Consider the following 64,584-nt stretch of genomic DNA (forward strand, 5'->3'; position numbering starts at 1 on the left):
GAAGTAGGGGTAGTGAGGGTGCTTGTCACGACTTCCGTCGAAGTCGGTTCCTCTCCTCGTTCGGGCGGCGTTCGACGTCACCGGCTTTCTAGCCATCGCCGATCCACCTTTCATTTTTCCATTTGTCTTGTCTTGTTTTCCTACACACCTGGTTTCAATTCTCTCAGTATTAGACATGTAGACAACCCTCTGTTCTCCCCCATGTCTGTGTGTGGAATTGTTTGTTGTTTCGTGTATGTGCACGCTAGACTGGTTTGCGCTGGGTTATGTCAACCCATATTGTGTTTAGTGTTCTTAGTGCCGTGTGTTTTGTTCGCCGAAATAAAAGGCGCCTTTGGCTACCCAACTTCTGCTCTCCTGCGCCTGACTCCCTTACAGCCAGTTACGCATACCTAACAGAATTCCACAACCGACCATGGAGTAAGCAGGAGCAGGTACCCTGGTTATAGGAGTCAAGGAGCGCATCAGAGAACACGCGGCGATGATGGGACGGCGGCACGGTGCCAGGGTTTCCTGCTACAGCTGGACTTATACCTGGGCACCGTTTACCCGGCTCCCTCGGGAAGGGAGAGGGTGTCCTCCGCCCTCATCTTGTGCCTCTCGGGGAGAGCTCTGTAGTGGGCTAACGCCGTGTGGGGAGAAGGAGATGCGGCGTTGGACGACTTCGAGGATTTCACCCGTCTCTTCTCGTCTCTTCCACCTGATGCAGGGGACGAGGAGCTCCCAGGGGTTCGCCCTGGAATTTTGGACCCTGTCCGCAGGAGCGGGATGGAACAACAGGGCCCTTATCGAACACTACCGCTGCAGCCTGCGTGAGGATGTCCGTCGGGAGTTGGCCTGCAGGGATACCACCCTCACCTTCGACCATCTGGTGGACCTGTCCATTTGGTTGGATAACCTGCTGGTCACCCACGGACGTCCAGAGAGGGTTTTGTCGATTCCCCCTCCCAGCACCACCGCTCCGGTGCCTATGGAGCTGGAAGGTGCTGCGCTCAGGGAGGCCGGAGGAGGGGCTTTCACGTGTACCATCTGTGGCCGCAGATGTCACACTGCTGGTCGGTGCCGGCTTGGTTCCTCTAGGGGTCGAGGCAGAAGGCAGGGCACTCTGGCGTCGCCCCAGGTGAGCTTGCACCACTCTCATCCAGAGCCCTCTGTTGTACACCTGTTTGTGCATGTTTACTTTCCTGAGTTTTCCGCATTCCCAGCATAAGGCGCTCGTCGATTCAGGCGCAGCTGGGAATTTTATCGACAGAGTATTCGCCCATAGGTTAGGGATCCCTATTGTTCCAGTGGTTAGGCCTTTCCCAGTTCACGCTCTGGACAGTCGACCATTAGGGTCCGGGTTGATTAGGGAGGCTACCATTCCCCTGGGCATGGTGACGCAGGGGGTCACGAGGAGAGAATTTGGTCCTCCACTTCACACGCCTCCTCGAGTTTCTTTTTTGTGAAGAAGAAGGAGGGAGGTCTGCGCCCCGTGTTTTGACTACCGAGGCCTAAATCAGATCACGGTGAGGTACAGTTACTTGCTACCTCTTATCGGCACTGCGATTGAGTCAATGCATGGGGAGTGCTTCTTCACCAAACTAGATCTCAGGAGCGCTTACAACCTGGTGCGTATCCGGGAGGGAGACGAGTGGAAGACGGTGTTCAGTACGACCTCAGGGCATTATGAGTACCTCGTCCTGCCGTACGGGTTGAGAAATGCTCCATCAGTCTTCCAAGCCTTTGTAGACGAGATTTTCAGGGACCTGCCGGGCAGGGTGTAGTGGTGTATATTGATGACATTCTGATATACTCCGCTACACGTGCCGAGCATGTGTCCCTGGTGCGCAGGGGGCTTGGTCGACTGTTGGAGCATGACCTGTACGTCAAGGCTGAGAAATGCCTGTTCTTCCAACAGTCCGTCTCCTTCCTAGGGTATCGCATTTCCACCTCGGGGGTGGAGATGGAGAGTGACCGCATTTCAGCCGTGCGTAATTGGCCGACTCCCACCACGGTAAAGGAGGTGCAGCGGTTTCTAGGGTTTGCCAATTACTACCGGAGGTTTACCTGGGGTTTTGGTCAGGTAGTGGCTCCCATTACCTCACTGCTGAAGGGGGGCCCGGTGCGTTTGCAGTGGTCGGCTGAGGCGGACAGGGCTTTTGGTCACCTGAGGGCTCTGTTTACCTCGGCTCCCGTGCTGGCCCATCCAGATCCCTCTTTGGCGTTCATAGTGGAGGTGGACGCGTCCGAGGCTGGGATAGGAGCCGTGCTCTCTCAGCGCTCGGGTACGCCACCGAAGCTCCGCCCCTGTGCCTTCTTCTCGAGGAAGCTCAGCCTAGCGGAGTGAAACTATGACGTGGGGGACCCGGAGCTGTTGGCTGTTGTCAAGGCTCTGAAGGCATGGAGACATTGGCTTGAGGGGCCTAAACACCCTTTTCTCATCTGGACTGACCACTGCAATCTGGAGTACATCTGGGCGGCGAGGAGACTGAACCCTCGCCAGGCAAGGTGGGCCATGTTTTTCACCCGTTTTGTTTTCACCCTTTCGAACAGACCAGGTTCCCAGAACGTGAAGGCAGACGCACTGTCCCGGTTGTATGACACAGAGGAGCGGCCCATGGATCCCACCCTCCTGCCTGGTGGCACCGGTAGTGTGGGAGCTGGACGTGGACATTGAGCAGGCGTTACTTGCAGAGCCCGCTCCCCCCCTCCAGCGTCCCGCTGGGCGTCTGTACGTTCCGTCTGCTATCCGTGACCGGCTGATCTATTGGGCCCACACGTCACCTTCCTCTGGTCATCCAGGCATCGGTCGGACGGTGCGCTGTCTGAGTGGCAAGTACTGGTGGCCCACTTTGGCTAAGGACGTGAGGGTGTTTCCTCTTGCTCGGTGTGCGCGCAGTGTAAGGCTCCTAGGAACCTGTCCAGAGGTAAGTTACACCCCTTACCCATTCCACAACGGCCATGGTCGCACCTGTCAATCGATTTCCTGACCGATCTCCCCCATCACAGGGAAAAACCACGATCCTGGTTGTTGTGGATTGTTTCTCTAAGTCCTGCCGTCTCCTTCCTCTGCCCGGTCTCCCTAATGCCCTACAGACTGCGGAGGCCTCGCTTACGCACGTATTCCGGCACTACATTTACATTTACATTTAAGTCATTTAGCAGACGCTCTTATCCAGAGCGACTTACAAATTGGTGCATTCACCTTATGACATCCAGTGGAACAGCCACTTTACAATAGTGCATCTAAATCTTTTAAGGGGGGGGGGGGGGGGTCAGAAGGATTACTTTATCCTATCCTAGGTATTCCTTAAAGAGGTGGGGTTTCAGGTGTCTCCGGAAGGTGGTGATTGACTCCGCTGTCCTGGCGTCGTGAGGGAGTTTGTTCCACCATTGGGGTGCCAGAGCAGCGAACAGTTTTGACTGGGCTGAGCGGGAACTGTACTTCCTCAGTGGTAGGGAGGCGAGCAGGCCAGAGGTGGATGAACGCAGTGCCCTTGTTTGGGTGTAGGGCCTGATCAGAGCCTGAAGGTACTGAGGTGCCGTTCCCCTCACAGCTCCGTAGGCAAGCACCATGGTCTTGTAGCGGATGCGAGCTTCAACTGGAAGCCAGTGGAGAGAGCGGAGGAGCGGGGTGACGTGAGAGAACTTGGGAAGGTTGAACACCAGACGGGCTGCGGCGTTCTGGATGAGTTGTAGGGGTTTAATGGCACAGGCAGGGAGCCCAGCCAACAGCGAGTTGCAGTAATCCAGACGGGAGATGACAAGTGCCTGGATTAGGACCTGCGCCGCTTCCTGTGTGAGGCAGGGTCGTACTCTGCGGATGTTGTAGAGCATGAACCTACAGGAACGGGCCACCGCCTTGATGTTAGTTGAGAACGACAGGGTGTTGTCCAGGATCACGCCAAGGTTCTTAGCGCTCTGGGAGGAGGACACAATGGAGTTGTCAACCGTGATGGCGAGATCATGGAACGGGCAGTCCTTCCCCGGGAGGAAGAGCAGCTCCGTCTTGCCGAGGTTCAGCTTGAGGTGGTGATCCGTCATCCACACTGATATGTCTGCCAGACATGCAGAGATGCGATTCGCCACCTGGTCATCAGAAGGGGGAAAGGAGAAGATTAATTGTGTGTCGTCTGCATAGCAATGATAGGAGAGACCATGTGAGGTTATGACAGAGCCAAGTGACTTGGTGTATAGCGAGAATAGGAGAGGGCCTAGAACAGAGCCCTGGGGGACACCAGTGGTGAGAGCACGTGGTGAGGAGACAGATTCTCGCCACGCCACCTGGTAGGAGCGACCTGTCAGGTAGGACGCAATCCAAGCGTGGGCCGCGCCGGAGATGCCCAACTCGGAGAGGGTGGAGAGGAGGATCTGATGGTTCACAGTATCGAAGGCAGCCGATAGGTCTAGGAGGATGAGAGCAGAGGAGAGAGAGTTAGCTTTAGCAGTGCGGAGCGCCTCCGTGATACAGAGAAGAGCAGTCTCAGTTGAATGACTAGTCTTGAAACCTGACTGATTTGGATCAAGAAGGTCATTCTGAGAGAGATAGCAGGAGAGCTGGCCAAGGACGGCACGTTCGAGAGTTTTGGAGAGAAAAGAAAGAAGGGATACTGGTCTGTAGTTGTTGACATCGGAGGGATCGAGTGTAGGTTTTTTCAGAAGGGGTGCAACTCTCGCTCTCTTGAAGACGGAAGGGACGTAGCCAGCGGTCAAGGATGAGTTGATGAGCGAGGTGAGGTAAGGGAGAAGGTCTCCGGAAATGGTCTGGAGAAGAGAGGAGGGGATAGGGTCAAGCGGGCAGGTTGTTGGGCGGCCGGCCGTCACAAGACGCGAGATTTCATCTGGAGAGAGAGGGGAGAAAGAGGTCAGAGCACAGGGTAGGGCAGTGTGAGCAGAACCAGCGGTGTCGTTTGACTTAGCAAACGAGGATCGGATGTCGTCGACCTTCTTTTCAAAATGGTTGACGAAGTCATCTGCAGAGAGGGAGGAGGGGGGGGGGGGAGGGGGAGGAGGATTCAGGAGGGAGGAGAAGGTGGCAAAGAGCTTCCTAGGGTTAGAGGCAGATGCTTGGAATTTAGAGTGGTAGAAAGTGGCTTTAGCAGCAGAGACAGAAGAGGAAAATGTAGAGAGGAGGGAGTGAAAGGATGCCAGGTCCGCAGGGAGGCGAGTTTTCCTCCATTTCCGCTCGGCTGCCCGGAGCCCTGTTCTGTGAGCTCGCAATGAGTCGTCGAGCCACGGAGCAGGAGGGGAGGACCGAGCCGGCCTGGAGGATAGGGGACATAGAGAGTCAAAGGATGCAGAAAGGGAGGAGAGGAGGGTTGAGGAGGCAGAATCAGGAGATAGGTTGGAGAAGGTTTGAGCAGAGGGAAGAGATGATAGGATGGAAGAGGAGAGAGTAGCGGGGGAGAGAGAGCGAAGGTTGGGACGGCGCGATACCATCCGAGTAGGGGCAGTGTGGGAAGTGTTGGATGAGAGCGAGAGGGAAAAGGATACCAGGTAGTGGTCGGAGACTTGGAGGGGAGTTGCAATGAGGTTAGTGGAAGAACAGCATCTAGTAAAGATGAGGTCAAGCGTATTGCCTGCCTTGTGAGTAGGGGGGGAAGGTGAGAGGGTGAGGTCAAAAGAGGAGAGGAGTGGAAAGAAGGAGGCAGAGAGGAATGAGTCAAAGGTAGACGTGGGGAGGTTAAAGTCACCCAGAACTGTGAGAGGTGAGCCGTCCTCAGGAAAGGAGCTTATCAAGGCATCAAGCTCATTGATGAACTCTCCGAGGGAACATGGAGGGCGATAAATGATAAGGATGTTAAGCTTGAAAGGGCTGGTAACTGTGACAGCATGGAATTCAAAGGAGGCGATAGACAGATGGGTAAGGGGAGAAAGGGAGAATGACCACTTGGGAGAGATGAGGATCCCGGTGCCACCACCCCACTGACCAGAAGCACTACGGGGTGCCGGAGGATATAGTGTCTGATTGGGGTCCCCAGTTCACTTCGAGGGTCTGGAGGACGTTCATGGAACGTCTGGGGGTCTCGCTCAGCCTTACCTCGGGTTTTCACCCTGAGAGTAACGGGCAGGTGGAGAGAGTTAACCAGGATGTGGGTAGGTTTCTGCTGTCTTATTGCCAGGACCGGCCAAGGGAGTGGGTGGCATTCGTGTCCCGGGCAGAGATGGCCCAGAACTCGCTTAACCACTCCTCCACTAACCTCTCCCCCTTCCAGTGCGTACTGGGGTACCAGCCGGTTCTGGCTCCTTGGCATCAGAGTCAGACCAAGGCTCCTGCGAAGCTCCTGCGGTGGACGACTGGTTCCGGCGCGCGGAGGAGACATGGGACGCCGCCCATGTTCACCTTCAGTGCGCCGTGCTGTGCCAGAAAGCCAGCGCAGACTGTCACCGCAGTGAGGCTGGGACTGGGTCTGGCTCTCGACCCGAAACCTGTCCCTCCGTCTGCCCTGCCAGAAGCTTGGTCCGCGGTTTGTGGGGCCGTTCAAAGTCCTGAGGAGACTGAACGAGGTTTGTTACAGGTTACAGCTCCCCTCCGATTACCGTATTAACCCCTCGTTCCATGTGTCTCTCCTCAAGCCGGTGGTGGCTGGTCTGCTCCAGCAGTCTGAGGTGCGGGATGTTCCTCCGCCCCCTCGCCGGGGGGGCCCCGGCGTACTCCGTTCGCTCCATACTGGATTCGAGGCGTCTGGCGAGGGGCCTTCAGTACCTCGTGGAGTGGGAGGGGTAAGGTCTGGAGGAGAGATGCCGGGTCCGGTGGAGGACGTGTTGGACCCTTCAATGCTGCGGGAGTTCCGCCGTCTCCGTCCGGACCGCCCTGCACCTCGCCCTCCGGGTCGTCCCCGAGGCCGGTGTCGGCGTGCTGCTGGAGCCGCGCGTCAAGGGGAGGGTACTGTCACGACTTCCGCCGAAGTCGGTTCCTCTCCTTGTTCGGGCGGCGTTCGGCGGTCGACGGCACCGGCTTTCTAGCCATCGCCGATCCACCTTTAATTTTTCCATTTGTCTTGTCTTGTTTTCCTACACACCTGGTTTCAATTCCCTCAGTATTAGACATGTATACAACCCTCTGTTCCCCCCATGTCTGTGTGTGGAATTGTTTGTTGTTTCGTGTATGTGCACGCTAGACTGGTTTGCGCTGGGTTATGTCAACCCATGTTGTATTTAGTGTTCTTAGTGCCGTGTGTTTTGTTCGCCGAAATAAAAGGCTCCTTTGGCTACCCAACTTCTGCTCTCCTGCGCCTGACTCCCTTACAGCCAGTTACGCATACCTAACAGTGCTGCAGTACCCGCACCCCCAAACATTTTCCAGCGGCTATGGCAAAGCTTCACTTTACCCATCTACATAGATGGGCAAAGATAATATCCTGTTACAATGACAAAATACTCTAAAGACCAAGGTATAATTTAGCTCTCCCAATCAACACCTGTGATTGCTTTATGCCTCACTTTATGTCTCTCTCAAATGTCAATATGCCTTGTATACTATTGTTTAGGATAGTTTTCATTGTTTTAGTTTACTGCGGAGCCCCTAGTCCCACTCAACATGCCTCAGATACCTTCTTTGTCCCACCTCCCACACATGCGGTGACCTCACCCAGCACAACTAGCGTGTCCAGAGATGCAACCTCTCTTATCATCACTCAATGCCTGGGTTTACCTCCACTGTACCCGCACCCCACCATACTGTACATTATGCCCTCAATATATTCTACCATGCCCAGAAATCTGCTCCTTTTATTCTCTGTCCCCAACGCACTAGACGACCAGTTTTGATAGCCTTTAGCCGTACCCTCATCCTACTCCTCCTCTGTTCCTCGGGTGATGTGGAGGTTAACCCAGGCCCTGCGTGTCCCCAGGCCCCCTCATTTGTTGACTTCTGTAACCGAAAAAGCCTTGGTTTCACGCATGTTAACATCAGAAGCCTCCTCCCTAAGTTTGTTTTACTCACTGCTTTAGCACACTCCGCCAACCCTGATGTCCTTGCCATGTCTGAATCCTGGCTTAGGAAGGCCACCAAAAATTCTGAGATTTCCATCCCCAACTACAACATTTTCCATCAAGATAGAACTGCCAAAGGGGGAGGAGTTGCAATCTACTGCAGAGATAGCCTGCAAAGTTCTGTCATACTTTCCAGGTCTATGCCCAAACAGTTCGAGCTTCTAATTTTAAAAATGAATCTCTCCAGAAATAAGTCTCTCGCAGTTGCCGCCTGTTATAGACCCCCCTCAGCTCCCAGCTGTGCCCTGGACTCCATATGTGAATTGATTGCCCCCATCTATCTTCAGAATTCATTCTGTTAGGTGACCTAAACTGGGATATGCTTTTTTTTAATAAAAAATATATATATCTACAGTCCTACAATCTAAGCTAGATGCACTCAATCTCACACAAATTATCAACGAACCCACCAGGTACAACTCTAAATCCTTAAACATGTGCACCCTCATAGATATTATCCTGACCAACTTGCCCTCCAAATACACCTCTGCTGTTTTCAATCAGGATCTCAGCGATCACTGCCTCATTGCCTGCATCCACAATGGGTCCGCGGTCAAACGACCACCCCTCATCACTGTCCAACACTGCCTAAAACACTTCTGTGAGCAGGCCTTTCTAATCGACCTGGCCCGGGTATCCTGGAAGGACATTGACCTCATCCCGTCAGTCGAGGATGCCTGGTCGTTCTTCTTTCCTCACCATCTTAAATAAGCATGCCCCTTTCAAAAAATGGAGAACTAAGAACAGATATAGCCCTTGGTTCACTCAAGACCTGACTGCCCTTGACCAGCACAAAAACATCATGTGGCGGACTGCACTAGCATCAAATAGTCCCCGCGATATGCAACTTTTCAGAGAAGTCAGGAACCAATACACGCAGTCAGTCAGGAAAGCAAAGGCTAGCTTTTTCAAACAGAAATTTGCATCCTGTAGCTCTAACTCCCAAAAGTTTTGGGACACTGTAAAGTCCATGGAGAATAAGAGCACCTCCTCCCAGCTGCCCACTGCTCTGAGGCTAGGTAACACTGTCACCACCTAAAAATCCTCGATAATCGAGATTTTCAATAAGCATTTCTCTACGGCTGGCCATGCTTTCCTCCTGGCTACCCCAACCCCGGCCAACAGCTCCGCACCCACTTGCACAAGCCTCCCAGTTTCTCCTTCACCCAAATCCAGATAGCAGATGTTCTGAAATAGCTGCAAAATATGGACCCGTACAAATCAGCTGGGCTAGACAACCTGGACCCTCTCTTTCTAAATTTATCCGCCGCCATTGTTGCAACCCCTATTACCAGTCTGTTCAACCTCTCTTTCGTATCATCCGAGATCCCGAAAGATTGGAAAGCTGCCCTAGCCATCCCCCTCTTCAAAGGGGGTGACACTCTAGACCCAAACTGTTATAGACCTATATCCATCCTGCCCTGCCTTTCTAAAGTCTCCGAAAGCCAAGTTAACAAACAGATCACTGACCACTTCGAATCCCACCGTACCTTCTCCGCTGTGCAATCTGGTTTCCAAGCTGGTCACAGGTGCACCTCAGCCACTCTCAAGGTACTAAACGATATCATAACCGTCATCGATAAAAGACAGTACTGTGCAGCCGTCTTCATCGACCTTGCCAAGGCTTTCGATTCTGTCAATCACTGCATTCTTATCAGCAGACTCAACAGCCTTGGTTTCTCAAATGACTGCCTCGCCTGGTTCACCAACTACTTCTCAGACAGAGTTCAGTGTGTCAAATCAGAGGGCCTGTTGTCCGGACCTCTGGCAGTCTCTATGGTGGTACCACAGGGTTCAATTCTCAGGCCGACTCTTTTCTCTGTATATATCAACGATGTCGCTCTTGCTACGGTTGATTCCTTGATCCACCTCTACTCAGACGACACCATTCTGTATACATCTGGCCCTTCTTTGGACACTGTGTTAACAAACCTCCAAACGGGCTTCAATGCCATACAACACTCCTTCCATGGCTTCCAACTGCTCTTAAACGCTAGTAAAACTAAATGCATGCTCTTCAACCGATCGCTGCCCACACCTGCCCGCCCGTCCAGCATCACTACTTTGGACAGTTCTGACTTAGAATATGTGGACAACTACAAATAACTAGGTGTCTGGCTAGACTGTAAACTCTCCTTCCAGACTCATATTAACATCTCCAATCCAAAATGAAATATAGAATTGGCTTCCTATTTCGCAACAAAGCATTCTTTACTCACGCTGCCAAACATACCCTCGTAAAACTGACTATCCTACCAATCCTCGACTTTGGCAATGTCATTTACAAAATAGCCTCCAACACTCTACTCAGACTGCATCCAGTTTGCTATCACAGTGCCATCCGTTTTGTCACCAAAGCCCCATACACCACCCAGCACTGCGACCTGTATGCTCTCATTGGCTGGCCTTCGCTTCATATTCGCCGCCAGACCCACTGGCTCCAGGTCATCTATAAGTCTATGCTAGGTAAAGCTCCACCTTATCTCAGCTCACTGGTCACGATAACAACAACCACCCGTAGCACATGCTCCAGCAGGTATATCTCACTGGTCATCCCCAAAGCCAACGCCTACTTTGGCTGCCTTTCCTTCCAGTTCTCTGCTGCCAATGACTGGAACGAATTGCAAAAATCGCTGAAGCTGGAGACTTATATTTCCCTGACTATCTTTAAACATCAGCTATCTGAGCAGCTTACCGATCGCTGCAGCTGTACATAACGCATCTGTAAATAGCCCATCCAATCCAATCTACCTACCTCATCCCCATATTGTTTTTATTTACTTTTCTGCTCTTTTGCACACCAGTATTTCTACTTGCACACCATCATCTGCACATCTACCCGTCCAGTGTTAATTTGTTAAATTGTAATTATTTCGCTACTACGGCCTATTTATTGCCTTACCTCCTCACGCCATTTGCACACACTGTATATAGACTTTCTTTTTTTCTATTGTGTTATTGACTGTACACTTGTTAATTCCATGTGTAACTCTGTGTTGTTGTTTGTGTCGCACTGCTTTGCTTTATCTTGGCCAAGTCGCAGTTGTAAATGAGAACTTGTTCTCAACTAGCCTACCTGGTTAAAATAAAGGTGAAATAAATAAAATAAAATACAAAATACAAAAAAAGTACAATCCTTCACTACAACAACATTCTCAGTAACAGTAACAAAGAAATGTTTTACTTATTATGATTGTGATATGTGGTTGTTAATCTACCTTAGTTGAACTGACTGTAAATTGCTCTGGATAAGAGTGTATGCTAAAAGACCAAAATGTAAATGTTTATGTAAAAATGAACAATTGCAAAGCACACTGGGTATTATTATTGGCCTTGTTTCGTGGGTAGGGCTCATAACAATAATGCCCATGCTTTGCAAGTGTTCATTTTAACATTTACATTTTGGTCATTTACCAGACACTCTTATCACACCATACTGCCATCAGACATCTGATACCGATACACATTTATTTTTTACATATTACAGGTCTCAAAAGTATCTTGTCCAATACATTGGATTGCAGTTCAGGCCAGTGAAATACAAACTACGAAATACTCAAAGTAATTGAAATACGTATTTCAAATACATGTAACAGAAATACTACCCATCTCTGCCCATGCAACCGTTATTGCTCTTGTTCATTACATTTATTAAATAAAACTATCTATGATTCTGCTTTAATGCCACACTAGCTGTATGCAATGACACGTAGGACCGGTGAAGTGAACTGTGTCTTCCATAACATTTAACAATCTGAAATTAAACCAGTGGGAAGATTTGACTCAGTCATCCAGGCTCCAACGAGACTTAGGGTCGTCATTTGTCAACCAGAGCCCAATAACAGTGCACCTTGGCAGGCATTACACATGGAGGTGACCCCTAACCTGGGTCTGTTTTTCAGGCTGTTCAGCGGGTTGGGGACACTGGGAAGGACAGGGAGTGAAGGGGGGAGGGGCGTCTTCCAGGACACAGCCTAGTCCTGGGGGTGATAACTCACCTGGTGATAAGGCCTCTTTCACGGATCATAAAGCCCTGTTATTGCCTTCGGCCCTGTGTGTGTGTGTGTGTGTGTGTGTGTGTGTGTGTGTGTGTGTGTGTGTGTGTGTGTGTGTGTGTGTGTGTGTGTGTGTGTGTGTGTGTGTGTGTGTGTGTGTGTGTGTGTGTGTGTGTGTGTGTGTGTGTGTGGACGTGTTTAACTATTCTTGTGGGGACCAGAAGTCCCTACAAGAATAGTAAACGAACAAAAAGTTGACCAGCTGGGGACATTTTGTTAGTCCCCACAAGGTCAAATGCTATTTCTAGGGGGTTTAGGGTTAAGGTTAGAATTAGTGTTAGGGTTAGAATTAAGTTAAATATTAGGGTTAGGAGCTAGGGTTAGTTTTAGGGTTAGGAGCTAGGGTTAGGTTTAGGGTTAGGATAAAGTTTAGGTTTTTGGGTTAGGGTTAGGGTTAGGGTTAAGGTTAGGGTTAGGGTAAGAGTACGGGTTAGGATTAGGGTTAGGTTTAGGGTTAGGGGTTAGGGAAAATAGGATTTTGAATGGGACTGAATTGTATGTCCCCACAAGGTTAGCTGTACAAGACTGTGTGTGTGTGTGTGTGTGTGTGTGTGTGTGTGTGTGTGTGTGTGTGTGTGTGTGTGTGTGTGTGTGTGTGTGTGTGTGTGTGTGTGTGCGTGTGTGTGTGTGTGTGTGTGTGTGTGTGTGTGTGTGTGTGTGTGTGCGTGAGAGCTCCAAGGGTAAAGACTCTTCTTTTACTTCTCCATTCTAAAACTCTGTCTATCTATTCACCTATCTCATTTAGCCTCCTATTGCAGGGCCATCAAACAATTTCCATTTCACTTTGACATGAAAGGCTTACTAAGTTGTTAAACTTGGATTTCTGAAGTCATTCAGACTCCGTCAATATATTTATTTTTCAACCAAAGGTTGGAGCATCGTGAACAAACACTGATGGCGTGTTAAGCAAGAGCTATTGAAAAAATGTATCACTGAAACTGTGTAGCATCTCTTGATTCAAGATAGAAACGATTGGTTGCAATAGTGTAATGAATTACCTGTAAAAGGAGGCTTCTGATGGATTTGAGCAGTTTTCAATATGATCTAATACATTTCACAGGGAAGGGATGGCTCCCATCATGAAATCACCGGATCAGCCTCAAGCAGAGGGAAACTTCTGACAGATAATTCCCATTAGTCACCTTTTTATTACGGCAGCTGGTATGAGTCTTAATGCAAATTTGTCTGTGTACAGCTAAGTGAAAGCTGTTGGAAAAAAGCTTTATAGAACCTGTAGGGAAAATTCACCGGGACTTACTGTACATCACTCACATGGTGACACTACACAGTCATATTGGGAGGCACAGGGGATGTCACAGGCAGAGATATAGCTACAAAATGAGCAAGAGAAATATAATTGGAACATGGGGATGGACGCGGAGATACGGGGGCAAAACTGACAGTGAACAAGGGATAAACAGATGGATACATATCACGAGAGAGTTTACAATGGGGAGAGAGAAAAAAAAGAGGGATGGAGGTCAAGCAAACAGAGAGAAGGAAGAGAGAATGAGAGTGAGAGGTTGAGAGAGAGAAAGAGAAGGAGAGACAGAGGGAGAGGGAGAGAGTGAGTGTGTGAAACAGAAGAGTCAGTGCGAGCTTGTCTCGGAGAGAGTGCACGTGCACACAGCTCGGCGTGTGGGAGGCCCAGATAAGCGAGACGGGTGCGAACTGGAGGAGAAAAGGAGAAGAATAATGACAGGCTCCCTCATCATTCGATAAGAAAGCTCATATTCAAATTCTTCCGCAGGGCCGTGTCCCTGCTATCGCTCATGCAGAAGCGACAAACGTGTTGAGAATTAAATAAATAAAGTGGCGGGCATAATAGAGCTGGCAGGGGAGGAGGGTGAGAAGAAGAGGAGGAGGAAGGGAGGGCGAGAGGAGGAGAAGGAGGAGGAGAGCATGGAGGCAGTTTGAATAATTGATTCAAATGCAGCTTGGCTCTTGCTCACGCATATCTATTATTCAACATTAGCATGCTGTCAGATAGCGGAAACCCCCCATCCACCAATCAGATGAGGCCTTGTTCGACCAACGACCGTCTCCCGTGCGGACCATTTAAGATTGGAAACACTTCTGTGAAGCGAGCCGAGGTTGTCAAAAAAAAAAAAAGGATTATTGATACTTGACCTGACGACAGTCATTCAAAATGTATTTGAGAATCATGGGTGGAAATTCAATGTTAACTCTAGGCTCACATGTAAACCACATTAGAGGGGTGAAATAATGTTACTTTGGCTATATTATTCATTAGCTGAGAACATGTTTTTATGAAGAGAGACTAACTTTGTTTCTTATATTACAGATACATTATGACAGTTCTAATGTACAGTTCTAGGCTACAAAGATGCTGTATATTCATGTTAGGCCCTATTGCCTTGAGGCTAGCCCAGCCCACTATCAACCCAAACCCCACCCACATTTCTGTCAATTTTGAGGGATGCCTCCAAGCTGCCTGTCATATTGTTATATTACATCCCTCTTCCTACATGACAACTCCAATATTTAGATGCTGGCCACACTGCTTGGCAAGCCTCTAGGAACTGTGCCCACCCAATTAACACCTGGATGGTACTAGTGACTCATTGCTGGCCAATCAGTGGCTGTCTATCACCTAAGCTGTAACAGTGACTCAGAGCATACTGCTTATAAGCACAATAAAGCTAAACAGCGAGAGAGAAATAAGGAGAGAGAAAGAGTGACAGAGAGAGAGTGAATGAGTGAGAGAGAAGGAGAGAGGAAGAGGATGAGAGGAAGATATCCAACATTATTATTGAGACAAATGGACAGACAATAACCCCCCCCCCCCCCCCCACCCCAAAAAAAATATATATAATCCGAGAACGTATTTAAGTACAATACATTCACTAAATATCTATACTGGTGTAGGCCAAGGGATAGTAACTCTTCAGATTAACACAAATGATCTTTGCTTTATATTATACAAGTGATCCTGAATAATGGTTGCTTTGATGCGTGATGTAATGGTATTTCTAGTTATACACCCATACAATGTCCCCCACGCCTCCTCCTATACATTAGTTCTGTTTCATGAGTTGGAGGCTGCTGCTGTTCCCTGGGAATTGCTGTCTCTCATTGAAAAATGTATTCAAAGAGAGGCAAATTAATTGGGATTAAATGGAAATAACAGAAAAGGTGATGCATGAGTGACTCTCGCTGTGTCCATGGAGACCCGGATGGCACGACAACAGCGACACTGCCACTGGTTTGTAGGTTTAAACTGTGCAGAAGAGTCCCTTTGCTGCATCAAGAATCCCCAGTTTCTCTATTGTTAATTAATATGAGCACAAACAGAAGATAAATCCCCCCCATAATTATTATGCTAGCGTAAGGCTTTGTGAACAAGCTAAAATGGTGCATTTGCAGACTAGGTTCTTGCCATACAGTCGCCAATTTTCACTCCCAATTGTTAAAAATCTTATTTGAGATTGGGATGATAGTGCTGCGGTAACCCAGCTAGAAACTCATTTAAATGTTTTGTTAGATCAGATAGGTGTGTTGTAATTGTTGCCAAATAATGACGAACATATATTGCTAAGAACGTGAGACTAGGTTAGGCCCTAGACTAGGCTCTCATATCCAGGCCACCAGCACAAATGACGAACGCCCTAACCACTGTCCCAATAAGTGACGTTTCTAGAACATGTGCTTATTGGGCCAGTATAGTTAGGCCCTGTCCAGAAGAAACCCTAACCCCTCCTCTCACGTATGTAGATCTGAAACAACGTGATAGGTGTAAGCAATAGGGTGAATGGACTTTGAAATAAATCTCAGCTCGGTTCAAAGTACACTCAAGAAAAAAGTATTTTATTTGTCATAGTGATTCAGGAGTATCATTAAAACAGGTTAACATGCCCCACTAACGTTAGACAACTATACAGAAAACTCTTAAATTGATTAACTAAGTCAATCAAATCAATGATGAGAATAGTCAGATTAAGCGATTACCTGACATATGGTGGCGTAGCGGGGAGATTGGAGTACTGTGAACCAAGAGGTTGTGAGGGCATGTTGAATATTAATTACTGTTTAAATGAACATGCACAATGTAGTCAAATATGTCAATTAAAAACCCTATGTTAAAAGCACTGTGTGTGAGTGTTCCTAACCTTGCCAACAGACAAAGAGCTATGAATGGATCAGTGCCTTGATTGGCACGGTAACAAGGTGTGATGTGTAAACTAACTTTTCTGGGGGGAGAACGTTTATGACCCCTCTGATACACAGAAATGTTCCCTTGAAACGTGTCTAGAACATTGATATCTTATATTCTGAGAACATGGACATTAATAAAGATAAGCTGACATATGGAATTGTTTTAAGATGGTCATATCAAGAATCATTTAGCTATTTGATTTTGAATCTTAAGACCCCTTAAGGTATCAAAAAACGATATGAAAAAAAGGATTGGATGAAACATTGAATTTGCTATTACTGCTATTAACCAATAGAAACACATTGAATAACAGATTCACTACATGGAACGACTACATGGATAGTCCCCCAAAAATATATAAAAGAAGTTTGTTCTGAAGTGTCTGTCCTATATCTGAGAGATATAAGAAAGATCAGGAAACTATTTTTTTTAAATGTAATGTATTTTTCCCCTTATTTTAGGTACCAAACTATCTCCATATATACATCCATATATTCTTTTAATTGGTACCGGGGACCTTCAGACAAGTCTTGTGAACAAAACAGAGAACACCATCGTGTTTGTGAGAGTCTCAGCTGTCCACAGAGGGGTCATATTAGTTTGTCTCCTAAACCGTTCGGACGCTACAGATGGAAGTTGGCAGAAGAGGCTGTACCAACTTCAGATGCGTCTTGTGAGGCTTGTGGGCATCCTAAAGCAAAGCAGTGTTTGTGATGCTACAGACATTTTTGTGAGAAGATCGATTTTTGGGATGTCTCATGGTCTGACAAACACCTCTCTAGCTCTGCAGATGCGGAAGGGCGATATCGGCGGATGCGGTGGATTGAGATGCAGCCCATGCAAAAAAACAGATATCTCTAGCTTAAACAGATGGATTTTTTTTATATTTTTTTTTTATTAACGTTCTCTAAAGTTGTGGGAATGTTTGTTGTTAGCTGGGAAGCATCTTTCTCCAAATAGACACGCTGTAGAAGTCAGCTAAAGTTGCTGCTGCGCTACACTGATGCAAAATGCAGGGACAACTCCATTGCCATTCCATCTGGCATTACATCCTCCTAACCTTGCATTTCTAAAATCTTCCTCTTCGTGACCATTATCATAATTTAACCAAGAAAAAGATTAGTATGGAAACCACTACCACTCCCTAAACACTCCTGGCTTATGCAGGGGATGCTGATGTGTAGTCTGTTATATGAGAGAGAGAGAGAAAGTAGCAGGTAGCCTGGGCCCTCTCCAGACCCGGTGCCTGCAGCTCCTTTGTGGGTCAGAGAAGTGGCCCGCCTCGGTGGGCTTTATCTTGTTCCTGCTAAAACAGCTCATTGGCTGCAGGGGGTTTGGTCTGTGTGTGTGTGTGTGTGTGTGTGTGTGTGTGTGTGTGTGTGTGTGTGTGTGTGTGTGTGTGTGTGTGTGTGTGTGTGTGTGTGTGTGTGTGTGTGTGTGTGTGTGTGTGTGTGTGTGTGTGTGTGTGTGTGTGTGCGTGCGTGTGTGTGGAGGGACAGGATCAGATGAGGCTGTGAGTGTTTTATTTGTTCCTTTCTAATGGAGCTTGTTGTTTTATTCAAAGTAGGACATTGGGTCTTTTTCTATCTTGTGCATTTGTTTCACATTTTCTTATGGTCTGCTATACTGTTGTGCTGTTATGGTCTCTTGGAAATTAGTATCGCTTATAGAAGTAGTTATAGAACACAGTATTTCAATAAAGTATAGTTTGTGGCAATTGACCTCTAAGTGCAAAGTTCTTGCAGACCATAATTCTAACTAATAGACATAGATTGATATGGCAAGAGACACCATACAGAGCAGATTTAGGCTAATAACTGCTTCAGAAAGAGATAGAGAGGAGTTAAATAATATTATACTGTCAATCAAAAAAAAACTTTCAACTCAGATTAGCAATGGTCTACCAATTTACGCTGTTGCAGTGAGCAAGCCTTTTTGTTAAGGTCTAATGGTGAAACACTTATACAGATATACTGTATTTGTCCCACAGGAAAGAAAAACCTCCCAGACAAATTGTTCTGTCACAAAACAAGTCGTTCTGCTACATAGATAGCGATATTGAAGCTCTCACTTTGTTATCTCGGCAACACGTTAAAAAGGAGGCCAAGGATGACCATAATGTTGGCCGAAGACACAGCAACTGAACAATAAGTTCAACTCTACAATCAAAGACTGTCGCCACTGTGTGTACTTTGTTGGTTTAGAACACATTTTAGTCGCTTGGTTTCTGAATCCCTCATTATCTACACTGTTATCTCTATATCCCTCCTCCCGGGTGGCGCAGTGGTCTAGGGCACTGCATCGCAGTGCTAGCTGCGCCACCAGAGTCTCTGGGTTCGCGCCCAGGCTGGGCTGGGTTCGCGCCCAGGCTCTGTCGCAGCCGGCCGCAACCGGGAGGTCCGTGGGGCGACGCACAATTGGCATAGCGTCGTCCGGGTTAGGGAGGGTTTGGCCGGTAGGGATATCCTTGTCTCAGTATGTAAAAAAATGTAATGTAATGTAATAAAATGTATGCACTCTACTGTAAGTCGCTCTGGATAAGAGCGTCTGCTAAATGACTAAAATGTAATGTAAATGTTGGGGAAGCTGCTGCAGACAAGAAGTGATGTTTCTTCATAATCCCTCTTAGTCAATTACCTCATCCACTTCAGCCCATAATAAATAATTCCCATCATTTTCTTCTGAGACATTTAATTTGGCTATAAATTGTAGTAATTTGTTCTAAGACATGGCTCGATAAGTGCTTTTTTTGTAAGATTATATCGCAAAATGGCCACTTATGAGTTTAACATGCCATTTTCAGTCTAGCATACTGTTCAACCAAGTAGTAGAATCTCAACTTGGCCTCCATCGATTTGAATTAATACCTCTTTAGTGACACCACACGTTCTGCTGTAACTTTAATGGTGACACTAAAGTCCCCTTACCTTTATGACTTCAACTTTGAAATACTGCTATTGCATCAGATTCATCCCCGTTGAAGAGATTTCAGCTGCACCCTAATCTCTACCACAATATGTACCACAACAGTTGTTTTCCCTGCGTGTCAGAGGTGAGTTGTGAGTCATATCACTGTTGTTGTGATTACGTTCCATTAGAACCAATTAGTGAGGTATGTATAAATCCATCATTCTGGCTCGCCAGCATTCCACTGCAAAGTGATACATGGCCGTGCCAATGTTTAAATGGGTCACAAACCCAGAAAAGCTGTAAAACTGTAAAAACTCTGGAGGCGTATTTGCACTCCATCAAGCTGTCAGCTTGGAACTGTCCTGGCATTGGCCCTCGCTAGCCTCCAGAAAAAAAGCACAGGCACTAGCACAAACCATGTCCTGCGTGTGAATTTACAAATTGACTGAATGTGTTTCTCTCACTGTCCGGGAAAAATCCAGTCCTTTTCAAATCGCACCCCAGGGGAGTATATTTCTGGGTTCTGTGACACTGTAAAGTCCATGGAGAATAAGAGCACCTCCTCCCAGCTGCCCACTGCACTGAGGTTAGGAAACACTGTCACCACCAAAAAATCTGCGATAATTGAGAATTTCAATAAGCATTTTTTTACGGCTGGCCATGCTTTCCACCTGGCTACCCCTACCCCGGTCAACTGCCCTGCGCCCCCCACAGCAACTTGCCCAAGCCTCCCCCATTTCTCCTTCACCCAAATCCAGATAGCTGATGTTCTGAAAGAGCTGCAAAATCTGGACCCCTACAAATCAGCCGGGCTAGACAATCTGGACCCTCTATTTCTAAAATTATCCGCCAAAATTGTTGCAACCCCTGTTACTAGTCTGTTCAACCTCTCTTTCGTATCGTCTGAGATCCCCAAAGATTGGAAAGCTGCCGCGGTCATCCCCCTCTTCAAAGGGGGAGACACTAGACCCAAACTGAAACAGACCTATATCTATCATACCCTGCCTTTCTAAGGTCTTTGAAAGCCAAGTTAACAAACAGATCACTGCTATGCAATTTGGTTTCCGAGCTGGTCAGCCATGCTCAAGGTCCTAAACGATATCATAACCGCCATCGATAAGAGACAATACTGTGCAGCTGTATCCATCGACCTGGCCAAGGCTTTCAACTCTGTCAATCACCACATTCTTATCAGCAGGCTCAACAGCCTTGGTTTCTCAAAAGACTGCCTCGCCTGATTCATCAACTACTTGATTTCAGTGTGTCAAATCGGAGGGCATGTTGTCCGGACCTCTGGCAGTCTCTATGGGGGTGCCACAGGGTTCAATCCTCGAGACGACTCTTTTCTCTGTTATACATAAATGATGTCGTTCTTGCTGCTGGTGATTCTCTGATCCACCTCTACGCAGACGACACCATTCTGTATACTTCTGGCCCTTCTTTGGACACTGTGTTAACTAACCTCCAGACGAGCTTCAATGCCATACAACTCTCCTTCCGTGGCCTCCAACTGCTCTTAAATGCAAGTAAAACTAAATGCATGCTCTTCAACTGATCGCTGCCCACACCTGCCCGCCCGTCCAGCATCACTACTCTGGACGGTTCTGACTTAGAATATGTAGACAACTACAAATACCTAGGTGTCTGGTTAGACTGTAAACTCTCCTTCCAGACTCACATTAAGCATCTCCAATCCAAAATTAAATATAGAATCGGCTTCCTATTTCACAACAAAGCATTCTTCACTCATGCTGCCAAACATACCCTTGTTAAACTGACTATCCTACCGATCCTCGACTTCGGCGATGTCATTTACAAAATAGCCTCCAACACTCTACTCAGCAAACTGGATGCAGTCTATCACAGTGCCATCCGTTTTGTCACCAAAGCCCCATATACCACCCACCACTGCGACCTGTATGCTCTTGTTGGCAGGCCCTCGCTTCATATTCGTTGCCAAACACACTGGCTCCAGGTCATCTATAAGTATTTGCTAGGTAAAGCCCCGCCTTATCTCAGCTCACTGGTGACCATAGCAGCACCCACCCATAGCACGCACTCCAGCTGGTATATTTCACTGGTCACCCCAAAAACCAATTCCTCCTTTGGCCACCTTTCGTTCCAGTTGTCTGCTGCCAATGACTGTAACGAACTGCAAAAATCACTGAAGCTGGAGACTCATATCTCCCTCACTAGCTTTAAGCACCAGTTGTCAGAGAAGCTCACAGATCACTGCACCTGTACATAGCCCTTCTGTAAACAGCCCATCCAACTACCTCATCCCCATACTGTTATTTATTTTATTTATTTTGCTCCTTTGCATCCCAGTATCTCTACTTGCACACTCATCTTTTGCACATTTATCACTCCAGTGTTTAATTGCTATATTGTAATTATTTAGCCACTATGGCCTATTCATTCCCTTACCTCCCTTATCCTACCTAATTTGCACACACTGTATATAGACTTTTTCTATTGTATTATTGACTGTATGTTTGTTATTCCATGTGTAACTCTGTGTTGTTGTTTGTGTCACACTGCTTTGCTTTATCTTGGCCAGGTCGCAGTTGTAAATGAGAACTTGTTCTCAACTAGACTACCTGGTTAAATAAAGGTGAAATAAAATAAATGAAAAATATATTTGATGCCCTTCAACCTCTCTTTTCTACCGAATTCCTCCCCTTGAACTCACACACACTTAATAACAAATAACAGTGAGAATGGGTTGCATTTCTATAGGTTAGCTCTTCTCACTATGTGTCAAAAACACTTTATTCTGGGGGATACACTGGTTTTCACTGTGGGGTAACTTCCCACATCCATCATCAATCTCTAGCACCCAGCTGAGTGATACTTGGCAGCCATTTTGTGTCACAATGCTCACCGCTATGACAGTGGAGAGGAAAGTAAGAGCCATTTTTTCTGGCTCTACCTTGCACCCATCAAAACCCAGGTGTTGCTGTCACCTGTCCCCCAGGGAGTAGGGCCAGTGGAGCGGATAGAGAGAGGGGAGGGCAAAGGAATCGGGCCTAACTTACCTTGGGGATTTCATTAGGAATCTCTGAGGAGGGCTACATGTGGAGCCCTGTCTGGACTCATCACCCCTGGTCTGGCATTCCCTGAAACAAATGGAACAGACACCTGTTCTGTCCCAACCTCAGTTCAGTTCAGTTCAGTCTCGTGTGTGTGTGTGTGTGTGTGTGTGTGTGTGTGTGTGTGTGTGTGTGTGTGTGTGTGTGTGTGTGTGTGTGTGTGTGTGTGTGTGTGTGTGTGCGTGTGCGCGCGTGCGTTTAGCACAGTAGTTGTTAATACTCATGGAAGTATTTATGTGCATACACTTACATGTATGTAGCTGTCTGTCAGCCCGTCTGTGCTTCCTTCGCAAAAGGATCAAGTTAAAAGAGCCAGCACAGACTTTTTGACTCAAGCACTCAGCCAGCAACAGAGAATGTTACACAACTTTGTAAGACCTTTCAGGAGATGATCCCATTCATCAACGGAGTGGCTACAAAGCACATCCACATATCGAACTCAGTCCAAATCAGTCTCTTGTGTTGCCATGGCACTAAGAGGCTTTGCACGGTGATGTTAGGGAATTCTGAATGTGGCTGGCAGTTTGGCCAGGCCACAATATTCCCAACAGAGGAACAGCTTTATTGTAATGACAAGATCATGCATAAGATGCCAAATGCTTTTTCTTTGAGAAAAGAATCAAATGAACTTGGAGGGGAAAATAAGGCAAGACATGAAAGAGTACAACCACTCTGATCTCTGTGTCCCTGGACTCCTCTGGCGTTTCTCACACTCTCTCCCTTTTGTCTTTGCCTGGCAAAAGCTGCAGATAGAAGATATTTTCCCATCCCTATATATCATCATGAGACGTGAAGGATGTGAGCTGAGCAGAGCTGGTGAGGAGCATCTGTTTTTCACCCCAACCCTGTTGACCAGAGTGTTAACTTATCTGAAGCCGCTGCACCATTGGGCTATCATCATCATCAACAATGCATCCTCATCAGCAGTATCATCGTAATGATGGCATTAGTGTATACAATGTGTATTTGTATTCTTAATATAGTAGAATCTACACTATTTATGCGTTCTTGCAGAGCATGTATTAGATAGATGATACACAGCAGAGATCACAGGCATAAGCCACTTAAAAGGACACATTTTATCAGTGACAATTAAATATCAGATGACTTTATCTTTTTCAAGCCAATTACCTTGGGTTTGAACCCAGCGGCCATGGCTGTGTAGTGTGCCAAACACTGATAATATCTAGATGAAAATCGGCCGGGACTGCTACTACCTTCCCAGCTCGAAACCCAGGCAGCCTTTCACGCTTAATGTCATTTAGCAGAACTATTTATAATTGATCAGAACTAGGATCTGTATCCGGAGGACTTCAGAATGCAAATCAAATACACTGTATGTGCATATCGTGACCATGTACTGGATTTGATAGTGTAAGTATACCCTACTAGATGACGAGACCAGATTATACATCTACAGTGTCAAAACAAGACTAATAGCAAGTCACTTGGTGAGTGTTTTTTAATGCTTGAATATTGGCGATACTGACCAAACTACGTCAGTGTGTATATTGTCAAAACAGTTTAGTCCCCCTCCTTCAGACTTCCTGCCACTCCCTTACAGCTAGAGGCGAGCCTGCTCACCCAACCCGTGGCACTCTCTGAACAGAGGGTTGAGGCCCTGGGCCCTCAACATAGCAGCAAGCACCCTATGACTGGTAGTGGCCCTAGGAAACCAGCCACTGGTATGTGTCACTCTCCTGTGACAAACTACCTCTCTCCACATCAAAAAGTGTCCTGGTCAAGCAGTTTTCAGAAAAAAATCTTAATGTCTCACACAAACACTTTGTAGCAGTCAATAACCCCAGAGCTAGCAAAACAAGCTCGTCCTTGATCTGGGTGACTTGTTTTGAGGCACGGACATCCACAATGTTGTTATTTTCAAGAACTTGGTGTCACATTAAATGTAAGGGAAGGGACAGTTGGTGATATGTGCATTCCGAATCGTCGCTCATTGATTGAGACAGGTGGGTGTCCACCCCAAAGTGATGCATATCATGATGACACTCACCTTTCTCGATCATTGAGAAGATTTGAAATAGACAAGATGGCGGCATACACATTGCTGGATTACTTCATGGAGCAAAACAAATATTTAATTTATTAATGGAGCATTTTATAATTTCATACGAACCCCCTGCAACTAGACATGGAAGTTTAGAAGATATGTGTTGTCTTTCCAGTCGGGAATTGAGGAAGTATCGCCAAGTAAAGGTTGGTCGAAAATTCTCTGAGCTATACTTTACACTACCTACACTCTTAGAAAAAAAGGCTCTATCTAGAACCTCAAAGGGTTCTTCGGCTGTCCCCATAGGAGAACCCTTTGAATAACCCTTTTTGGTTTCAGGTAGAACCCTTTTGGATTCCATGTAGAACCCTTTCCACAGAAAGTTCTACCTGGAACCAAAAAGGGTTCTCCTATGCGGACAGCCGAAGTACCCCTTTGGAACCCTTTTTTCTAAGAGGGTACTGTGTAACTGTTGTATGGAAGCATTCACCTATCACTGTCATTTAAAAGTGTAGCTATTCAGTCATAGCTAGTGTAGCTATGACTGAGATCTGCTCTCTTCTCCTCCTGGTCATTTCCATGTAAAGGACCCATGAGCACCAACATGTGAAGTTCATAGGAGTATATCAAATTTGGTGTAAATTTTTTTAATTTACATTTTTATTTTACCTTTATTTAACTGTTTTACCTTTATTTAATTGTTCAGGCACAGGATGACAGATTTGTACCTTGTCAGCTCGGGGATTTGATCTTGCAACCTTCCGGTTACTAGTCCAACGCTCTAACCACTAGATAAGAGTCTATATTTAAGGGAAATTAAGGCATAGATACGTTTTTCAACATTTTTCCATCCAAAAAATGAGGAATAAGCAAAAGCTTTTGATTTCAAAGATGGGAAAGAATTTTTTATTTTTTTATCTACTAGAAAAAGTCTTAAAGGGTATTAGAAATACATCAAAAGAGAATAATGTTGAAGAAAAAACCATGCCAATATTAATATTTAAATTTAGTTTTGCAGAAATTATTTTCCTTCTGTAAGTTTAGGAAATATTACCTAGTGTTTTGTGATTCTGTTACCAAAAACTCACATATCTTTAATATATTTTCACATTTCTATCTGATGAGGAGGGAGGATTATGAAAGTACACAGAAGTAACAAGTAAAGGTAGACCTATCAATTAATTTGTGTTTTAACTGACAACAATTTTGTGATATAATTATTAAGTGATAACCAAATCTGTAACAGAGTGACCGAAAAATTAGTAATAGAATGATCGCAATTGAATTGGCCACAATGGGAAATCATAATAGTCACAAATCACATTTGCAGTAGAGCACAGCACAGTACAGCACAGTAAAGTAAAGTACAGATTATTTATTTTTTCAGTTTTCAGATTGAAGTTGAGTTTGGTTATGGATCAATATGATTTTACAGATGATTTTGCCATTATCCATTAGCCTTTACATATGCTTAAATCAGGGAGTTTGACTATAAAACAACATATTTCTATATTTTCAGGGGGAATTGACCATGTATAGACCCATAAACTGAATTAGTGTAATAACTTAACACATATTTCATGTCAATAGGTTTGTTTAGTTTCTCTTGCACAACCTGGTTTATGTGAGTTTTGTGAAATAGTCACAAGGGTAGACCTGGTTTATCAGAGTATTGGGACATAGACACAGGAATAAACCTGGTTGGTATGGGTATTTGGGCTGAGATATGCAGGTGGAAATCTGGTTTATGTTAGTATTGGGACTCAGTCAAAGGTGTAGACCAGGTTTGTAGGAGTACTGGAGCTGATGTGCAGGGGGTAGACCTGGTTAACAGTTTAGGAGGATTCAGGCTTCAGCACATTTAGACCTGGCTTAGTTGACGAATTGTGTTCAAGCACAGGTGCAGACTTTGTGGGCATGTAAATTGGAGCTGAAGTTTTCACTTGGTCATTATGGGGTATAGTGTTTAGATTGATGAGGATTTTTTATTTATTTAATCAATTTTAAAATAAGGCTATAAGGTAACCAAATGTGGAAAAAGGCAAGGGGTCTGAATACTTTCCTAATGCACTGTAGGTTACTGTTGGTGACTTGGCGAATACAGGCCTAAAGAAAGTGGGTAACAGGGCTGAGATTGGCAAGTAACAGGGATGAGCTATATTGGCAAAGGAACTGAGTAACAAATAGGGCATTTAGAGCTAGGATATGGGTGTATCTGTACATGATTGTATCAACATTAGGGTATTGGCATATGGGTGTTAGGGTTAGGGAATAGGGTGACAGGGCTGGGGTGTGTGAGTAATTGGGTTTAGGTGTGTGGGAAAGTAGGTATACAGTGCTGTGAAAAAGTATTTGCCCCCTTTCTGATTTTCTCTATTTTTGATATTGAATGATCTTCAACCAAAACCTAATATTAGATAACGGGAACCAGAGTTTACAAATAACAACAACAACAAATGATACGTATTTTATTTATTTAATTAACAAAGTAATGCAACATCCAATTCCCCTGTGTGAAAAAGTCATTGCCCCCTTACACTCAATAACTGGTTGTGCCACCTTTAGCTGCAATAACTGCAACCAAATACTTCTTGTAGTTGTTGATCAGTCTCTCACATCGCTGTGGAGGAATTTTGGCCCACTTTTGCATGCAGAACGGGTTTAACTCAGCGACATTTATAGGTTTTCAAGCATGAACTGCTCGGTTCAAGTCCTGCCACAAGATCTCAACTGGGATTAGGTCTGGACTTTCACTTGATCTAATATTAGGTTTTTATTGAAGATCGTGACCAAGAATAAAACATACTTTCATGTACATACTTTAAAAACGTATTTTTAAGCGATATGGATTACATGTTAGGGTTACTAATGGCATAAGATTTGGATAGTGGCATGCTTCCCAGTCAAAACAGTTTGCGCATATATAATGGCAACATTTTGTGAGGTTTTTCTTCATTTTGGAATTTGGCAGCGGTTTTTGTGGCTATTCCTTGCACACAACATTTTTTCTTGAGGCAAGTCTACACCCCTCCATCGGTGACTGGTCAATAGTACTACTCCTAATAAGAGTGGGAATTATGGACGGGATTATTCAATTAAGTTTTTCTTGTCATTCAACGAGATAGTTTTCATGCACATTTTTTCAATTAAGAAATACTGCACCAAACATCTTACCTAGATGTAAAATTGCGCGACTAAGACCTCCTAGGCAAAAATGTCAAAATGAATGAGAGATTTCTTGATTTATATTAGATTAATTCCGACTTTTTTGAGGAAGTGTTTCTGGCTATGTTGTTACTACAGTGGCTGAAGAGGGACAAACAACAGTAATATTGCCACCTTTTTCTTGTTTTTCAAGAGCAGGTCTTTAGGGAATATTCGCCAAGCTGAGTTCTACTAGGAGCAAACGGAACCTATATATGCAGACGCCTTTAGGACTGTGTGCACACATTGCCTTATGCTCATGGGACGAGAGCCGCAAATTATGATATCATACTTCTGACCTGATCCTATTTATTTAACAGATGATTATTTTGGTTTAATTTGATATATATATATTTTTTTTTTTTTTACTCATTTGAAAGATTCCGCGTCCGTGGGCTTATGTTGAAAACGTACATGGCTCGAATGCAATGCAATTTTGTCTGTTATTTCTGGAGAAGTGCAAATATGAACTGTAAATTGGTTCCATGACGTTTCTCTTTATATTGGATCTTTGTCCAGCTCCTGTGAAATGTTTGGATGTGCGTAAAACCCTCCATAGCTTAAATTGCCTTGTCTGTATTATACGCCCACAGGCAGCAATTATGGTGCCTGTAACTGTATTTAGACATGTTGTTTCGTTTTTATTCGAATTTGATTCAAATTATACACTCTCTTCTTAGGCCTCATCAATAGCCTAATGAATGTAATCTTGCTTATTGACTATGTTTATCATGTTCATGTCCAGACTGCAATTTACAGTAGGCCTAGGCCCTATATCAGTGTGAATGCTATCAGATTAGATTTTGATCCATCAATGCATGTCAAAGGGAGTTTTTCCCCTCGTCTAGCGTCTCTGTTCAATAATGTACAGTATTTCCATATTGAAGCAATGCATGGGGCAGGCTAACGAACTAACATTCGAATTGGAGTTGATGACAACGCAATACAGAAAAGACTGTAAATACACAACTTAACACAACTATATTTATCCATGGAGCACGTTCTGATTGGCCACTGAGGTGTCAAGCCTTGACATACCCACAACCACCGCCAGCTACTGCGCCCATAATTCCGGTTGTGAAAGTAGCAAAAATATTTCCGACACACCCCAAACCTATAGCAAGATCGCCAGTGCTAAGATTTACCATTGCGTTAGATTTGTTAAAACAGAGCCCCCCCATGTTATATCACAGATGACACACGATTCTTTCTGCAAACATGTTTGAATCTTAATTCGGATTAGATATTTAACCATTTTAGGAAACGTGGTCACATAAAAACTGAGGGAGATTTTACAGTCATTCTGTTACCAAACTTTGCATCTGCACTGTTCATCAAGTTAATGTGTTTTAGTACAATTTTCAGAGGCAATTGTTAAAAGTATACTTCTGCATATAGGTGTATGGTTTGTTAAACTTCGCAATCAATGGTTTTTGCTTGTTTTACATTTTAAAGTGAGTCTCAGCATCACTCTGTTACCGTGGAATTGCCCTCCTCCTACCCAACGCTGCGTTCGTAACCAAGTAGCAATTTACCACAATGTACAACAGGGAAAAACTACTTGAACAACCCTCCAACTGGCAATTACCAGTGGGAAACTCATCCATCATCCTGAGCTCCCACATGCTGACCTCTGACATCACCTACAAAGAAAATGACCTCGATAACAGCATTTTCGGCAAATGCAACAAAACATTTATAAAAAGCAATTCATTAGGTTTTTTAACACTATAATTTGTTTACAAGTGAGATAGCTGTACTTTCAGTTCATGGTTTACACAGCTTGTTAGCCATTAGCCAATCTGCATTTCTCAACGAGTTCAAAGCACATGAATGCATCCAACTGGTATTTATGACTTCCCAACAGTTGAATTCCCACCTGGTTACGAATGCAGCATAATACACTGGAAAGGCCCTGGAGTCTGCGATTTGACTAAGTGTAGAAAATGTGAAACCCAAAGCAGATTAAAATTATGGATAGGGAAAATTTGGAAATTACAGCAACAGCAATTCAAGACTATTTGTAACACCGAGTACTGAAGCTGGCATTGATTAAAGTCTATTTAAAAAAACAAATTTAAACTCTGCTGTTATAGTGCCCCCAAGTGAGAATGCATAGTATAACAGCACATTGGTTTGGCGTAGTTGAGCTGCGTCATGCAGTCTGGCGCTGGCAGGTCCAAACAGCATCACATGAAGACAGAAATATAGCGTTGACTATTTACCAAGCTGTGTGCAGTGTTTGAAACTGCACCATTAGGATTTTTTTTCATTGTCTTAACTGCGTTTCCTTTACACATACATTAAAGGCCTAAACCTGAGAAAACCACCTGGTCCAAAATGTCTCCCACGGGTCTTCCCATTGTAAAAAAAAAAAAAAGACTGAGAAAACATGCAGGAAACAAATGGTTGATGTAAAGCAGTGATAACTAATAGAATAACTGGCTTGGTACGCTTTCGAAGGAAATCCCCATATGGTGCGAAGAACAGATTGGGTAGATGGTAACCTCTTGTTAGATAGCATCAAATTAACTGATGGTATCTGCACAGCCACAGAGAAAAAGTAATTCCATGCAGCACTAGAGTATTTCCCACTGCCACAAAAGAAATAGGAGCAGGGGTGGAGCCACTTTTTTGATCAGTGTGATGCTATGTGGCTATCCTGTTTAACGTTCAGCTTTTTGGGATGTTATTAAACTGCTACTCAACACTGCACCCATATTGATCATGCATCAAATGGGCCACCCCACGCATGTTGAATCAAGACCTGAGCCTGCATGAACAGCCAGATCCTTCTCCCAACCTAGGTGAAGACACTAGCTGAACCTGTGGCATGTAGCGGTTCACTTCCAGCCACACCGCTTTTCCTTTGTACATTTAGCAGATCTAATCCAGAGACAGTGCATTCAAAGGGCGGTAAACATCAATAAAGCAGCCATCAGCACTAGTATGCAAAGGCACTCATCCCCACGTACTGCCCTATTCTCTACAAGACGCCACGTCCTGTACAATAAGCAGTTGGCTTTTTGCAACACGTCTATATTGACCAAATTATCATACAGCAATCTTGGTATGGTCCATTTTGTATGCATAGTGGAATATGTCACTGCAAAACCAGCTATTAAGATTAAATAATTGTACCTCATGAAAACAAGCTGTCAATTTCAAATATTTATTGAATAAAATGTGGTATTTTATAAACATGTCTCCCCCACTCCATTTTCAGTTGGTAGCCCAGCGTCAATCCTAACATGGCTGACTTTTTTTAAAGGAAGAAGCACAACCTTGTAGATGGGAGATGGGGCTGCGCTGGTCAGAACTTCAGCAACACTCTGCTGTAACCTGGAAAGCATGCAGCCCCACAATACATTGGAACTGCTTCTCCCCAAACTGAACCACCCTTATCTATTCTAACCACCCCCCAAATCCCGCAACCACAACAGGATTCCGCATGAGGTGGCGGTTGATCATTTTATTGAAACTTGTACAAAACAAAAAGAGTTACATGGAATTGTGCCCATCACACAGCAAACTAAAAAATGTAAGGAAAAAAACTAAATCACCACTCATCCCACATCTGTCAAGCCGTTTGTCCATGTTTGCACTGGACTGCTCCCGTATGAGGGGAGAGTTAAACTGGTAGTAAAAAGTCTCAATTCAGAGGTATTCATTATCTTAAAGGGGATGCGGTGATTGCAGCACGGGGGAGAGAAGTATCACAACCAGGGGAGAGGGGGCTGCTGAGAGCTTCTAGAATCCGTGGACCTTGAGCTGCTCCTCTTTCGCCAGGCCAATCTGGAAGTGGGATTAGGGCAGAAGAGACATCACACAAAGGTCACACAAAGGAACTTCGAACTCTAGTCACTGAACATTTACAAACAGGGGCTTTTCTATGAGAGCCATCTTATACGCCACACTTGTGTGTACTATACACTGGGTGCAATGTGCTATAATAGGAACAAGAGTCAAACCTACCTCAATCAGAAATGTGCAGATATTCTTGCGCTGGTCACCTTGCAGCTGAATCACTTCCCCATACTCTGGGTGCTCAATCACTGTCCCATTGCAGGCAAATTTCTGTTGACAAAGCAGAACTTGTCAAAAGGCCAGTAGCACAAAACATGGATCTTTCCTAGTATAAACTCCCTGCCATAACATACCTTCTTAAAGGCCTTGACTAGCTTCTTCTTATCATAGTCGATGGCTATGCCCTGGACCGTGGTCAGAGTCTTCCTGCCGTTACGCTGCTGGATTCTTATGTGGATGTAGTCGTCAGTCCCAGATGGGAGCCTGTCATTACCCTTAGTTGCATCAGCAAATGGGTCTGTGGGGAGGACACCATTTAAAAACAAGTCACACTACAATTCAAAACAAACATCTGTCATGTAAAATTACAAGGAAGCAACCTAAAGTGATAACTAAAATGGTAGTGGTTAGTTTGACCTAGCTAACAAAAGATCCAGGCCGATGAACTGGTGACGTAACGTCTTAGCCACGAGGCTCAGGCCCAAGTAAAACCCTGCACAGATGCTTGTCAGCAAATTACATGGAATATGGGATTACAGAGAGGGGGGAAAATCCCACAGAGTAGGCGGCTAATCTGCTCAAACCTACATTTATTCGGAATATTGAGATTAGTGACATGGGAGAAAGTCGAATGGCCCAGCCCAGATAGACAATCATTCCGGGAAAACAAGCAGAAATTTCGAAAGGAAGTAATGAATGTTAGAGAAACCAACAATTCAGCGGGGCTACATTATTTGATCTGGCCATTTACGTAACCCTTAAAATAGTTTACGCTTCACCCCAAAAGGCCTTCCCGGCAGGGTCGAATAACATACAGACAAAGGCAAAAACATACATTTATACTCGGTCCATTGTTGATAGTTAACGTTAGTGCCAGAAAGACAACCGACAGTAAGAACGAGTTACTCCCAAATCGGTATTGTACATTGATCAATGTATCCACAATAGACTAGTTTGATATACCGGCTACAAATCCGCGTTTGGGCCTAAAAAAACGAAGTGAACTTCGGCCTAGTTGAAGTCTGATGGATATTGGCCAACATTCGCAAAAAACAAAAAAGCTATTAATATAACTTATTTTCAATCGGGGGGGAATGTTCTCTATAAATAACCCGATTTTTCATGAACATATTAAAATCAAAACGTTATATTTCGTTGGAACGCCGTCAAAATTCTTACAAATGCTAGCTAACGTTAGCAACAGCCCTTCCCCCACTTTTTCGACCCCGCGTTTGCCGAGATGGTTGAAATGTCTTACCGAAAGTTTGGAGGTTCTGGATAGCGGACATACGATAAGATTTCCTTTCCTTTCGGATAATAACTGGTTAGCGATAGACTGGTCTGCTTAATTTGTTTTTCTTTCTTTAAATCTTCCTTTTCACTGGGACGACGTTTTAGTCAGCTGAAAGGCTCTCACAAAATGGAGATTGTTTAGCTTGCAAAGTAGAAAACAACCCTTTATAGCGCCTCCCCGCACGTAAGGACGTGCATCACGCCACACCCTATTTTACTGGAAAAATTACGTAATTATCTTGGTATTTCAGAAGGGAAAATAACAACACCTGGAACCTAGGCTACATAAAAACTATAGCACAAATATCTAAATTAAATGTGAAGATCTTAGTTAATAAAGCAATGTTCTTCGTCGATGAAACAATGGTCAGTGGTACATTATTCAATTTTAGGAAATATATTGAAAACAGAAGTTTCTGTTTTTGGTATTTCTACACCTGCATTGCTTGCTGTTTGGGGTTTTAGGCTGGGTTTATGTACAACACTTTGTGACATCAGCTGATGTAAGAAGGGCTTTATAAATACATTTTATTTGTTTTTAACTGACTAACTAAAGGCTGACCGAGCCCCCTCGAGAGAGAGTTGCAGATTACAGCAAAACATTCTTATGCCGACTATAAAATGTGTTGGCACCTTCAATTAATGCACCTTTTCTCATAAAAAAAAGTCAATTTCAGCACCCCTCTTGATGAAGGCAGATTCAGAGGGGTTGGGTTAAATGCGGAAGACACATTTCAGTTGAAGGCATTCAGTTGTACAGCTGACTAGGCATCCCCTTTCCCCTTTTTATCTCAAATGTAAACACGACCTCACTTGAAAACTCTAGCTGCTGTTTGTCTGTGTCTGATGGGACAGTGCTATCCGGCATCCTTGGGACGCCCCAACGATAAACTGTAATCTTAACCCCTTAACCTAACCATTTAAAATGTCAACTTCAATGGGGTAGGGACATCCCAAGGATCCCTGATAGAACGGGCCGTGTGTGATGAACTCCCAATGACTGAAATAAGAAAAATATCTGTTTTGGAGTGTACTTGAAATATGCAGCATGCAATCCGAATTGTCTTGATCGTATGAAGAGGTATCCTGTTGACCATATTTGGCCAATTTATAGAAAGTGAGCCAATGCTTAGAGTTTGACTAACCTAGCCTGCTACTGTAAATGTAAATGTGCCTGCTGAGGCTAGTGTTTCATTAGCTATCTCTCTGTCAGTGAACACATTTTTGAATCATGATTTGGCATGATTATGGGGTGGTTTCGTGGACACAGATTAAGCCTAATCCTAGACTAAATTGCACTTTTAAACTGGACTAACTGAAATGTAATTTCTCAGACATGGTTGAAAATAGCCTCAGTTGCTCTAGTCTAGATTTTAAAAATCTGATTTCCAGAAGGACTATTAGAGTAAATCTAGATTTAAGTGAAGGCTTAAATTAAACCTGTCCAGAGTCAGGTTTAACTTCAGATTAATGGACGTTGGCCCCCAGGTTGACCTTGGCAATGGAGTAAAATGGATTACCCTGGACTAATTCAATGATGATCAAAGAGCACCATCAAGGCCAGACAAAAGGATAGTTATAGACAGGAGCAACCCACTGAATGATTTTGATTAAATCAAATTTCCGTGACTATTTCCTTACGTACAAAGAAAATGCAGCTAACATAGAGTTATATGAATATGGGAACTTGTCTGGAGTCATTGGCTAAATAGATTGATGTCATATTCCCATTAAGTGTCCCTCTGCAGCAGATGCTGAGGAGTACAGGAATCGTAAATCTGGTTCTAAATAAATGTACAAAGTGTGTGCACTCCCACTTTGCAGTTCTCCAACATGGTTGCACATTGGAAAGGTACGCCTTATGACTCAAGGATTTTCCAAAACTGTATGCTCAGCTTGAAGGAGGACAACATTGTGGAATCATACTTGGTGACAGTGGGTATGCACAGAACAACTTCTTGTTCACCCCCTATCTTCATGCAATAGGACCTGAACAACAACTGTACAACCCAGCTCATATCCGCTCCAGAGGTGTAGTGGAGCGCATGTTTGGTGTATGGAAGAGTCCTATCCAGTGTCTCAGAAACACATTGCGTTTTCAACCAAGAAGATGCTGCAATGTCATAATTTCAACAGCAGTGCTTCACAATTACCTCAACCAGCATGGCTGCCCAGATCCTCACACTGAAGATAAGGATGATCCAAACGTTCCCATGGTTGAGGCAGACACCGACAGAAATGGACAAGCCTACAGAGATGCTTTTGCTATGCAGGACTTCTCACAACAAAGATAGCTCAAGTGATTGACGCAAACATTAGCCAATATTGGGACCATGAACTGGTGCTGGTTCGAGAATAACATTGGCACTGCTGCTGCTTAATTTCTCTCTCCTCCTTCATAGTGTAAGGTTAAAATTGATTATGGGGGTCTTCTAAAGACCCCCACCATTGATTATGTTGTTATTAATTTGCTTATGTGCCATTGTACTTATGCTCACTGTATAGCTGAATATTGAGGCCTCTGTCTGTGTCTAGCTCTCTGCCAAAATCCGCAGCCCCGCGTCTGTGAGAAAAGGTGTGAAAAGGGACTGAGGGTGATAGTGTCTGACAGTGTCTGTTTTTCTATGAAACAAGAGCAGATTTGCATGCCACTGAGACAGGTTCTCAGAAACCTTGTGTTAAGAATAACTTGTTCTTTTAGCTGCACGTGCAGGTTTTGACATAGGAGATCGCACCATAAGGTGTGGGGTATATAAGATTCTGTCTTTCTTTTGTTCGGGGCAGAACATCAGGAGAGGCATCAGTTGTATGTCTGATGTTTGATCTTTGACTTCTGTCTACAGCTGTATTCTAATTAAAATTGTTATGATTTATATATGCACATTTTGAGTGTTCCTTATTTGTTAAGTAAATAACGGAGCCCAGAAAAGTGGAACCAACATTAGCCAACTCAACATGAAGGATGTGCATCTTCATATCGTGCTCTTCTTTTAAATACATTAGTTTGCGCTCATGAAACTAATGTATTTAGCACCAGTTTCTCATGCATGCTCAGCCTCTTTGTCTTTGTCCTCCTGCCCATGTTAGTGACACAATCTTCCCTCCTGGCTGCTGCAGATGTAGTGAGCTGACCTTCATCCTGTCTTATCCCCTCCAAGCTATGGTGATCATCTGCCTCTAGAAAATGATTACATCGCTGCATTAGATAATATTATTTCTTCAAGAGTTGCATTCATTACATCATTTTTATTATGGGAGTGCAAGAGATGACTGACAACGTTACATATTCCCTGCAGTCCAGGGATGGCACATGTTGAATGAATGTGGCCTACCAAATGAGGATTGGAACAGTCCCACATCTGAACTGTCCAAATGGTGATCATTGGGGATATCTTCCAGGGGTTGCTGGCTCTCAATGATCCCGTTCAACAAGTCCCCCAGCTCATCTGTCTCTGTTCTTACCAGTCTTAAAACACTCCCCACGAGCAACATTTGTCTTCTTTAAGTTGATTTTTATGTTTTTCCACAGGACCTTAGAAAGACAAGACAATATAGAAATGATATTAGTTATTATGTGTGATATTGTGTGTTACATTTCTGTCTCACGAATACATTTAGGCCCCACTGTGTTGTGTTACACAAGAAAAAAATAAATCAAATTGACTTTGATTTGTAAAAGTGGGCCAACAATAAATACAGTATCTTACCTGAAGTTGTTGTCGCGTCCTTTCGTTAACTTTTTCATTTGTGTTGAATTAATTACAAATGGTAGTCCAGACATTACTATTCTTGTTTTCTGTTGATGAATCATGCTATTTGTTCTCGATAATTGGGTGCTTTGACAAAAATCACTTCAAGAGGGTTTTTTCAAAGTCACTGAAATTCTTTTAACGTTTTCTTTTACCTCCGTCCATTGTTTGGTTTAGGTTATTTGTTCCAATTCAACACAATGCTTATGTATTAGTGTCCCATCCTGGTTTTTGAAGCACTAAGTGCAAATTGTTAATCTAACCAGGCTTCAAGTCAAAAAAAGATTGACGGAGGCGAGGGACATGGACTGGAAATGAGGAAGGGAGTTTGGATGGCTAACTAAAAAGCAGCATTCCTCAAGAGAGGATGGCTTTCACTTCAGGAGTGATGAATTCATTAACTTCTTTGACGAAAAGATCATGATCATTAGAAAGCAAATTACGGACCCCTTTTTGAATCTGCGTATTTCTCCAAAGCTCAGTTGTCCTGAGTCTGCACAGAACTGTCAGGACCTAGGATAAATGGAGATAATCAAGTTTTTTAATCCTGTATCTCTTGACACATTCATGAAAATAGTAATGACCTCTAAACCTTCAAGCTGCATACTGGACCCTATTCCAACGGAACTACTGAAAGAGCTACTTCCTTGTTCTTTGCCCTCCTATTTTGAACATAATAAATGACTCCCAATCCTCAGGATGCGTACCAAACACACCAAAAGTAGCATTAATGAAGCCTCTCTTGAAAAAGCTAAACCTTGACCTGGAAAATGTAAAAACCATCAGCCTTTATCGAATCTCCCATTCCTCTCAACAAAAAAAAAGCTGTTACACAGCAACTCACTACCTTCCTGAAGACAAATAATGTATACGAAATGCTTCAGTCTAGTTTTAGAGCCCATCATAGCCCTGCACTCGTGAAGGTGGTAAATCTGTTCTCATGCTCCTAGACCTTAGTGCTGCTTCGATCACCACATTCTTTTGGAGACATTGGAAACTCAAATTGGTCTACACGGACAAGTTCTTGCCTGGTTAAGATCTTATCTGTCGGAAATATATCAGTTTGTCTCTGTGGATGGTTTGTCCTCTGACAAGTTAATTGTACGTTTCAGTGTTCCTCAAGGTTCCGTTTAAGGACCAATATTGTTTTCACTATATATTCTACCTCTTGGTGATGTCATCCGGAAACACAATGTCAACTTTCACTGCTATGTGGATGACACACAGCTGTACATTTCGATGAAACATGGTGAAGCCGCAAAATTGCCTACCCTGGAAGCCTGCATTTCAGACATAAGGAAGTGGATGGTGGCAAATGTTTTACTTTTAAACCTGGACAAAACAGAGATGCTTGTTATAGGTCCCAAGAAACAAAGTGATCTGCTCTTGGATCTGACAATTAATCTTGATGGTTGTACAGTCGTCTCAAATAAAACTGTGAAGGACCTCGGCGTTACTCTTGACCCTGATCTCTCTTTTGATGAACATATCAAGAATATTTTAAGGACAGACTTTTTTCATCTTCATAAAATCAGAAACTTTTTGTCCAAAAATGATGCAGAAAAGCTAATCCATGCTTTTGTCACTTCTAGATTAGACTACTGCAATGCTCTACTCTCCAGCTACTCATATAAAGCACTAAATAAACTTCAGTTAGTGCTAAACACGGCTGTTTGAAACTTGACTAGAACCAAAGGCTAGGGCTGATTTCAAGGTTTTACTGCTAACCTACAAAGCATTACATGGGCTTGCTCCTACTTATCTCTCCGATTTGGTCCTGCCGTACATACCTACACGTACATTACAGTCACAAAACGCAGGCCTCCTTATTGTCCCTAGAATTTCTAAGCAAACAGCTGAAGGCGGGGCTTTCTCCTATAGAAGTACATTTTTATGGAATGGTCTGCCTATCCATTTGAGAGACGTAGACTCGGTCTAGACCTTTAAGTCTTTACTGAAGACTAATTTCTTCAGTAGGTCCTATGATTGAGTGTAGTCTGGTCCAGAGGTGCGAAGGTGAACAGCAAGGCACTGGACCAACGAACCGCCCTTGCTGTCTCTGCCTGCTCCCCTCTCTCCACCGGGAGAGAGGGGACCCACTCAGCTCCCCTCTCTCCACCGGGATTCTCTGCCTCTGACCCTATAACTGGGGCTGAGTCCCTGGCATACTAGTGTTCTTCCATGCCGTCCCTAGGAGGGGTGCGTCACCTGAGTGGGTTGAGTCACTGACATGATCTTCCTGTCTGGGTTTGGCCCCCCTATACTCAGCCTTGTCTCAGGGTAGTAAGTTGGTGGTCTTTGACATATGCTGATGTAAAAAGGGCTTCATAAATACATTTGATTGATTGATTGAGATGGCGGAAGCAGAAGTGTTGTTTGAAGATGAAAGCGCGTCGAGTACAGTTAGCGAGGAAGATGAGTGGACAACAGTGAAGTCCAAGAATGGAACGAAAAGGGCTACAATTGTTGTGGGAAATGAGTCTGATGAATCATTGCTTGTTGGAGTACTTGGTTAAGGATGTTCATTTGGGAAACCCTTTTGAAGTCACGAGGATAGTGAAGAGGGCTTTGGGAAAAGTGGACGCAGTCAAAGAAATCAGGAATGGTATGGTGTTGATATCGTGTGTATCCAAAGAGCAAAAGGAGCGTGCATTGTGGCTTGCAAAAGTATCGACTCATGAAGTGGACAGCTTTGATTTTCAGAGCAGGGCATCGGTAAAAGGTGTTCTCTCTGGCATCCCGTTGGACATTGATAATCAATATCTTAGGCAAAAAATTTGAGTAGTCGTGCACGTCGCTTGACCCGTATGGAGAATGGGAAAAAGGAGCCAAGTTGTATTATTGATGTTTGATAAAGAGTATCTACCACCCTATGTAAAGCTGGGATATAAAATATATGCCGTAAGAGCATTCGTGCAAAACCTAATGCGATGCAAGAAGTGTAAAAGGTTTGGCCACGTGTCAAGTGTTTGCAGATGGAAGGAATATTTTATTGTCTTTGAATGTAATATGTTGCAACTGTGGTGGGGATCATATTCCTGAATTCCCTAAGTGCCCTGTTAGGGTGAAAGAGGTTGAGGTGTCAAGGATCAGAGCTGCACAGCAAATCTCCTATGTGGAGGCGGTGAAGAGAGTTGAAAGGGTAAGAGGCCACAGTTCTGTAGAAGATATGGCTGTGGATGCATCGCAACCAGTTGCAAATGTTATACATCAATCAAGTGATCTGGATACATTTATTGTGAAGAAGATGTATTTCGTAGCATTTATAGCCACAGTTATTAATTATGTCCAAGAAGTCCAAAAAGCTGGACATCATTATATCTGCAGCCGAGAACGTTTTGGGCCTCCAAGACTTAACGGCAGAAGAAATGCAAGGATTACTGTCGCCAGAAAATGTACTGCCCTAAAAATCTTTTAAATATAGAGACCTGTTCCGAACAGACCCATGGCAACTAGACCCGGCCTGATCCGAGTGAGGGAAGCAGCAGAAAATCAATTTTTTTAATCAACTTTATTACAATCCCCTAAGGTTGATGTCTGCGCCTACGCGGAAATCTAATTAGAATAATAAACACATTCTCATAAAAATGTGTCAGTTTAAACTGCATCCGCCTATGTCGCACTTCAGCATCTGTGGTGAAAGGTGACAGAGCTAGAGCAGTGTTTGTCATACCATGAGACATCCTGAAAAACGGTCTTCTCACAAAATCGTCTGTAGTGTCCAAACGGTTTGTTCTACGACCCCCACAAGCATCTTTGGACTAGTCTGAAGTTGGTATAGCTAATCTGCCAACTTCTGTCAGTAATGTCCAAACAGTTTGGGCTACACACTAATATGACCCTCTGTGGAAAAGTGAGAGTCTCACGAACATGTACATGTTGGTTGTCTTGCTCTAGGATGCCCACAGTTGAAACAATTAATGGAAATACAGGTATTTAATGGAGACTGTTTAGTGACAGCATGAATGACATCAGTGAGTCCTGCCTTGATGACTGTATTAGGTTTACAATTGTCCTATAGATTTTTGTCATCTTAAATTATTACTTGGAATAACAATAGCTAAAGCTCCCTGTCCCAGAATGACATGCTAAAGTGATAAAGTTTTCTGCTCCTGCTAGCTAGCAACAGGTCTACTTGTTGTAGCTAACTAGCTGCATTGCTACGGTTGCTGTGTTGTAAGTAAAGTTGGGTATCAACTCTATAACTAAATAGATTACAAATATAAACATTCTTTACCTGATAGCAGTGCGTCAGATGGAAATGGGGTGTTTTTGATGTAACAGGAACGTTATAGGCCTACTATGCTTTGGTATTATATTCGGTTCTGTTATGTAAAATGCAAATTAATTGGTATGTGATCTTGTGAGACATTGTGAGTAGATGCGCTTGTTTTGAGATCAAAGCAAGAGCTGCATGTAGCCACCTGTGCACATTTGTTCATATTCTTTGCTAGTTAGTGAGTTATTAGCCCAGTTGTAGCTCATTTCTATTCAACAATGGGGGAGTGGTTGCTTCCTACAAGACCACAAAATGTGTGCATTTCTAGCCATCTTTAAAAAACAAGTCAGGTAAAGAGCTTTTTTTATGTCTTAAAGGGGTAGTATTGTATTTTGAGACTGTCTTGAATAAGCTAAGTAGCCAATAGGCAGAAGATAGCATAATTTGTATGAGTTTCTGTAATAATGGGATGGGAATAATAATTAATTTTATTTTGTAAAGTGGTTTCTTGCATCAAACAACACAACATTTTCAGTCACCTCCTTGTCTGAAGGACAAATGGATAAATAGGTTAATGTCAAGCCCTGCATGTTTTTTTCAAGTCTCATGGAATGTAGGCCTACAATGAGCCACACATTGGCTGCTACTGTAGGCTGAACGATAGAACAGCTATTTCCACGTTAAAATATTATGGGATGCATTTTCTCCATTGTTTTTTTATGGTAGGACACTTTGAAAGGCCTACATTATGATCAAATGGCAACAGTAGGCTACTTGGCCACTGTTAAAACTGTAACTTAAAGTGGGTACAGACTCAGAGTTCACGTTTGCGCTCAGAGACCTGAAATTTGCTCAGTGCTGAATTTTTTTTGAGGGTACATTTCCTATGACTATGTGATACAGCTATTTGTAGGCTATGGCCCAGGGGTATTTAACTCTGACCCTACAAGGTATGTTGTTCTAACTGATAATGAATTGCACCCACCTGATGTCCCCGGTCTAAATCCATCCCTGATTAGACGGGAAGAACGAAAAAAGCACAGTGGAACTGGAACTGCTTAATATCATTGCAATGTTTGCGAGGAGAGCTTTATTGCGAGTAGGCATTTGTATGCATTGTAATGTGTATCATAAATCAACTTTGATTTGATTGATCACATGGTTACAATATACCCTTTTAAAGAATAAAATGAAACAGAGGTGAACTATTCATAGAATTTATTTGCATAGATTAAACATGCTATCATATCAATTGACCAATTAGTGAACATAAATCATTACTATGTAGAAATGCAGGAAATACCTTTTAAAACAGCCATAAAATCAAGCTTTTGCTGTTGTGTATTCATGCATCGCAATAAACTGTAATCTAAATGCATTATGACCTCTAACTTGGCCCAATTCACATTTCCAATTGACCACCCTGACATACCAAGCTAGAATGGGCCCTGTGTCTCAAACAATAGCCCATGTAGGCTAAATATCCCAAGCAAAGATACAGCAACTTCCAGAGAGGATCAGGCTCCTTGAGATTTGTGGTGGCCACTCTGGTTTGGGTGTTCTCAGCAGAACGGTGTCGTTCTGGGTTCCAATGTGCAAGAGGGGTCCATAGAGTTTTATTTTATAAAGGCAAACACATAGTGAATTAGGATTTTTTCCCCCCATGTTCGAATTGGCCAAAGTGGTCAAGCCTCAGACATTCTTCTGTAGTGCACACACGTAGCCTATAGTTCTTCATCATTTTCACCAGTGCCAGAGAAGAAACCACAATTTTATACTTCTAGGCTGATATACATGTTTATTTGGTTTGTCATTTTATCATTTTTCATGGAATTTTTGTGGAAATGAAATATCATTTATTTAGATAAAATTTTCCAGAAATAGTTTTACCAGCTCTGTTAATTCTCAAATTGAAAAAAAGCCCTCCGGCAGCACTACACCCCTGCTGGATAGTTCACCATTTTTTATTGGTTTACTGTTTAGTATTTGGCAGCGTTCGCCTGTCCAGAAAACAAAAATAAAAGTATGTTGAAAAAATGAAGAATTGACATTGGTAACAAATGGAAATTTGTTCACAAGAAATAAATATACACAATATTTAAAAACCAGCTCCTCCCTCGCCAGACCGATCATTTTTTATTTTCTGTTGTTATTTAGTTACGACATTCACCGCTCCCAGAAGTATCAATTACTTCGGCGTCTCCCTGCTTTGCAAAACGTGCACACCCAAAGATTTTGTAATCTGCACAGACATTGCTGACGCATGCCAGATCTTACAACGCCTGGATAAGTATTTCACGCATCAGCTAAACACATAATATGCTCCAGTAATCTGTTGCCAGACAGTCGATGACGTGGCATGCAAACATTGGTTGATGCATGCAACGTCTGATCAGGGAACACAACCTTTACCTCTACATTCTCTGGAGGTGCATCATGGGTAAACAAATACCAACTATGATACACCGCCTGGTACAGAGTTTGAGACAGCGTTATCATCAGCTGGGATGACCTCAAGGACCTTTTGTATAGTTCACATAGTTTGGTGGGTAGGATTGATATTGCAGCCAGGCCTAAGCCTAGTGTAAATTCACTGGTGGAATGGCTGCCTGACCCAAAGTGAACTCTACAAGCCACACCTTTTGAATTGTCCTCAATGTAGCACCTCAGAACAGTAAAAACCACAACCCAACATGTCACAACTCAACCTAACTTTTTGGCTGTATTTTGGAAATGAGTGGGACATGTGACATTTGATGCGAAAAAATCATAGATGAACCTTTCTGCTCGAGGTTGTTATAAACATTTAACGCTGATCCTGTGCATCAACTTGTCTGTCTCTTGCCAGGTGCCTTTCTTTTCATACCTTGATGCTTTCTGAACTGAGTAGACTTACATATAATTAAAGCAGAATCTTCATCACGTGTATTCAAACATTCAAGATTTCCAGATCACTTTGGGAGTGTTAGGTATTTACAGTACTTTACTATGATCTGATTATGCCAGTAGAACAATTAATTGGTAAACACACTGTAACTAACATGCACAGAAAAGGCAAATTCATCTCTGTTATGAAATCCATCACCTGACTTGACTACATTCTTTATAGAATTGAACATGATGGGTGAATCTAAAAGCATACAGATGCTGCTAACTGTAATAATACTACACTATTTCATAGCCAGGTTTTGTTCGCGCTCACAGGGTAATGTTTATGTGCTGCAGGTAACACTACCTGGCCGCTAGACCAGCCCCATGCAGGCACAACTCCTCTTAAAGGTCCAATGCTGCCATTTGTATCTCAATATGAAATCACTTCTGGGTAACAATTTTGCTAGGACTGTCTGGAAGTGATCTGAGTGGGGAGGGGAAAACTGAAAACGAGCTGTTATTGGCAGAAAGGTTTGGAACTCTTTCTTATTGGTCACCAGGCAGGTCAAAACTCAATCAGACCAAAATGTAAGGCTGCCTTTTCAAACAGCTCTTATGCTAAAAGGGCATTATCCAAATGTTAACAATTTCACAGTATTATTCCAACCTCATAGTGTAGAAATATATACTAAACACAGGAAAATAATGTATTTGACTGCACTGGGCCTTCACTGTTACGTAGCCCTTTCAAAACAACAGGGAATCAGGCCTTGCTGCTAACCTCTCCCTTAAAGGTCATCTTATGACAGTGACAAAAAAGGATCATTAAGAGATTACGGTTGTTGTACATCATTGTCACCAACATAGATTTGGTGTAGTGCCACCAAAGGAGAAAAAGTATCATGAGTGGCATTCTTGCTGCAAACACACCCATTGACACTCAATGATCTTGCAGTTAGCCACTGTTCATCCATGCAGTGGGTCCTACAGTTGTTAGTGTCTTTTGACCCCCCCCCCCAGAAAAGGAACTGACCTCAACCCACCAATAGGTCCTGACGCACCACTTGGGAAAAACTGGTGTAGAGATAGGGTGGCATCCACCGAGCCACCAGTGGCCTTTATCGTCATTGTCACTTTTCATATCTTCACTTAGAAATAATGTCAAGCTGGTCTGATAACATTTCCACACAGAATAAACAAGTCATTAATCTTTCTGTGGCAATGTAAATTTCTCTCATTATGGAAGAAAAGCTGAAGGTGATCTTTTGAACTTCATTAAATTCCAAGACTATATGCCACCGATAGCTAGAATTTAGCTTGAACAGTTTTTGTCAGACATAACATGTAAAAAGTACCTGTCATTTTGGGTGGAAATGATTACCTTTCAACAACAAATTAGCTTTAAGCAACGTGTCAAAATTTTGGAACAGAATATTCCTCTGGTGACTCTAGGACAGTGTACTTATTACGCAATAAGGCCCGAGAAGGTGTGGTATATTGGCCATATACCACAAACCCCCGAGGTGCCTTATTGCTATTAAAAACTGGTTCCTAACATTAGAGCAGTAAAAAAAGATGTCATACCCATGGTATACAGTCTGCTATACCACAGCTGTCAGCCAATCAGCATTCAGGGCTCGAACCACCCAGTTTATAATAAAGAGCGTAATGTTTTATTCAATTTACCACTTAAAATGTGACTTTTGATGTTGCATTATGTATATTTCACTTAACCAGTTATTGTATTCTTCACTGTAGGCAACTTAAACATTTATTTATTGGTCCACTTCCCAAAAGAAAAAAAGCTTCACAAGGTATTTTGTCTCCATATACACATTTTTTCACTGTGAACCTGCCTCCAGAACCATCCAATTTACATTAGAAAGAGAAGAAAACATAATTCCATCCTAGATATGCCCACAATTGTTTGTTTTTTGTAGATCAGTGTAGTGGGCAGGGTTTCTTTACACCTACCCTTGCTTTCAATAGACAAAAACATGTAACATTTTTGCACAGTTCAAAAAAGCCCTTTATAGCATCACATCAGACCCCAGGTTGGAGGGATGTTGACAGCAGTCGTGACAGCATCAATGCGGTTGTTCCGTGCCAGTGGCGCTAAGCAGCTCTCCCACGACCGCAGAGGGGGACACTGGAACAGTGTTTGCGGTGGTGCGGGAGGGTATTGGACCCGCATCTCAATGGGGTATGCATCAAGTGTCCCGGGGAGCATGACAATTCTCAGGCTCCCTGTGCATCAGCAAGAGAGAGCATGGAAGATCTTAATGGTCGCTTTGCGTCCTACACGGAGAATCTAAACGAGATACCTTTTCACATCACAAATGTAGGGTTTTCTTTTTTCACTGTTAGCCTAAAGAACTACCATTCACTTTCTCCTATCATTAGGTGTAAAAATCGGATGATATTCTGGTCAGATGTGATAGAACGGCCACCCACTGCTTTCAAGTACACTCAGATGCTCTGGTGTGATTCCTCTCTTAGTGGCTAAAACAGTGAGATGCCTACCTAGGATGTGTGTTGTATGAATGTGTGAGGCTCCATGTTGATGTCTGTGTGGCTCAGGTGCACTCACTAGAGGCAACCAACACGCAGCTTGAGCTACAGATCAAGGAACATCGGGAGAGAAGATCCCTTGGTGACCGTAAAGACATGGGTTGACACTTGGGGATGATCGATAACCTTCAGAACCAGGTAGGCCTACATGTACTTGAAAGCAGTGGGTGGCCGTTCTATCGCATCTGACCAGAATATCATCCGATTTTTACACCTAATGATAGGAGAAAGTGAATGGGGACCTATCACTGAACACCTTCCACAGTTGACAGTCTCATTTTGCTCTTAAACATCATCTTATGACCAGACGACGCACTCTCTTGTTCCTTTGTGACCTGTCACCAAGTAGAATTCTATCCCATCCTTTCAGCAAACAGTAGTGGGAAGGAGGGAAAGTAGATAAGAGAAGGAAGGAAGCCACTGGGCACAGACATCAATTCAATACAAACAAAATCTAATGGGGAAAACATTTAAACAGAGATATTGGCACAGCACTGAACAAAAATATAAATGCAACATTTGAAATGTGGAACCAACATTTTACGAGCTGAAATAGAAAATCACAGACATTTGCCATAAGCACAAAAAGCTTATTTCTCAAATTTTGTGCACAAATTTGGACTGAGGAGGTTGTCTGTAATAAAGCCTGTTTGTCAGGAAAAACTCATTCTGATTGATTGGGCTTGGCTCCCAAGATGGTAGGCCTACGCCCTCCCAGACCCACCCATTGCTGCGGCCCTGCCCATTCATATGAAATCAATAGATTAGGGCCTCGAATTTATTTAAATTGTCTGATTTCTTTTATGAACTGTAATGCAGTAAAATCATTGAAATTGCTGCAGTTATATTTTTGTTCAGTGTACATGACCAAAAGTATGTGGACACCTGCTTGTCAATCTCATGGGAATCAATATGGAGTTGGTCCCCCCTTTGCTGCTATAACAGCCTCCACTCTTCTGGGAAGGCTTTCCACTAAATGTTGGAACATTGCTGCAGGGACTTGCTTCCATTCAGCCACAAGAGCATTAGTGAGGTCGGGCACTGACGTTGGTCGATTAGGCCTGGCTCGCAGTCGGCGTTCCAATTCATCCCAAAGGTGTTCGATGGGGTTGAGGTCAGGGCTCTGTGCAGGCCAGTCAAGTTCTTCCACACCGAGCTCAACAAACCAGTCCTGTACGGACCTCGCTTTGTGCATGGGGGCATTGTCATGCTGAAACAGAAAAGGGCCTTCCCCAAACTGTTGCCACAAAGTTGGAAGCACAGAATCATCTAGAATTTCATTGTATGCTGCAGCGTTAAGATTTCCCTTTACTGGAACTAAGGGGCCTAGCCCGAACCATGAAAAACAGCCCCAGACCATTATTCCTTCCCCACCAAACTTTACAGTTGGCACTATGCATTCGGGCAGGTAGCGTTCTCCTGGCATCCGCCAAACCCAGATTCGCCCATCGGACTGCCAGATGGTGAAACGTGATTCATCACTCCAGAGAATGCGTTTCCACTGCTCCAGTGTCCAATGGCGGTGAGCTTTACACCACTCCAGCCGACGCTTCGCATTGCGCATGGTGATCTGAGGCGTGTGTGCGGCTGCTCGGCCATGGAAACCCATTTCATGAAGCTCCCGACGAACAGTTATTGTGCTGACGTTGCTTCCAGAGGCAGTTTGGAACTCAGTAGTGAGTGTTGCAACCGAGGACAGACGATCTTTACATGCTACTTGCTTCAGCACTTCGCGATCCCCTTCTGTGAGCTTGTGCGGCCTACCACTTCTCGGCTGAGCCGTTGTTGCTCCTAGACGTTTCCACTTCACAATAACAGCACTTACAGTTGACCGGGGCAGCTCTAGCAAGGCAGAAATTTGACGAACTGACTTGTTGGAAAGGTGGCATCCTATGACGGTGCCACGTTGAAAGTCACTGAGCTCTTCAGTACGGACCATTCTACTGCCAATGTTTGTCTATGGAGATTGGATGCATGTACTCTATTTTATACACCGGTCAGCAATGGGTGTGGCCGAAATAGCCGAATCCACTAATTTGAAGGGGTGTCCACATACTTTTGGCCATGTAGTGTATCAGGACCAGTGGAGCTGAGGCTGCTGAGAGCTTCTAGAATCCGTGGACCTTGAGCTGCTCCTCTTTCGCCAGGCCAATCTGGAAGAGGGATGAGGGCAGAAGAGACATCACACAAAGGAACTTCGAACTCCAGTCAGAGAACATTTACAAACAGAGGCTTTTCTATGAGAGCCATCTGTAGGGGCCATGACAGATGGCCACTTATACTCCACACTTGTGTGTACTACGCTGGGTGCAATGTGCTATAGCAGGGACAAGAGTCAAACCTACCTCAATCAGAAACGTGCAGATATTCTTGCGCTGGTCACCTTGCAGCTGAATCACTTCCCCATACTCTGGGTGCTCAATCACTGTCCCATTGCAGGCAAATTTCTGTTGACAAAGCGGAACTAGTCAAACGGCCCGTAGAACAAAACATGGATCTTTCTTAGTATACCACCTAGTGTCAACTCCCTGCCATAACATACCTTCTTAAAGGCCTTGACTAGCTTCTTCTTATCATAGTCGATGGCTATGCCCTGGACCGTGGTCAGAGTCTTCCTGCCGTTACGCTGCTGGATTCTTATGTGGATGTAGTCGTCAGTCCCAGATGGGAGCCTGTCATTACCCTTAGTTGCATCAGCAAATGGGTCTGTGGGAAGAACACCATTAAAAACAAAATCACTATACTTAAGACAAAAATTGAGTTCAAAACAAAACGTGTCATTTCTAAAATTACAAGGAAGCAACCTAAAGGGATACCTAAGATGTCACTGTTTGTTTGACCTAGATAATAAAAAAAATGCAGGCCGATAAACTGGTGATGTAACGTCCTATCCACGAGTCTCAGGCCCAAGTAAAACGCTGCTCAGATGCTGGTCAGCAGATTACTACATGGAAAATTGGGATTTTTGACAAATCTCCCCCCGCAAAAAACGGGTGACTAATCTACGCAGATCTTAGTTTATCTGGAATACTGGGGTTCGTGGGCAAAATTTCACAGTCTAGATAGCCAATCATTCCGGCAAAACACAACAGGCAGAACTAGCTGAAATTTCGAAATTAAAGCATGGATGCAACTAAGTCAGTAGGGGAATATCATTAGATGTAGCTATTTGGCTGAACTATTTATAGTTTCAACCTGAAGGGCTTCCTGAAAAAAAAACTGTCGTATCAGACAGATTGGGCAAAAAGTTACATTTATACTCGGGCCATTGTTGACACTGTGCCAGAAAGACAACCGGTAGTAACAATTTGCTAACCGAATATGTATTGTACGTTGATTAATGTGTCCACAATACAGACTAATTTGCTATATCGGCTACAAATCCGTGTTGGGACCAAACGTTAAACAAGGACATTAACTACGTCTGATGTCGATAGGTGTTGGTCAACGTTAAAAAAAAACACCTGGCATGCTATTAATAACTTTTTGCAATCTGAAGGGAATGTTCTCGATATAACTAACCAGATGTTTTATGAAGACATGTATTAACAATTTGATTAAAATCAAACGTTATATTTAGTTGTAACGTCGTCAAAATGTTTGCAAATGCTAGCTAACATTACCAACTGCCATTCCCCCCACTAATCACGTTAGCTGAGATGGTTGAAATGTCTTACCGAAAGTTTGGAGGTTCTGGATAGCGGACATACGATAAGATTGACTTTCCTTTCGGATAATAACTGGCTAGCGATCGACAGTTCTGCCCAATTTCTGTTTTTCTTTGAATCTTCCTTTACACGGGGACGAAGCTTTAGTCGGCTGACCGGCTTTCACAAAATGGACATCGTTCAGATTGCAAAGTGGTACACAACCTTTTACAGCGCCTCCCCGAAACCACCGTCACCGACGTTTTTGACGTACGTATGGACGTGTGCTACGCCACCCTATTTTACTGGAAGGAAGACATAATTATTTTGGTATTTCTGAGGGGAAAATATCCACTAGGCTGCATAAAAAAAATATAGCACAAATATCTAAATTAAATGTGAAGACCTTAGCTAACTACAAGGTAGAGTTCTATGAATATGGGAACTTTCCTGGAGTCATTGGCTGTATAGATGGATGTCATATTCCCATCAATCAATCAATCGAATGTATTTGTAAAGCCCTTCTTACATCAGTTGGTGTCACAATGTGCTGTACAGAAACCCAGCCTAAAACCCCAAACAGCAAACAATGCAGGTGTAGAAGCACGGTGGCTAGGAAAAACTCCCTAGAAAGGCCAAAACCTAGGAAGAAACCTAGAGAGGAACCAGGCTATGAGGGGTGGCCAGTCCTCTTCTGGCTGTGCCGGGTGGAGATTATAACAGAACATGGCCAAGATGTTCAAATGTTCATAAATGACCAGCATGGTCAAATAATAATCACAGTTGACGAGGGTGCAGCAAGTCAGAACCTCAGGAGTAAATGTCAGTTGGCTTTTCATAGCCGATCATTGAGAGTATCTCTACCGCTCCTGCTGTCTCTAGAGTTGAAAACAGCAGGTCTGGGACAGGTAGCACGTCCGGTGAACAGGTCAGGGTTCCATAGCCGCAGGCAGAACAGTTGAAACTGGAGCAGCAGCACGTCCAGGTGGACTGGGGACAGCAAGGCGTCATCATGCCAGGTAGTCCTGAGGCATGGTCCTAGGGCTCAGGTCCTCCGAGAGAGAGAAAGAAAGAGAGAATTGGAGAGAGCATACTTAAATTCACACAGGACACCGGATAAGACAGGAGAAGTACTCCAGATATAACAGACTGACCCTAGCGCTTTCAACCAAGAAGATGCTGCATTGTCATAATTTCAACAGCAGTGATTCATAATTACCTCAAACAGAATGGCTTCCTAGATCCTCGCATTGAAGATGAGGATGACCCAGATAGATGTTCCCGTGGTTGAGGCAGACAACAACACAAATGGACTAGCCTGCAGAGATGCTTTTGCAATGCAGCACTTCTCACAACAAAGATAGCTCAAGTGATTGAAGCAAACAATAGCCATGGATTCACAAATGGAAATATCGGGACCTCGAACTGGTGCTGGTTTGAGAGGAACATTGGTACTGCTGCTGCTTAATTTTTCTCTCCTCCTTCATAGACAACTCAACATGAAGGATGTGCATTTTCATATCATGCTCTTCTTTTAAATACATTAGTTTGCGCTCATGAAACTAATGTATTTAGCACCAGTTTCTCATGCATGCTCAGCCTCTTTGTCTTTGTCCTCCTGCCCATGTTAGTGACACAATCTTCCCTTCTGGCTGCTGCAGATGTAGTGAGCTGACCTTCATCCTGTCTTATCCCCTCCAAGCTATGGTGATCATTTGCCTCTAGAAAATGATTATATTGCTGCATTAGAGAACATTATCTCTTCAAGTTGAGTTCATTACATAACTTTTATTATGGGTGCAAGAGATGACTGACAAAATTGCATATTCCAAGTCCAATGATGGCACTTGTTGAATGAATGTCCTACCAAATGAGGATTGGAATGGTCCCCCATCGGAACTGTCAACGGCTGAGTTTAGACAAGCAATTATGATATTTTTTCCACTAATTGGTCTTTTGACCAATCTGTCTCTGGTCCTTCCTGCCTTGAAAACCCTCCAACAAATCAACAGCTAATGTCTTCTTTAAATAGATGTTTATGTTTTTCCACAGGACCTTAGAAAGACAAAACAATATATACTTAACAAAAATATAAACGCAACATGCAATAATTTCAATGATTTTACTGAGTGACAGTTCATATCAGGATATCAGTCAATTAAAATAAATTCCATAGGCCCTAATCTATGGATTTCACATGACTGGACAAGGGCGAAGCCATAGGTGGGCCTGGGAGGGCATAGGCCCACCCACTTGGGAGCCAGGCCCAGCGAATTAGAATTCATTTTTCACCACAAAATGGCTTTATTACTGACAGAAATACTCTTCAGTTTCATCAGCTGTCTGGGTGGCTGGTCTCAGACGATTCCGCATGTGAAGAAGCCAGATGTGGAGGTCCTGGGCTGGCGTGGTTACACGTGGTCTGCGGTTGTTAGACCGGTTGGACTTACTGCCAAATTCTCTAAAACGACGTTGGAGGTGGCTTATGGTAGAGAAATTAACATTAAATTCTGTGGCAACAGCTCTGGTGAACATTCATTCAGTCAGCATGCCAATTTACGAGTTCCTTTAAAACTTGAGGCATATGTGGCATTGTGTTGTGTGACAAAACTGCACATTTTAGAGTGTGTTTTATATTCATAAGCAAAAAGTGGCACAGCCACTTCACAGCCTACTTACATTAAATTCCGGTAATACAAATTTGGGATAAAGGAAAAGGAAAATGACCCTGCCAACAACTAGCCCTCTCTAAAAAAAACACCACCCCATTCCCTATTTAACCCTGTCTAATCCTACTCCTGACTAATGGTCTGAGAGGACAGTACAATACCACTCAACACCCCCTGCAAATCTTCTGCAGAAAAATGCCTTTCAAGAATTTCTTTGCAGCTGCCACCACAACCTCTATTTTCTGTGATTTACGTTCCGTTTCTGCGGTACAGTTGACAACCATGGCTATGAATGCTAAGAAACCCACCTTACCTTATCAATCATAAGTAATCAAAGTGGCAATAGGCTACAGTCACAGAGCCTCCGTGTGTGGCAAAAGTTAGGAGATTTCTAATCAATGGAAGATGGAATTAAGATGATGGAATTAAAGTTAAATTATAAGGATAGGCTATAACGACCAAGAGCCAACAGGTAGGCTTCTACTTAATATTCTGAATGGAATTGTTGTTATTTGTAACTGTAGGATGAGACAACAAGCTACATGCGCCACACTCCACTCTTGTGAAAAGAAAGAGCAGCAGCATAAATTATAAAATGTCTCTCTTTCACTCTACTGCAGCAGTCGTGTTCGGATCTGTACAGGCCCTTCCCGACAAGTCCGTTAAAATTGCACATACCCGAAACCCGTGACAATCATATCAGATCTGACCCAGACCCGTGACATTATTTCCCGGATCGGGTCTCGGGTATTCGGGTACAGGGGGATCCATGAAGACCTCTACTGCATATGCATATTAGCCAACAAAGCATATCCTACACATATAGCATAACTTGCAATACAATCTTCTCTAAAAACAGCTGAGCAAAATGTATAGCTTACAATGTGCTCTGCAATAAGATGACCAGGGTTTGATTTCTAAACAAGTTGAGTTCTCAAATGTCAGCATCTGCCCAATACCATGGTCGGCACGCATAATGTTGGATGCATTATCATTTAAGGTATGGAGAATGATAAAGAGTCTGCAGGATTACAGAAAAGCATTTGGGAAATGAATGTTGAAGTTTCAAATACTGAATGTTCAGTGAATGTGAATATATTTAGTGGGTTTAAATGATTAGCCTAACTTTCCTACTAACCTAAAAGTTGACAGTGCCAAATTCTTGCCAATCCATTATTCTACTACTAATTATGAGTGTTAGGCATATTGTCCATAATGTGCAAAATAGCAAAGGTGTCTCAGGCAGTATATAAAGTATCTACAGTTGAAGTTGGAAGTTTACATACACCTTAGCCAAATATATTTAAACTCAGTTTTCACAATTCCTGACATTTAATCAGAGTTAAAAATTCCCTGTCTTAGGTCAGTTAGGATCACTTTATTTAAGAATGTGAATTGTCAAAATAATAGTAGAGAATGATTTATTTCAGAATTTCTTTCTTTTATCACATTCCCAGTGGGTCAGAAGTTAACATGCACTCAATTAGTATTTGGTAGCATTGCCTTTAAATTGTTTAACTTGGGTCAAACGTTTCAGGTAGGCTTCCACAAGCTTCCCACAACAAGTTGGGTGAATTTTGGCCCATTCCTCCTGACAGAGCTGGTGTAACTGAGTCAGGTTTGTAGGCCTCCTTGCTCGCACACACTTTTTCAGTACTGCCCACAAATTTTCTATAGGATTGAGGTCAGGGCTTTGTGATGCTCACTCCAATACCTTGACTTTGTTGTCCTTAAGCCATTTTGCAACAACTTTGGAAGTATGGTTGGGGTCATTGTCCATTCGGAAGACCCATTTGCGACCAAGCTTTAACTTCCTGACTGATGTCTTGTTATGTTACTTCAATATAGCCACATAATTTTCCATCCTCATGATGCCATCTATTTTGTGAAGTGCATCAGTCCCTCCTGCAGCAAAGCACCCCCACAACATGATGCTGCCACCCCCGTGCTTCACGGTTGGGATGGTGTTCTTCGGCTTGCAAGCTTCCCCCTTCTTCCTCCAAACATAACAATGGTCATTATGGCCAAACAGTTCTATTTTTGTTTCATCAGACCAGAGGACATTTCTCCAAAAAGTACGATCTTTGTCACCATGTGCAGTTGCAAAACCATAGTTTGCAACTGCACATGAAAAATGAAATAGATTCACTGTTGCTATGGAAGTCATTCCAAAGGGTAGGTTTAACAGAGCAAATTAAATGTGACCATACTTTATCCCGCATCATCAATGATGCTATTTAGTGAAACATTGTATTTGCAAAGTCATCAACAGCTATTGTTCCAATTCAACCCAGAAGTCAACTAAAAATAGACAATACAATAGGCCAAGGGTTTCAAGCTCTGGTTGATTTCCAATGTAATGACATTTAGTGTTATAAACTGGGTGATTCGAGCCCTGAATGCTGATTGGCTGACAGTCTTGGTATATCAGACCTTATACCAGTGGTATGACAAAACATTTATTTTTACTGCTCTAATTACGTTGGTAACCAGTTTATAATAGCAATAAGGCACGTCGGGGGTTTGTGATATTTAAGTGATAATGCCCGAGAAGCCTGTGTTTGGAGGATATATTGGTACGGGTGTTATTAGGCCCGAGACAAAGTCGAGTGCCGGCAAACGTGCCAATATATAACCGTGCCAAATATAACAAACCATCCGAGGTGCCTTATATTTCATCCTTCCATAAGATATAGTCCCGACACAAATGTAGGGTTGCTACCCAAGCCGGCTGGTCGTTCGTTCTATCGGTTGCCAAAGACGCAACCCAGTTGCAACCCAGTCTTTTTTTCTGTATCTATGGACGCAACCCTGTCATTCATCCTAAATGTTCCATTGCCATACTGGCTGGCAACATTCGTATCCCTTGCTTGCTAGCTAGCCAAATATGGCTAATTTACAGTCACATCAAACAGTGCAGCCAGAATAACAACAGTAGCTGCATTTGCATTAGTTTAAGCTGTTTTCTAGTGACATTTATTTGGAGACATCCATAACAATGAGCTAACGAGTGTAAGAAATTGTAATAGATACTGGAAACTAGTAATAACAACATTTCAACATAAGCCATCTTTTATACAAAATACACATACTCCTCATTTCTCTTGGACATATGCTGGACTTATTAAGACACCAACTACAGACACACACAATTCCCCTCCCCCATGATAACCACAGACACACACAACTCAAGGTTGGAGCTCAAGACAAAGAACTATCTCAGGAACCAATGGAACGTTGACACCAGGCCTGTTCAGGACTACCCAAGACCCAGATCGACCAATCGGAAGGCCAGACTTCCAGATCAACCTACTTTGCTTGTTGTCTATATAAAACTGTACAACTGCTTAAACTACCTCTTTCCGGACGATTCCATACGAGTCAGACAGAAAGAGCCTTGCTGCAAGATTTTACTAAGATGTCTTTACATGTGATTAAACGGCCTTATTATAAAATTATCCACCTCGTCCTATTGTCTCCTCTTGTTCTCCTGTCAACAGTAAACGTTTTATCAACAAACTTGGTAAGCAGAGGATGGTTACATCTTTGAATTCGGCCCAATAGAAAATGGTTATCAGACAGGAGACGAGGGGGAGAAAGATTCCAGAGGAGAGGTGACCTTTTCGAGGGAAAATCGCGATTCAACTCACCCAGGAAACTGATCAGAGAGCTCGAAACTAAAAGGTGAGCAGATGCCTGTTTAATCAAAATCTGTATATTGTATTATAGCCGATATCTAAATTCAATGATCAGGAGTACTAGGGTGAGTGTGAATTGTTGCTAAATTTATGTGGAATTGTTTAGAATTTAAGGCATTGTGTAAAGATATCTAAGTATTAATAGGTCAAAGACTTATTCACACAGTCTGGCACTACGCGGTATGCTGATCGAGTAGGTGTACAGTGAAGAATAAGCTTTATAAGGATTCAAATAGTCGGGCCATAGGTGAAAGTTGACCGTCTAGGGGTTACCGTGAGGAGTCCACAAAATAAAAATAAAAAAGGGGATTCATACAGTCGGGCCATATCTGACAGTCGATCAGATAGGGGTTACCGTGAAGAATCCATAATTAAGAGATGGGATCCAGATAGCCGGGCAGTAGTTTGACTTGGCAATCAGCTAAGTGTTACCGTGAGGACCCATAAAAAAATATAAAAAAAATAATATGAATACGATTCAAATAGTCGTGCAATAGCTATTTAGCTAGGTGTTACGTGAGGAATCTAATGTGATATGTGTAAGTTGTGTTGTCGCAATGTGGGGGATTGAACGTTCCACGAGACCGAATGCTACTAATTAGCCATATGCTTAGTTCAGGCTGGGTTTAAAATGACCGCCGAGTCAGAATGTGTGTGCCGCTGTGAAGCAGCTATATACTGTGGATAAATTGACCTGGTTTTTCCCTCTTGTGCTGTTGGTAAATCCTTAAGGGTTAGAATTAATTTGACAATTATTTTAGTAGCGCTTGAATTACTAGTATATTGTTCCCAAAGGAAAGTTCTGAAATACTTTGCCAAAGTATTTAATTAATTGAATAAGCGAAAAGCAATAATACTTTTCTTTAATATAAGTACCTAAAATTGTCATTCCAATTATATCAGGAGCGCGTGAATATATTCGTATATTGTTTCAAAAAGATATAGCTGAAATATTGTTGGAAAACGAAAATAATTAATCGAATACACGGTAATAAAATTCTTTGTGCACGCGGGTCGGACACGAGATTGGTGGGTGGTAGAGAGCAAAAAAATACATCGCTGGGTTCGATCAGTGACGGGCTAAAGTATACAAAGATATTAATAGACCCAGACATAGCTTAACGACAAAATGACCACGACTATCGTCCCCAAACACAAATTCAATGAATACTTGGATCAGAGAATGCAGGACAGAAGAGGGGGAGGGGTCCGTCCCATGATGTATCAACCACGTGCGGCCCTTCAACCCGCATACAATCACCCCAATCCAGACCCGAATCAGCAATCACCTCCCCCTTTCCAGGGCATGTCTGACGAATATGCCCCATGGCCCTGAAGCTGCTCACCACTAACCTACACTCATCATTGACCTGGACTACTGAAGCATCAAAGGCTTTTGCACTCTTGAAAACAGATCTCTAAGTGGCAGTAGCCTTAACAGCACCTGACTAAAAAAAACAAGTTCCATCTGGATCTTTCTGAAAAAGAAGGATTTACATCATCCATCCTTTTCCAGAACCTAGAGGGGGAGAGTAGAGTGTTGAGGTATCACTCCTCCAAACTGGGCCACATTGAAGAAGGACAAACCACATGCTCCAGGTATGTGGCTGCAGTGGCAAAAGCTATTGGAAAAACAGCCCACATGATAATGTGCCATCCATTGGAAATCCACACCCACCATGGGGTTGCAGCATATCTGATGAGCAAAGAATTCACGTTCAGCGCTGAAAGAAAAACGAAAATCCAGAATAAATGCACACAATCACACATCACATTTGGCAACACTGACAAAAACATGGCAGACGCACTCAATGCTGAAGAAGGTCTGCCCCACTCCTGTGCAGAAAGAGCTGCACAAGAACTGAAACTGAGACCTGACCTGGGGGACGAACCACTCACCAACCCGGACCTATGGTTATACACAGATGGATGCTGCTATAGAGGAGAGGAAGGGAACATAGCAGCATACGAAGTGGTACAACAGCTTCCAGACGGGTCACACGTGACCTTGGAATCTGCCATCATCCCACAACCTGCATCGGCCCAACTGGCAGAAATCATAGGGTTAACACAAGCTTTGGAAAAGGCTGAAGGAAAGACTGTAAACATCTACACCGACTCAGCGTATGCTCATGGAGCAGTCCATACTGATGGACCACAATGGGTTAGCAGGACATCAGCATAGATTACACAGATATGGGGCAAGACAATGTGACAAATGGAAAAGGTACCTGTTAGTTATGGTAGACAGGTTCTCTAAATAGGTTGAGGCAATACCAACAGCAAGGGAGGATGCAAAATCGGTCATTAAGTGGCTGCAAACCGAACTCATACTAAGGTATGGAGTTCCAAGGCAAATCTGATCCGACAAACGGGTCCCGTTTCAGTAACCAACACCTGAGACAGGTGGAGGAAAGATTGGGTATTGTGCACAAGTTTGGGTTAGTGTACAGGCCACAATCTCATAAGTCTCGTGGAATGCGCCAATCAAAGGTATGTGCATGCTGGGTTCACCAAGGGAGGGAGGTCATATGCCCGCCCTTGATGTACAACAAATTGTAATGTCTGATAATTGACGGAACTTTCTGCAGCTCTCTCCACACAGATTCACAAGGTCCAACGGGGAAGCTGACGGGAGATCCGGCACCACTGAAGGTAAAAATTGGTGACTGGGTGGGGTTAAAGTCCACAAGAGAAAGTGGCTAGAACCCAGGTGGACTGGACTGTACGAAGTGAGGGAGGTTACTTCACACTCAGTCCAGGTCAAAGGTAAATCAGGCGCACCTTGGCACCACCTCACACATTGCACTCCAGCCCCAATCCCTTCTAGAACACTGACAGAAGTCAGAGCTGATTTAAACAGCTTAAATTCGATTCCAAATGAAGACATTCCTGACTCAGGTGATGCGGAATCAAACTCCGCCTCCCCTGATAAAGGAACCTCGCCCAGTTAGAGGGATATTTCTCCCTCCCTGGGCAAGGCTAGGGATATCTGGCCCCTTATTTGTGATATTCCTACTGATATTTGGGGTGTCCCTGGGCACTTTCACATGGTTAATAGAATAACTATAACCGGATCCCCATGGATGTATGTCACGGACACTTTAGTCTAACTAGGTAATAATAGATTAAAAAATTAAAAAATTAAAATTTAGAAAACAATAGTTAAAATAAGAAACTAATATGGCTCAAATTGAGAAGGTTGAATAAGAGTGGGTGGAGAGCTGTGCAGAGAATGGACAGAAGATGGCAGTATTGCAGCACCCAATGGTCTCCCAGCCGACGGGGAGCCTGGTTGAATGCTGGTGACATAATTTTGTTTTTTGAAGTAAACATTAAGGTTAAGGGTTTCCGTGTTCCCAGAGATAAGATATCTTAAAAGAATACACTCATATGGGAATAGGAGTTTTACTTTCTGAGTTTTATTTAGGCAAGGGACTTTGAGAAGATAAAGGGTTCTTTTGGTATGTCTAGATATGGAACACGAATGTAGGTGTAACCTTTTGACCTATTTTCTGTTTTCGTTGCATTTTTCCGGTGACTTGATCACTCACGGGGAAAATGTAGTGAGAATAATGAAGTTGTGTCATTTGGGATACTAGTTTTGAGGTAAATTGATTATAATAGAGTTTATAACTCTTGACCATAAGGTAAGCATTTGTATTGGCCATTAGAAGATAGAGATAGGTTTATTAAGGTTATGTAAGGACTTTAGAGATTGACACTATAAGACATGTTGTTATTTTTAAATCCATGCAGATAAAGTCAAAACAGTGAGACACTTAGTTAATATTGCAAAGGAACACATAGTTGTTATTGACTATTATTAGAAAAAGGCAGACAGAGGGGTCTACCCCGCACTGTTGAGACCTTGAAGGTTTGAGAGCAGAGTGGGGAGGGTGGACCAGGAAATGAGCAAGGTAGGCTGTGAAATAAGATAGGAGAGAAAGGGGTTAACATATATAAGCAGCACAGATACATTTCAAAGTAGATGTCACTTGACAGAGAATTGGAAAAGAATAGATATGAATGTACGCCCAAGGGAGAATTGGATATGCGGCGAATAAAAGGGACGTTCCTATATGATATGATGTACTAAGTCATTATTTAGAGTAGGTAAGGTTGATACCTGGCCAGAGCCAGGTATCAAACGAAGGAGGGTACATTGTGGTCTAGGAAAGGATGGGGCCTATTGGATAATAAACTTATTTAAAATTAAAAATTTCTAGCTAAAAAAAATAGGCATAGAAGTTAAATATATAATCAGAAAGAACATGATAAACTGTTTGTTAACCAAACCTGTATGTCCAGGAGTTTATGCATTGCAGGTGAATTAAGGGAGAAGGTGAATCACTCGACCTGGGGGCATATCGCACTTGGAGGGTGAGACACACTGACACTGCCGAATGATCACAGAGTTAAGGAGAAGAACCGTTGCTAATAGAGCTCGGGGATCAACTCCTTAATGAAGAATCCCCTGACCCCGACCTCTCAACACTGTGTACATTCATAGAAGTGAAAGTGTTGTTTGATCTCTGGCTGATGATGTGTTCTCGGGGAGAGGGTGGGGTTTTACAGGACTGCTTGTAGTCCTGAGCTGTCTGATTAGGATACGATGGGGATGTTACCATCGCAGTGCTGCCAGAACCACCACCAGTTCCAACGGACCAGGGTTCAGCCGGCCTCCTCCACCACTTCAAGACCAAGTCCCACGCCATCACCTAAGCTCTCCAATCTGGTACAGATAATAAATATAAAAGACATCTCAGATAGTGAACATTTGGGGACTGAAACTGGTTATGAGGAAAGGGAGAATATGTGGTTGGCCTACAAAACACTTAATAGAAAGGACTGTGTCGTATGTGGACATGCCAGACCTATTCTGGCTGCTCACCCATTTGTCCTAAGTAATGGGGAAGGTTGGATGTGCATATTGGAAAGTTCAAGCCAAATTCAACCCTGTGTAAAACTCTGAGTCTTGTGTTCCCAGAAGTCCCTCCCCAGAAGGTACCGTGGGGAGTTAAGGCATATGGGGGATATAACAGCTGTATCACTGGTACAGGTAGAGGTATAGACTATGGAAGGCTCCCTACTACTACCTGCATCACTAATGCCACTATTAACTAGAGGTGTTGCTGATGTATGGTGGATGTGTGGACCTGCCAGGCGGTTGACCCCATTTTGAAAGGAAATTGTCGTTGCACATGTGTTTTGGCCAGTCTGATACCACCATTGCCTATTATTGAGGTTATAGCTAACCAACTTCTGGGAGCTGTACATGACACAGAGACTCGGTACCAACCCAGGAGACGGCAGAACCGTGACGCTCCTTGGTCCGAGGGTACAGATAACATGCACACCAACCTGTTGGGGGTCCCAATAGGGGTCCCCCACGAATTCCAGACATTAAACAGGAATGATGGCCTGTGGCATCTGATGCCCATCATTGGCCCAGCTATTGTTGATGCTAAAACAAAAGGTCTGGATCAATTATATCTACTATAATTAATGATGATTTGTTAAACACACCCACACAGGACTTACAGGGATGGCTGAACAATTGGATGCTACCTCTCAAACCAGTAGACACAATAGACTAACACTGGACATAAGTCTGGCCAACCAGGGAGGTGTATGTAAAAGGATTGTAGAACAGTGTTGCACGTTTGTTCCTAACAATACTAGTCCGGATGGGAGCATTTCAAAAGCTCTGAGTGGGTTGGCAAGGTTATCAGTGGAGATGAAGGGTCTTGCAGGTGTGGAGGAGAGTGGACTGTTCCCCTGGCTGGGTGGTTGTTTTGGTAAGTACACTGCGATGATGATTACTGGATTTCTGACACTAGTTGTTGTTTTTCATTTCTGTGTTGCTTGTATCATACCTTGTTTGAAGAAGTTTGTTACAGATGTGTAAGGGGCCTCTGGTATGATGCCGTTGCTTGATGCTCCAGTTGGAGAGGCTGATACGAAAACAAGCTTCCGCAGGAGAGTGGGCTGACAGAGGAGGACCTTTGGTTTGCTGTAGATGATGTTGTTGAATGAATAAAAAGTGATGTTTGTCCTCCCTGTTGTGAAGGTTTGAAGTTCCCGGGTGGCGACGAGCCCACCTGGTACAGATTGTATAGAGGGATGGACCTGAGGGTTTAACATATTCTCGTTCTTTGGTTTACTAATGTGTGGTTGGCCACTCCAGGTGTAGTTATTGGAGTGGTCTCCTTTTTGGTCCTTGCTCATTTACGACTCAACTTACATTGATGCTATTGGTGTCCCTAGGGGGTGCCAGATGAATATAAACTGGTGGACCAAGTGACAGCTGGGTTTGAATCTTCTGTCTGTTGGTGGTGAACAGTTAGTAAAAATGTGGACAGAATTAACTACATTCATTTTAATGTCCAGAAACTGGGCAATTGGACTCAACAAGGCTTCGAGGCGGTCCATGGACAATTGGCAGCTACGTCCCTGATGGCATTTCAAAATAGAATCGCGGTTGATATGTTATTGGCTGAACGGGGGGGGGGTCTGTGCAATGTTTGGTGAACAGTGTTGTACTTTCATTCCCAATAACACAGCTACGGATGGGAGTCTGACTGTAGCATTGGAGGGACTTCGTACCCTTAATGGTAAGATGAAACAGCATTCTGGAGTGGACACTTCTGTGTGGGACTCATGGATGGATGCTTTTGGTAAATATAAGACGCTGGTTTCCTCTATCCTAGTATCAATTTCCGTTTATGCGGGCATTCTTGTACTTTGTGGATGCTGTTGCATTCCATGTGCGTGCACGCTTGCAAGCCGTGTTATAACTGCCGCCATAGACCCTAATCAGGAAAGGGCCCGAATGTTCCCATTGCTTGATGATGGGGAAGCTGGACCTGTCTATCTATTTGAGGACTAAGATACTTTTATGTCACGTCTCTTGTGAGACGTGAAGAGAGGGAATTAAAATTTGTCTTCTGACAAATTTTATCCCATAGCTTTGTCTTTTTTATACTTTTATGTCACGTCTCTTGTGAGACGTGAAGAGAGGGAATTAAAATTTGTCTTCTGACAAATTTTATCCCATAGCTTTGTCTTTTTTATACTTTTATGTCACGTCTCTTGTGAGACGTGAAGAGAGGGATTTGTAAGAAATTGTAATAGATACTGGAAACTAGTAATAACAACATTTCAACATAAGCCATCTTTTATACAAAATACACATACTCCTCATTTCTCTTGGACATATGCTGGACTTATTAAGACACCAACTACAGACACACACAATTCCCCTCCCCCATGATAACCACAGACACACACAACTCAAGGTTGGAGCTCAAGACAAAGAACTATCTCAGGAACCAATGGAACGTTGACACCAGGCCTGTTCAGGACTACCCAAGACCCAGATCGACCAATCGGAAGGCCAGACTTCCAGATCAACCTACTTTGCTTGTTGTCTATATAAAACTGTACAACTGCTTAAACTACCTCTTTCCGGACGATTCCATACGAGTCAGACAGAAAGAGCCTTGCTGCAAGATTTTACTAAGATGTCTTTACATGTGATTAAACGGCCTTATTATAAAATTATCCACCTCGTCCTATTGTCTCCTCTTGTTCTCCTGTCAACAGTAAACGTTTTATCAACACGAGGCGCGATTTCGCCTGGCATAGAAAATGTGCTCTCTCGTCAGGACACGCTTGTTCAGAGTAGCTAGCCAACAACACATCTAACTATCTTCTTAAACTGAAGCTGGAAAGACTGTAAACTAGCTGCACTTCGTTTCATTTGACCTTTTTTCAATTGACATTTCTTTGTGTATATCCATAAAAATTATGCTAGCTGATTCATGATTTCAACTGGCTGAGAAATGCTGCCTGCCTGTTGTCTCGTCCCGACTCCCGACACGTTAATTACTATGGGACAGAAGGAGATCAAATTTGAATATTGAAACAATGTTGCAAATGTAAGAGAGAGAGAGACAACAAAGTTTATACAAATCTCCGCTGTTGAAAAATAAATGTTAGTCTAAAAGAAATGTGAGATAATGTCTAGATGCTTTTTATAGTGGAGATCAAGTTTATAAAGTGCCTGGCTGGGCTGATGAGACAGTCAGATGGAACAGAGTAAATAGGCATTTTAACGTCATAGATTTAGCCAGTGGTAAATTGTGGAATAGACACCAGCTGGAATGCGGTTTTAACCAATCACAATTCAGGATTAGACCCACAGGTTGTATAAATATACCTTATAGCGTAGATTATTGGTTAAGACAGAAACGTGAATACAGCATATTAATTATTAATTCGTGGACAAACTGGAATTAAAGCCAGACTAAGTCAGTGGCACAGATGGAACTATCAAAAATAAGATAAATCTCCTTCAAATTTTGATATTTGATTGTGTTGACAACCAAACAAAATTCAATGTGAATTTTCTAA

At 43.5% G+C, this 64,584-nt stretch overlaps 2 protein-coding genes across 2 annotated transcripts; both read right to left on the minus strand.

Annotated features, from left to right (window-relative positions):
* Nucleotides 1–30,875: 30,875 nt before the first annotated feature.
* Nucleotides 30,876–32,889, minus strand: LOC120035082 (eukaryotic translation initiation factor 1-like). Its single transcript, XM_038981853.1, has 4 exons — nucleotides 32,708–32,889; nucleotides 31,584–31,747; nucleotides 31,399–31,500; nucleotides 30,876–31,218 (listed from the first exon to the last, which is right to left on the minus strand). The coding sequence occupies exons 1-4, from the start codon at nucleotides 32,736–32,738 to the stop codon at nucleotides 31,174–31,176; spliced, it is 342 nt and encodes a 113-aa protein (XP_038837781.1). The 5' UTR covers nucleotides 32,739–32,889; the 3' UTR covers nucleotides 30,876–31,173.
* A 15,253-nt stretch (nucleotides 32,890–48,142) lies between these two features.
* Nucleotides 48,143–49,987, minus strand: LOC120044513 (eukaryotic translation initiation factor 1-like). Its single transcript, XM_038989169.1, has 4 exons — nucleotides 49,830–49,987; nucleotides 48,695–48,858; nucleotides 48,498–48,599; nucleotides 48,143–48,305 (listed from the first exon to the last, which is right to left on the minus strand). Exons 1-4 carry the CDS (start codon nucleotides 49,858–49,860, stop codon nucleotides 48,261–48,263), a joined length of 342 nt encoding a protein of 113 aa, XP_038845097.1. The 5' UTR covers nucleotides 49,861–49,987; the 3' UTR covers nucleotides 48,143–48,260.
* Nucleotides 49,988–64,584: the final 14,597 nt, after the last annotated feature.

This window comes from Salvelinus namaycush, chromosome 3, assembly GCF_016432855.1.
Source record: "Salvelinus namaycush isolate Seneca chromosome 3, SaNama_1.0, whole genome shotgun sequence".
NCBI classification, from domain to species: Eukaryota; Metazoa; Chordata; class Actinopteri; order Salmoniformes; family Salmonidae; genus Salvelinus; species Salvelinus namaycush.

Coding starts and splice junctions, on each gene's coding strand:
- LOC120035082 (XM_038981853.1), bottom strand. CDS start 32,738: ATGTCCGCTATCCAGAACCTCCAAACTTTCG. Junction 31,748..32,707: donor CCAGAACCTCCAAACTTTCG/GTAAGACATTTC, acceptor TCCTCCCCACAG/ACCCATTTGCTGATGCAACT. Junction 31,219..31,398: donor TCTGCACATTTCTGATTGAG/GTAGGTTTGACT, acceptor TCCCACTTCCAG/ATTGGCCTGGCGAAAGAGGA.
- LOC120044513 (XM_038989169.1), bottom strand. CDS start 49,860: ATGTCCGCTATCCAGAACCTCCAAACTTTCG. Junction 48,600..48,694: donor TAGTCAAGGCCTTTAAGAAG/GTATGTTATGGC, acceptor CTTTGTCAACAG/AAATTTGCCTGCAATGGGAC. Junction 48,306..48,497: donor TCTGCACGTTTCTGATTGAG/GTAGGTTTGACT, acceptor TCCCTCTTCCAG/ATTGGCCTGGCGAAAGAGGA.